This window comes from Gossypium raimondii, chromosome 12 (genome assembly GCF_025698545.1).
Source record: "Gossypium raimondii isolate GPD5lz chromosome 12, ASM2569854v1, whole genome shotgun sequence".
Taxonomy (NCBI): domain Eukaryota; kingdom Viridiplantae; phylum Streptophyta; class Magnoliopsida; order Malvales; family Malvaceae; genus Gossypium; species Gossypium raimondii.
The window spans coordinates 3169052-3239336 of record NC_068576.1 but is presented as its reverse complement, the minus strand read 5'-3'; the positions used below and the strand labels follow the sequence as shown (position 1 = coordinate 3239336).

At 33.2% G+C, this 70285-nt stretch overlaps 5 protein-coding genes and 1 long non-coding RNA gene across 9 annotated transcripts; 4 read left to right on the top strand and 2 right to left on the bottom strand.

The window, feature by feature from the left end:
* Window positions 1-1082: 1082 nt before the first annotated feature.
* On the bottom strand, window positions 1083-5566 carry LOC105762841 (COBRA-like protein 6). Its single transcript, XM_012580771.2, has 6 exons — window positions 5525-5566; window positions 3773-3898; window positions 2472-2925; window positions 2205-2358; window positions 1460-1737; window positions 1083-1372 (listed from the first exon to the last, which is right to left on the bottom strand). The coding sequence occupies exons 1-6, from the start codon at window positions 5564-5566 to the stop codon at window positions 1083-1085; spliced, it is 1344 nt and encodes a 447-aa protein (XP_012436225.2).
* Window positions 5567-35248: 29682 nt separating this feature from the next.
* LOC105762839 (hypothetical protein) lies at window positions 35249-42824 on the bottom strand. 4 transcript variants are annotated; one of them, XM_012580766.2, is made up of 16 exons: window positions 42418-42824; window positions 41685-42087; window positions 41416-41593; window positions 41195-41334; window positions 40000-40843; window positions 39712-39812; window positions 39396-39540; window positions 39247-39315; window positions 39107-39152; window positions 37710-38029; window positions 37557-37628; window positions 37097-37176; window positions 36627-36762; window positions 36156-36354; window positions 35816-35898; window positions 35249-35686 (listed from the first exon to the last, which is right to left on the bottom strand). In XM_012580766.2, the coding sequence occupies exons 1-16, from the start codon at window positions 42515-42517 to the stop codon at window positions 35558-35560; spliced, it is 3045 nt and encodes a 1014-aa protein (XP_012436220.1). In that variant the 5' UTR covers window positions 42518-42824; the 3' UTR covers window positions 35249-35557. The 4 variants fall into 4 exon arrangements, with proteins under 4 accessions (XP_012436220.1, XP_012436219.1, XP_012436221.1 ...); XM_012580765.2 differs by having other exon boundaries at window positions 37557-38029; window positions 42418-42823; XM_012580767.2 differs by having other exon boundaries at window positions 37557-38029; window positions 42473-42823.
* Window positions 42825-43825: 1001 nt separating this feature from the next.
* LOC128035631 (uncharacterized) lies at window positions 43826-46186 on the top strand. Its single transcript, XR_008192182.1, has 2 exons — window positions 43826-44105; window positions 45146-46186. It is a non-coding gene; the product is annotated as an uncharacterized LOC128035631 (long non-coding RNA).
* Window positions 46187-56612: 10426 nt separating this feature from the next.
* Window positions 56613-58138, top strand: LOC105762838 (hypothetical protein). Its single transcript, XM_012580764.2, has 3 exons — window positions 56613-56911; window positions 56993-57066; window positions 57604-58138. The coding sequence occupies exons 1-3, from the start codon at window positions 56680-56682 to the stop codon at window positions 57922-57924; spliced, it is 627 nt and encodes a 208-aa protein (XP_012436218.1). The 5' UTR covers window positions 56613-56679; the 3' UTR covers window positions 57925-58138.
* Window positions 58139-58635: 497 nt separating this feature from the next.
* LOC105762836 (pollen-specific leucine-rich repeat extensin-like protein 3) lies at window positions 58636-60637 on the top strand. Its single transcript, XM_012580759.2, has one exon. The coding sequence runs from the start codon at window positions 58636-58638 to the stop codon at window positions 60457-60459; it is 1824 nt and encodes a 607-aa protein (XP_012436213.1). The 3' UTR covers window positions 60460-60637.
* Window positions 60638-62188: 1551 nt separating this feature from the next.
* LOC105762837 (hypothetical protein) lies at window positions 62189-67236 on the top strand. The gene is made up of 9 exons (XM_012580763.2): window positions 62189-62631; window positions 63930-64121; window positions 64307-64404; window positions 65037-65121; window positions 65199-65402; window positions 65470-65726; window positions 66259-66349; window positions 66458-66674; window positions 66771-67236. Exons 1-9 carry the CDS (start codon window positions 62413-62415, stop codon window positions 66980-66982), a joined length of 1575 nt encoding a protein of 524 aa, XP_012436217.1. The 5' UTR covers window positions 62189-62412; the 3' UTR covers window positions 66983-67236.
* The last annotated feature ends 3049 nt before the right edge of the window (window positions 67237-70285 follow it).

The window sequence follows — 70285 nt, the reverse complement described above, 5'->3', positions numbered from 1 at the left end:
ATTGAAATTTTGAGGGTAAAGTTGAGTTTGACATTTTATTTTTAATGCGGTACATGTGTTATTTTTCAGTTCAATGTGATACTTGTTTTTTACAAAGGTTATACATTTGGAATTTAATGATAACAATATTAATTTTTTAGTGTTTAATTCAAGTTTTAAAGTTAATTAACTAATAATATTAACAATTAACTTTTATCAAGTCAACCTTAAAATTGGAATTAAATCACATCCATTAGATTGTATTTGACAAATTAAATGTAAAATAAAACAAATTCACAATTGGCACTAAATTTATCCTATTAACAAAATTATAAAAAAATCAAACCTCATAATATTAATAATTAACTTTCATCAAATCAAACCCATAATGATTGGACAAAAATAACATGGATATCAAATTAGAAAAAGTGTCAAATTCGAACAACAAATGATATATTAAACCATTTCAATTTATATATACTAGATGACATACTAGGTGAAAGAAATAACCTATATATGTAAAAATATATTTATAAAAATATTATCTTAAAAATGATGGTTTGGTCGAAATAGTTAAGTTAAAATTTAAATTTTATTAATACCAACTTCAAATCTCATCATAGTATTAATTTATTAAAAATATGAAAATATTAATATTTGTTACTTTGTAAAAGTAAGGGCTTTTGATAATTTTTAAATTGAGTTAAGATAATATTAATATTCGTTATTTTGTAAAAGCGAGACTTTGATAACTTGAAACTGAATTAGGATCGAATAAGGATGGTATCAACTCAATCAAAAGCTTAATAAAGAATATATTCAGATATTTAAAAGATTGCTACCAAAGGAGTAGCTTATAAGATTATAATTTAATACATACTTTGGAAGTGCTATACATAGAATCAATGACCATCTTTTTTTTAATTTTTTTTGGGTGATGGGAAGAATTCGAACATGAAAAAAAATTACTTTCAACATCTTTAGACATTCTTCAAATATTCGAACCTGAAAAAGAAGGTTATGGAAAATAAGTGAAAAAGCAAAGAATTAGATATCCAAGTAACACTTTGTGTAATATATATATATATATATATATTCACATTTCAACACGCAAATATAATTAGCAGCATAAATAAAGGAGAAAAGATTATAGATAGGGTGAAACTGGCAGCACGAGCAGTATTTTTAGGCAGCCTTGGGTAATCATCAGGAGGTGGCATCACACATTCATCACCATTAAACAAAATCCTCCTAGGGAAAACCCATCCTTCCCTGAAACTGAATATCCCTTCATCTTTGTGCAGCAACATCTCACTTTGCACATTTCCAACCTCACCTTCTTGTAACAGCATGTCATTGTAGTACTCAACCCCCCAAAACATCCCACTGTCATCTGCACACATCCATAATTTAACTTATATGTCAGTGTTGCATATAAGAGTATGACTGATGATGAATGGGCTTATTGTTATTATCTTACTGATATGTCCATATTGGTTAAGTGGGTGATAGTTGAAGCTGAAAACTTGTGTCAAGCTTTTGAGGTTAGGGTGCAATGCGACCAAGTTCCAGCCACTATAGTTCTTTAGGATATTTAGATTATTCACAGTGATCTTCACTCGCCAATATTCCTTGTAACTTTGTTTCACATGCCAATGGACTCTTATTGGGCACATATGCTGTGTACATCTCACTATCGATGGCGGCTCTTGATTTGGGTCTTTTACTTGTTGCAATAGCGATGGTGTTTCGCCAAATCTGTTCAATAAACAAGCATCAATGATGGTGTTTCTTTAATAATCTTAATGCTGTGTAATAGATTACGAAAACAAGAGAAATTAGGTAAAAGAATCATGGTGTCTCATGTATTAAGTGTGAGATTGCTTTTTGTTCCTCTACTCAAAAATGGGTAAACTAGTCCGGTACATTAGATCAAAAAGTAAATCGGTCTTTTCTGTTAAAATTTTTACCCATTTCTACTATTAAAAACTGGCATAGCTAACAGAATAACCAAACAATGACCCATGATGTGCTACATGTACCTCAAACCGACGTGCAAGGGATTAGTTTTTAACAGTAGAATTGGATGAAATTTTTAATAAAATAACCAATATTTGCTCTTTCATTTAATTTATAAGGATTAATTTGCCCATTATTTTAGTAGAAAGGGTAAAATGTAACCTCGTAACTAGTACATTTGCCTCCATTATACTTTTAGAAATTACTTTACACATTTTGACCCGGGTAGTCCTTGGCAACTGCAGCTGCACTTGGGACAATGAACAATCGAGTCATTGTAGAATGCAGATAAGGAGACACAGCATTTTGGAGAAGTTGATGCCTGATATTGGGAGTAAATACACGTCACATTCCATGTCCCTGTAATAAATCCATGCATATAATTACTATACTATGAATCATGAAGTATTACGATGAACAATGGTGGAAAGGCTTAGTGCAAAAAAATGTATAATTTTGGTACAAGTACTTACCAAGAGCTTGTGTCCAGCGGCGGCCACCATCTGAGCTATACTTACTTGGTGCAACCTGAACCGGTTTCGCACACGTGTAGCCTGGAACTCCGAGACTGAAATTTTGTGGCATATCGAAATCCGAATCAGCGGCACCTCCAGCTCTAATGTTCATTTGAAAAACTGCAGCATACTTAGTAGGATCTTGAATCATGGATGATAACACACCTCCTTTGCAACAATTAGAAGTTTGAATGTTATAGGGAGCTCCAGGTAGAAGATCAACAATCAATGGCTTATTCTCGCAACAATGAGGAAGCTGTCCTCCTTTGAACCTGGAGCAGTTTCCTTGCTCGGTCGCCTCGGCTCCCTGTATGCTCCATATCACCTCCTTGCCAAGCCATTCCCACCCCAGTTTCCAGCCGGGCTGCTCTATGTGGCGGTATAGTTGAAAGTTCAACAATGATACCTTCACCTGCAATTATGGCAGGCTTAAGAACCCTGAAATACTAAAACTAATTCCTTCACGTTTACATTTGCAATTCAGCATGTTTGCAGCAATTGCCGGTAATGCAAATTGCAGACATAACTAGAATAAGTGGTTTGAATGGGTAGTGGGATGCGGTGCCATTAGCTTTTTTTTTTTGTCTTCCAGCATCATTACAATATATAATTTCACCGCCGCTGCTATTTTTACACTAATGCAATTAAACATCCAAATGCACCCTAAGCTTAAGCTTACTCCAAATCCATTGCATATAATAATCAGAATACTTAAATCCATAAAAACAATTTGAATATATTCAAATCAGTGCAATTAATATTTTTCATTGTCTTTTTCAAAATTTATAATTCTCGTGTGCACTCAGAAAAAAAAAAGCTATACTAAAATGTTTAATGCTATACGAATACGGACGAGAGCTAAACTTATATTAAAAAAGCCGACAGCAGAATTCCCCTATTATAAAATATTGGGTTTTACCCTAAGTTGTAAGCAACAAGATGAGATGGTTCTAATTGTCTTTACAAGGACCATACAGTCTCTTGCTGGGATGACTTGTTAGGATAGACAGACAAGACAACAGTTGTGCACCCAGATGCCCCTCCAAACATTCTTTTCAACTCAAACAAACACTTCAAAGAAAAAACAAGGTTGAGTGAGCAGTGAACATGAACTGGTTCCCGAACCAAAAAGCTGTATTCTTTTTTTAATTTCTTATAAATTTTTTGTTCATCACTTATGGCATCCAATAAAAACCCCTACTTATTGAGTGACGATAAAAGTGAATAAGGCAAAGGGATGGCTATCAAGAATTAGAAACATCATTTGTATCAGAATTGGATTGCAAAAGATCCCATTTAATGGTTATGTTGCCTTTAGGATCCAAAGGATCATATCCATCTGCATGCATTTTAATCAAAATGAGTCTTCCCCAATCAAAATAGAACTTCAACAAAACTCAGAAAAAAAAACCCAGGTTTATTTACATGAAGGTGAAACTGGGCAGAAGAAGAAGATGAGAATCAAGACCATATTTGCTGATCTTCCAAAAACAAAGTAAAAAGGGTTCATTTTCAAAATAAATTCAAACTGTGACTTGAGCAAAGGGTGCTTCTTTTGTGTGGTTGAATATAAAATGTAAGAGCGGTAAAAACAAATAGAAAAGGAAAAACAAAAATTAGGGAAGTTTTATTTGATTGGTTACCCTTAATCCTTAAGACAAATTAAGGAATAAAAATTGTGTAATTAATGAAATGAGAAGGGTTTTATTGGATTTACCGGATAAGGAATTAATAAAAATTTTAATTTTCGGACTTAGATGAAATGGCAGGGGTCTCTTCTACCTTAATTAATGGTTGAGTGTTTGATAATCGTATATGGCGCAGTTTTAAAATTCGTAGCCAACATTTAAGGAGGCTTGTAGAATTCGAAAGGGATACATTGAGAAATAAAAAAATTAAAATTTTAAATCTCATATTATCTAATATTTAAAACCAAAATATTTTAAAAAATGAAAATAATCTTATGTGTAGGGGCTAATTTTTTGACAAACAACAAAATAAAATTTAACCCGTATGAATCCATTATATGACAATTTTTATATAAATATATGTAACGAAAATTATATCAATTATGATATTAAATAATGGATCAAATTAGTAGGATGAATCAAAATTATATCAATGCATAGCATTTATATTTATATGAAAAAAATATTAATGATGTTATACAATACCCATAAACCCATAAGCTTAATAACGAAAGAACAAAATAGCTTAAGAAGACCATAAAAAAAATAGCCTCATGGAACAACTATCAAGGCTAATAGCAAGCACACAAGGAATTGAGCTACCAAGGCTAATGGTAATTAAGCATACAAAGGATTGACACTGGACAAAGGTGCTACACAAAAGATTGACATGGTCAGTCCACTATACAGAGCAAACATACAAGGCGGAAGAAAAGAGTCAATCTCAAGGCACCTTTCATATGCTCATTCCATCAATTCGTCTTTGAAAATTCTTTCAGTCCATAAACTGACTTAAGCATCAAAGAGAGATAGGAGTACCAACTCCAACACCTTTTAGTTCACCCTTTGGTTTTGCAGATTATATCAAGTCCCTTTTGCTAGCCCAAATCCATACAAGCTCAAAGAAAACCTTAACATTTGGCGTCGTCTATGGGAATCTTTTGAAGAAAAGCCACAAATATTAACACTAAAACCACCCCTACACCAATTTCTGCACCCCCATCCTTCCCATACATTGAAGCACCATCTCATACCGATACAACCAATACCACTGGTCTCACCACTACTCACCTAGATATTCTTCCTCACGTTAACCCAAGTATCATAACTACAGAAGTCATGGGTTCTACCTCTATCATAGCTTTCACAACACCAACTCTTCAAGTCCCACTTCGAGGTATTATCCTTACACTACTCATATTCCTATTTCTTTCACTATTCTAGGGTTTTCTCAACCTCAACGATAGTCGTCACCCCAGCCTGTGGTAACCCTTTTCCCTTCAATATCTAGTATCACAAGAAACCCAAATATTGTCAACCAACCTTATTTCGTCCCAAACCTCTCGGCCTCCACAATCGACCCATTAGTTCCCGATCCAACTCCTACATTCGTTAGCTCCACCGCTAGCCTCTCTTACACACCACCAAACTATATCTTTGTCAATTTTGGTGGCTCGGACACCTCTGTTAATGAATAAATGGTGGAATAATAAGGAAAAGTCTTGAAAATGGAAGACATTTCATTCTCTCCTTTATATATATAGCTGGGGTGCATGAAAAAAAAAAAGAGAGAAAAGTTTTTATAATATTACTAGCATAAAATTTTTGAAATTTTATGATAACAAAATATGATTTCATATCCAAAAACAATTTAAAACTGAGTTTAAACACACATATAAGTCAAATTTTACTTAAAATTTTAGAGTTAAATTTGTCGATTATTTAATAAGGGATTGTATAAAACTGTGATTCTATGTCATCTCTGTCTCTTTCTAATAGAAAAATAACAAATTTGATTATTCTATTGAAAAGGGAAGAAGATACGTGAAATCACAATTTTATACAATCTTTTCTGAAAAAAAGTTATAATTTTTGGAAATTTCTTGAATACAAAGAAAACTCTTTTGATTCTTCTCTACAATTTGAGCTTTGATCCAAGGGTCGTCAGACTTGATCCTGGATGGACGTGGGTTGCTTCAATTGTCGTGTTGACTTGTTCTTGAAACAAGTTTGTACATCCTTTCTTCAATTGAATTGGATCAAAGGGTGGCTTTATTCATAAACGACTTTTATCTCCCTCTCCATGGTTGAACTGGATTGAAAGACAATTTTTCTTTAGAATGACTCTGGATTATTCAAAGAATCTTTTCATAGTGCCAATTGTTTGAATAAAAGAGTTCTAATAGAATTCAACCGGTTCATTTGATTGTTCTACAAGAATTTGTAGTCCATTATTTATTAAACCAATTTAATTAATTAGAGATAAAATGATAATCTAATATTATCACTTAATTATCTTATTTTTAATTATTCGTCTCTTAATTAATTTAAATTAATATAAGAAAAATAATAATGGCGTAGATTCGATGTCATCATTTCAACCATGATAATTTGATCAGTTTGACCCTAATAACTTTGACTTGTCATGGCGCTTTGTAATTGGTCAGAAATTTTTTTCCTCCTCAGTGGTCTATAATTGGAAATCAACTATGAAAGCTTGAAGATGGATGTTGGATGTGAAAGAGAGTACGAGTATGTGGAGAAATTAATGAATAAATTAAGATAAGTTGCTTAAATTATTATAATGTAACAATGCAAGTGTATAATTTGATGTATATTTGTAAAGATTAAATATGTGTGGATTTAGTTTTTATGTTATTATTGATGGAAATATTGTGTTAAAAGTATGAAAATAATATGGATGGATGATATATGATTGAATTTATGTGGGTAATTCAAAATAAGTATGGATGCTAAATTTATTAAGTTAAAAGTGTATGAGAAATTAAAGTTGTGAATTTATATTTGATTTATTATTAATTCATGTGCTAGAATGATGGAGAAATTGATGTTGTATGAAAAAGAATATACTATGATTATTTGGAATAAAGAAAATTGGAATTAGTGATGAATTTAAATTGAAAATTGAGAATTATGTAATACCCCCTACCCGTATTCGTCGCCGAAATAGAGTATGAGGCATTACCAGATTTTACCGAATTTTTTTTTTCAAGATAGATTTATCATATTCATAAGATCATTTCATCACATACCAAAACCAAAATTTGTTAGCCATACCAATGGCTAACCATACATTCATTTCACATTAACATCTAATTTACTAGCTTATACATGCCATTGATTTCCAAAATAAAGTTCCTTTATGTACCGAGCTCTCGAGATTGATAGTGTGATGTGTCTCCGACCAAATCCGACCTCCGAGCTCTTAACTCTACAAACAGGGGAAAAAGAAACAGGGTAAGCACTTTGTGCTTAGTAAGTTCATGCAACGGGAATTATACTTACCATACTTATACATCCATCATTTAATAACACAAGCACAAATCCAATTCACATAAACATATACCTATCACATACAAACTCAACCTCATACAAATTCATTACAAAGATAAATGATTGATGAGCTCATCAATTCCATGATTTCCATTTCCTTGTTATTTTTCCATATTTATCCCGTTGAACTACTTGGAATTTCGATGGATATTCAGGGGTACACCTAAGTGTACAAATCCGGGTCCGTCAATTCATATTCATGTGCGCACATTTCCATTTCAGAGAGCACACTCCCGCGAACCTCATCCTTACAGCGGGATTACCAGTCCAGGCTAAATCCCCTGTAATATAAACTCACAGAGTATTGTCGGGATTACCAGTCCAGGCTAAATCCCCTGCAACGACAATTACTCTAATGAGCTTGGATCTGAATTACCAATCCAGGCTAAATTCAGACCCTAATTCGGATTACCCGTCCGGGCTAAATCCATTTTCCACATATTCTTCGGGAGGGCTATATCAGGATAGGATCACCCGTCCGGGCTAGATCCTTTTTACCGTCAATTCCTTTTCAGAGATCCATCGAATTTTTCTTTCATTCAACCGGGATTTATTTCCTCTTTTCATCAAGAATATCAATACTTCATCAATTATCATACAATAAACATCCAACTCATATTCACAACAATAATAAACATTTCAAGCATTTAAGGATATAATTCAAGTTACACGAACTTACCTCGACAATTGTTCGTAAACAAAAATCTACTAATCCCGAACTTTTTCTTTTTCTCGATCTTGCTTCGTATTTGAATTTTCCGGATCTAAATAAATAAATTTAATCATTAATTTAATACATTTCATGTTCATATGTAACTTTCTCTACAATTCCATTATTATTTATAGTGCATTCAAAGCTGCCTCACTTAGTCACAGTCACTAAATTATTTATATCTTGAGCTACGGAACTCCAAATTAAGATCCGTTAATTTTTCCTGAAACTAGACTCACATATCTTCTTACCATAAAAATTTCAGAATTTTTGGTTTAGCCAATAAGTACAGTTTATTCTTTAAAGTTTCCCCTGTTTCACTGTATGATAGTTCTGACCCCTCTTCACTAAAAATTAATTATCTCACAGTACAGAATTAGGATGATGCTTCCTTTTATTTATTCAGAAAATAGACTCATTAAGGATTCTAAGCATATAAATTATAACTCATAATAATTTTTGTACAATTTTTAATGATTTTCCAAAGTCAGAACAGGGGAACCCGAATTCATTCTGACCTTGTCTCACAAAATCTATTATATCTCATGATTTACAATTCCATTGCTTACACCGTTTCTTTTATAAGAAACTAGACTCAATAAGATTTAATTTCATATTTTATTCATCCTCTAATTCGATCTCTAAAATTTTTGGTGATTTTTCAAAGTTAGAGTACTGCTGCTGTCTAAAACTGTTTTAGTGCATGGTGTTAATTACCATTTTTCCCTTAAACTTTCAACAATGATAATTTCGTCCCTGCTCAATTAACCTCTCAATTGAGCTGATTTTTCTCAATCAACACTTTATTATATCACTTTAAACTACCTTATAACCTTTTGAAATCATAATTTCAGCACTAAACTTTAATTCCAAACTTTTTCACAATTAGGTCCTACAAATCAATTTCTATTGGAATTACCTAATAAAATCATCTCATAAACAAATTAAAGCATCAATTTCATCCTATTTCCTCATAAACTTCCAGCTCATATTCATATCAACTTTCAATATCATTCATAAAATCAAAAACTAATGAATTTAGTAATAGGACGTAGTTGTAAAAGTCTTAGAAACACAAAATTACAAGAAAAGGCAAGAATTAACTCACTTGGTGCAAAAATTATGAAAACCAGCTTGAAGAAACCCTTAGGACGTTTTTGGCTGATGAGAGTGCAGAAAATAAAGAGAAATCTAGATAATTCCACTTTAGTCCTAACTTTTAAAGCAAATTTTGTAATATTCCAATTTTACCCTTATTTCTTCAATTCTCCTGATTTTTCTCAGCGTATGCCGCCCAAAATATCTCCTTTTGGGGTTATTTTCAATTTATGTCCTCCTCATTTCACAATTGAGCTATTTAATCCTCTAGTAACTTTTACACTTTTTCAATTTAGTCCTTTTACTTAATTGACTACCCAAACATTAAAATTTTCTAACGAAATTTTAATACCATATTACTAACACTTCATAAATATTTATAAAAATATTTTTGACTCGGTTTTACGAGATCAAGTCTCGATATCTTATTTTACCTAATTTCTTCAATAATTTCTTTTCTAACTAACCGCTTAATCAAGAAAATTTTTCTATCGATATTTTCATACGATTTTTCCTATCATATCAATATTCATGCAAAAATATTGAAATAAATTTCTCTTTAAATTGGATTTGTGGTTCTGAAACCACTATTCCGATAATTTTGAATTTGGGCCATTACAAATTAAGTAAAGAATAATTATATTAAGTGGATTAGAAATGATTGATATATGTATAGAATTGAAAATTTAGTGTATAAAGTGTTCAATTTTGACAAAAAAAAAAGAATAGAAATAAGGACTACATTGTAAAATCTGGAATTTTGGGAAAAGGGATTGTTTTGCATAATTGTGCAAAATGGGAATTATAGGACTGATCGGGAAAACGTTGAAATATGATTTTAGGGATTGAATTGTAAAAAGTTGAAAATCTAAAATTTTAGGGACTAAATCGTAAAAGAATTAAAATCTGAATTTCTGGGATTGTTTTGTAAAAGCTGAGGAATAGGGACTGTTTTTTAAATTTTGAAACATTTAGGTATAAATATGGGCATAATAATTATATACTTAATTCTATGAAACATTTGATAAATTTGTGATTTGTTATGATTTGTATGTGAGTTGGAATATTTGTTAAAATTGTGTATATGAGTTTGTGATGAATTGGTGAGAATAACTAAAATAAAATTTTGAAGCTCGGATGATAGACATATGTATTGATTTTGATATACTCAATAATAGCAAATTAAGTGTGTGAATTTTATGAAATTTTTTAATGTGCAAAATTTATTCGGATTTATTATCGAATCAGGTAAGGAATGTTACATTTGTATAGCACGTGGCATTGGGCCACCATCTCCAACATAGGCAATATGCAGCATTCATCAAGAATGGTGAAATTTTGATCAAATTCAAAAGGGTAAGTTAATTTACAAGGAAAGGGGCCATTTTTCATTGACCTGTAAATGATTTTCTATTGATCAAACTATTTTTCATAAAACAAACACGGAAAATATATAAAAATATTTTCTCTTAAACAAACATTCAAACACACCATGCCTATAAAAGAAAACTAAATTTAAAATATTCGTGCCCAATACAATCCCCGAAAAACAATGGAGATACTTGCTTAGCATACATAAATTTAAATATTAACTCTAAGCCTCGATTGAAATGATAAATTTTAGGTTTTGGGGCCTTAATTTGATTAAACCATATATGAGCTCTTTATTTTGTTTCTAGATTCATATATATTGAATTTTTAAGAAAATGGTAATCTTGTAAAGGGCATAAAAAGTATAGACCAGGTTCTTTATTTTCTGCTCAAATTTCATAAGAAGTCCTTATATTATGCATTTTTAACACATTTAATCTTTCTACTGTAATTTGAACATTTTAATTTTTATATTTTTCGAATATGTATTTTCATTCTTGAAGGCAACTTTTTCTTCTATTAGTTTCTGCATACAGTCCTCTAGGAGTACATATTACAAAAAGTAAAAAGGACTAGAAAAGATCAAATAATAATTAAGGAGTTGAATTCACCAAAAACACATAATACATGCACTTCGATAGAATTAACCGACCAATCAATTTAATTTGGTTAATCGATCGGTTAATTGATCTAATTCAATCGGAGGTCGATTAATGATTTTTTGGAAGTTCGATTATCGGTTAATATGATTCGAAATCGGGTAATTAACCGAATTGACCGAACTTAATAATTAATAATATAAATTATATGTAATTTTAATTCAGTTAATTTGGTTAATTTAATCAAATGGATATTATCAATTTATTTATTTTTTATATGTTTTATACTTGTTTTAACAATATATATATAAATTTTGGTTAATTCAGTTAACCGACCAAATTAGTCGTAATATTTTGGTTCGGTTAATTTTTTAAAAAATTGATTCAATTCAATTAATACTAATTGATTCAGTTAATCGAAAGTTAACCGTTTAAACACCCATAAAAGCAACAACTTTAAGTTGGTAAAAGCACTCATCAATGGAGAATATTTTTTATTTTTAACCCCTTATACGTAGATGACTTTTTTTCTTTCAATTAGAAATTAAATGTGTAAGAAAAGTTATTCAATATTATTATTATTTCATTTTACAAAATTTTAATTATTAATTAATAAAATAATTATTTTATAAGCTTACTTTTTTACTTTTAATATAATCATACGTTTTAGTATTATTTCATATTTATATTTATATAAAATTAATATCACAAAATAATTAAATATTAACTCAATTAAAAAAATTATTAAAATATCTTACGTTGTTTGTGCGAGATAGAAAAAGGTCCCGAGTGGCGCGCGATACAGAATTGAATCAGTCGACTGTCGTGATGTTGAGACGAGCGAGAACATAAGACCCGCGACAAAAAAGAACTTTGCTTTCCTAACTAAACCAAATCCCTTATGAAAGCGAGATGCAATCATTGGACATGCTTTATGAAATCCAAAGTCTCACCTCAAATCCCTCTCCCCCACTAATATATAAAGCTTCTCAAATTCTCATATTTTCTTGCCCTTCTCTAAAACAAATCCAGCAGCAGCTGAAATCAAATAAAACGTAGCGATGCAGCTATTCGTGAAAGCCCTGACAACCATCGAGGTGGAGAGAAGACTGATTTTGCCACGTGAGAGCTTACCTGCTTTACCACGGTTCGAAGGGAGCCATGAACATGGAATCACGTTGCAGGTTAAGGATGATGCCGGCAACTTACGCAACTTCCGTTGCAAGAAAGGATATGGAGGTGGAGATAAGCTAGTTATAGAAACAGACTGGATTCTATTTGTGAAGAGCAAAAAACTCCGTTCAGGTGATGTTGTCGCTTTTTACAAGGACGACGACAGAGTTTCAGGGACGCTGTATAGAATTGAAGTGAAGAGGAGAAATGATAAGTTGGGCTTGTAAGTTGTAACACACAAAGTTTCCATCTTTCTTTTAACGCATGAAAAACCCAGTTTATTGAATGATTTCAGGATTTTTGTGCAATCCTCAATTTTGGTTACAAAAGCCAAGCAAGATCTCCCTCATCATTGTTGATGTTCTCTAACACTATATATCTTTGGATAAATACAAGGTTTAATACCTATTTATAACATTTTTACTCACATTCACTCAATCTCATTTAATCAATCCAAATCACCTCCGTTAATTAAATGCTGCCACGTCTAAAAAATTAAAAAATCCAAAAATATATAAAAAATATAAAAATTTTCCTAAAATTTCTATAAACCACCAGAAATTTCTAAAATTTTATAAAAGAACAAAAAATAATCTAAAACAAAACTAAAACTTTGCGATTTGTTTTAGAACATATATAAAATTATTAAAATTTTATTTTAGAAAGAACTTGGACACACATTTCTCCAGATTCATTATGGGAGTATATTTTAATAATTTTATACATTTTTGTAATTCTAAAAATCATAATTTCAAAATAAATTCTCAATTTTAATTTTTTGGAATTTTGGAAAAATTTTAATTTCACATAATTACCATTTAAAATATTTTTTATGATTTTGAAAATAAGTTATGAACTTTTCATGTTTTTAGAATTTATAAGTTTTTATATATTTTTTAACTTTTAATGATTTTTAGAATTTTAGAAGTTCCACATACTTATCATTAAAAAAACATATTTTACAATTTTCAAAAATAAATTATGAATTATTCATTTTAAAAATTTCTTTCTTTGGATTTTTTATGTTTTTTATTTTTATAAAATTTTAAGCAATTCTTTTATTTTTCTTGAAACGTGATAACATTTCATAGATTGGCTTATCTTTTCTTAATGAAATTTTAAACTGGGGTCATGAGATAGATGGAAGGAAAGTACAAGGGTAAAGTGACCCAAAGAAAATCTTGAGGTACTAAACTAGAATCTGTGTATAATATAAGGGCCAAAATAAGTATTAAACCTAAATATAATTAAAAAGGGAAAAAAGAAAATAAGAGAAAATTAAAGAAAAGAAATATATTTATTTCTGGTTAAAATTTATAAATAAAACTAATGAAAATAAATTCTAACCTTTCTTATTCGGTTAAACCGTACAAAGGAAAGCAAATGAATTTTTCAAGTTCACTATTAGATAAAAAATATAAATAAAAAATTATAGAAAAAAATATAAATATTCTTCATAAAATTATAATTTAAGTGTTAACCAATAATATATTAACATATTGTTGTTTAAAACAACCTTATTTCACCCAATAATCTGCCATATTTGAGCATTGTGTTAATATATTTTTTTAATTTTAAAATTTAACTTTCTTATATTGCAATTAATTAAATTTAGACCTAAAAATAGCTTTAGTTAAATAGATTTTATCTTAGCCCAACCTCTTAGGGTTACTCATATAAGTTCAAACATTTTAAAATGCTCCTATAAGGGTATAATTTTATAAAAGATGTTTAAATAAAAACTTTTCACGTATTTTAATCTAATTTGAGTGAAAATTAAATAAATTCTAACATATTTAAAATAAAATACATGACAATTGAATCAAATATTACTTGAAAATAAAAAAATAAAAGTATAATTTGAGACCCAATATACGATATTTGAGAAGCTTTTATTTGAGCACTTTAAAAAATGTTTAGCTCTTATTTGAGCAATTGCAAAAAGTTTTGGCGGTTATTTTAGCACTTTGAAAGGCTTGCCTTTCATTTGAGCACTTTTGTAAATGTTAGGCCCTTATATGAGCATTTTGAAAAAGGTTAGGCGCCCAATTTGAGCATTTAGCCTATATTCTAAAATGACTTTTTTTTCCTACTATGATACATGTGTTATTTTTTTAGTCCAATATTGTACCTATTGTTAACAAAAGTTATATATTTTAGTATCCAAAGGTAACGGTGTTAACTTTTTAATGCTTAAATTGGGTTTTATGGTTGATTTGTTGAAAGTTTATTACTAATATTATTTGGTTTGAATTTTTCATTATTTTATTAATAGACTATATGTAACGTCCTGCACCCAACCCAGTCGTCGGATCCGGATATATAATGTCACATTACGTTGCCTAAACAACTCAAACTAGTTCAATACAATTTCACAACTTATAAATACTATTCATAACAACATATCAATCATCATTTATGACCATATACGTGCATTAAAATAATGTTTAAAATCAATAATATTATGATATTTTAGTAAAATATAAAAATAATTTATTATAACTATTTTTAATATTTTGATATATGAAATATAAATTATAAGTATTTTTAAGCCATTAATATTTTGATACACTAGTTTTTCAAATGACTATTTGAATATATATATATATATATATATATATATATATATATATATATATATTCTAAACATTTATATCACCATTCTTTTGGAAATCATGAGTGGGGGAAAATTTTGGGGAAATATATTTTGATCTCTCCATAGCAAACTTTAATAATGAATCTTCTATAAAAATACAAATAGATATTTTAGATCATTTTATAATCCTCCAACTACTATTCACCTAGTCAAATTTACCACATATGTTCAAATTATTTCAATTCGTATAAATGAACAATTTCGAGAATTTCAATATGCTTCTAGCATTCTAAATCTTTCAAGGATTTTAATATAAACTTTACTATATAGTGATTCATAAAATGTTGTAACAACAACCATTAGACGCAAGTTAATCTTGTATGAATGTCAATTTAATAATAGATCTAAAGGTTATTGCATTCACCATAAAATAATATTATATCTTTTCATAATCAATGCTAGAACTTAGCGAAAAACTTCATATTTTTATTTTACTTTTGCAAAACTACTTCATTTGTACCCTCACTGGCTTTATAACTTTTGATATTTGGACTACTGGTCCAAAAACTCCACGAATTAATTGTACTTGAGTTGCGTTTTCTATTTTGAACAATCTATTCCATATATATATATATATATATATATATATATATATATATATATATATATATATATATATATATTTCTCAATAGATTTATTCAAGATCCTCCTTTTATTTCATTATTTCAACAATAATATTGTATGCAAAACCATTGTCGACCACTTTTATTATCGGTTTCACATTTTCTCAAATTGACATAACTTATCGAGATATCTTATTTTCTCTATTTTAAAATATAGTTTTAGGTACCTGAATCTCTTTTGGAGTTTTACTTATTAGTTATGTCTTGGGTCTCTTCTGGAGCACCCGTCTCTACTATATGACAATCTAGAAGAATTTTCATCTTTGGAACCGATCAATCTATTATTTATTCTAACTGATTGTCCTACTGGGACTTTGATTCAAATTAAAATATTAACTTGGTTATTCTCATTAAGTTTGTAAATACATCTGGCAATTAACGTGTAATGAGTTATCATTGTTGAACTTCAGGTTCAAATTACTTTCCCCCTAATTCATTACAAGTTATTATTTCTCTCCCCCTAATATCGGGAAAACTATCGAATCAAAATTGTAATCACAAATCATGTCATAATTGAATCTCCAATACATTCAAAACATCTAATAATACAAACAAACTTGTAATTAATATATATTTCCAACTTTCTTTAAGGATTCACTCATCTTTGTGCGTTGTGATGGAGCAATTGGAACATATACGCACATACAAAATTTCAAAGATGAGAAATATTTAACTTTTGATCAAAAACCAATTGTAATGGAGAGTATTTATAACTTATTGGCTTGATGCGTACAACATGTAAATCAACATAATTCCATGTTGAAATAGAAAGTTTAGTTCTCATAAATAATGGTTTAGACATTAATTAGAGGCGTTCAATCAATAATTTCTCTAAACCATTATGCGCATAAATAACAAACTTTTACAAAAGTTTTTCAAACTCAATCAATAAAATATTGAGATATAAACTCATCGGTATTAGCAAGATGAATTGTCTTAATTGCATGTTCGAAATTGATTATTTAAACAAGAAATCTTGCAAACAATAGGTTGCAATTTGATAACACATATGCGATTATTTTGTAGATTCATCTACCAAAATCATATAATATCAAAACCATCCACATAGTGGATGAATGCACCCATATTTATTTTAGAAATGCAAGAATTAAATCTCAACTTTAGCTAGTGAGTTTCTAACAATCAATTTTATTGAGAACAATCAACAAATGAGAATTCTTTAAATTAAAGAATCTTCTAGTTTTTAATGAATATTCATATGAATTCTCAATTAATTTTCGCATCATATATAATCCAAGATGGTCTAACTTGTCACACCAAGTAGTAAATAGATTTGTATCAGTAAACTTCTAATTTACTTTAACAAGTGTTTCAATTGTACTAAATTGTAACAAATTGATAATTTTATTAGCATTCCTTTTACTTTGTATCCACGTACAATTGATAAGTGAGGTACTAATGCCGAACGCCAATCAGAATAAAGTCCACATTATGTACTTGCCTTTACTGGAAGATCTTAACAATGCCGGGGCCTATAGTTGGGGCTCAGCAATTTTGGCGACGCTGTATTGTGACCTTTGTCGAGCGGCAAAGCCAAATGCGAAGGACATATGCGGTTGTTGCCTTTTGCTGCAGTCTTGGACATTATATCGGATGTCATTTTTGGCATCAGTGAGCCACCAACCACCTGTGTGGCCACTTGTTAATAGATGAAAAAAATTTTATTTTTAAGTTTTTTCTTAATAGTATTGTACTTTTAACATTGTCCATATTATTAAAAAATTTGAAAATGCTTTTCACATTGGCAACAATACCGACAATCGGGAGATTGGAGACGGTGCCAATATATCGCCAAATGATCAATGCGCATTCCGAGGACAACGTAAATATGATTCCGAATTTGTTTTTAAAATTACAATATTTTTTTACATAAATATTCTCTTATTGTAATGTTTGGAATAAATTTAATTAACTATATAAATTGTCGATACTATTTAAATTTAATTAACTACATAAATATTGTACTGTTCACTGCAGGTTTTCTTTTTCTTTTTCTTTTTTCTCCTTTTCTTCTTCTTCTTTTTCCTTCCCTACTATTTATAGCTCCCAATGGTCACCCCATCCATCCACCACCATAAAGCACCACCTCTGACCACTAGTCGATCGACCACTAGGGGTGTGCATAATTCGGGTAAAACCGAAAAAATTCGGTTAACCGACCGAATTCGGTTAATCGGTCGGTTAACCAAATTTTTTCGGTCGGGGGTCGGTTAATTTTTTTATGATTTTTCGGTTAACGGTTAATTCGGTTCGAAACCGGTCGGTTAACCGAAAATTTTCGGTTAACCGAAAAAATTAATAAATAAAATTATCCAACCTAGCCCAAACTCAATTACCAACCCAATAAAACTAAAACTAAAGTTTACCCAATTACCCAATCTAATAAAACTAAAACTAAAAGACAACCCAATTTAATAAAGTCTAAAACCCAATTTACTTTAATAATTTATAAATTTTAAAAATTTTAAAAATAAAAAATAATCGGGTAATTCGGGTATTTTTTGGTAATTCGGTTAATTCGGTTAATTCGGGTAATTCGGGTAATTTTTAACCAAAAATAAAAAATACATAATTTTCGGTTAATTCGGTTAACCGACCTTATTAACCGAAAAAATTTCGGTTCGGTTAATTTTTTTTAAAAAAAAATCAGTTCGGTTAACGGTTAAAATTTTTGGAAGGTCGGTTAATTCGGTTATAGTAATTTCGGGTCGGTTAACCGAATGAACACCCCTATCGACCACCGTTCACCGAAGTTTTTTTTTTCATTTTTTAGCTTTGTATTAAGATTAAAGGTTTAAGATAATTTAGCATGTTTTAAATATAAATGTTTTTTTTTTCAGTAATTGATTGTTCTTTTCTATCATTCATGATAAATTATTCGATTTTTATGTTGGTATCAGAATTGGTTCTCTTATCGAAATTAAAAACCACATAGCAAAATTTGTTAATAATACAATAAATGTGATCCGAGTCCGTTTTAAATAAAAACCATATAATTTATTTAAAAAAATCGTCTGTGTGGTCAATCTATTTGACTACTTAAAATAATATTCATTATGTATTAAAATTTAATTTCGAGAAATAAACTATATAGGGTTTATTATGTGTGCAGGATGAGTACTGAAGGTTGAGGCCTTGACTCCATGATCTGGGATATTTTTCGAATCATAGAATTGTACCATACTTGAATGCCGTCGGGTTTGGCACAGCGACATTCATTGAGATTTCTGACCTAAGGTCGGATTTGATATCTATGTTTGTTGAACGATGGCACCCAGAGACCCATACATTCCACCTCCCGTGTGGGGAGTGCACTATAACGCTGGAGGACATATTGGTCTAGCTGTGGCTCTCTACTGAAGGACTTGGATCACCGGGTTTAGTAAAGTGGTCGATCCTTGGATCACCGGGTTTAGTAAAGTGGTCGATCCTTGGGCCACTTGCCACTGACTACTTGGGAGAGTCCCCCTTAATGATGACAATGGAAGATTAGCCGGTCTAAGATTTGCATGGTTAAGAAATAATTTCCAAACACTACCGAGTAGTCCCACGGAGTCGGGCATTATTTACGCTGCTTGAGCGTAAATTCTACAATTGATAAGTGAGGTACTATTGCCGAATGCCAATCAGAATAAAGTCCACATTATGTACTTGCCCTTACTAGAAGATCTTAACAATGCCGGGGCCTATAGTTGGGGCTCAACAATTTTGGCAACGCTGTATTGTGAGCTTTGTCGAGCAGCAAAGCCAAATGCGAAGGACATATGCGGTTGTTGCCTTTTGCTGCAGTCTTGGGCATTACATCGGATGTCATTTCTGGCATCAGTGAGCCACCAACCACCCGTGTGGCCACTTGTTAATAGATGAACAAATTTTTATTTTTAAGTTTTTCTCAATAGTATTGTACTTTTAACATTGTCCATATTATTAAAAAATTTGAAAATGCTTTTCACATGGGCGACGATACCGACAATCGGGAGATTGGAGACGGTGCCAATATATCGCCAAATGATCGATGCGCATTCCGAGGACAACGTAAATATAATTCCGAATTTGTTTTTAAAATTACAATATTTTTTTACATAAATATTCTCTTATTGTAATGTTTGGAATAAATTTAATTAACTATATAAATTGTCGATACTGCGCAGTTTCTATGGATGTCGTATTCGGGGCAAGATGTTATGAGGGTCATACTGTTATGGGTCTTCTAGCAACGACTAGTGTTTGTAACCAACGCCCCGTTGATTGATTTTAATATGGTCGAGAGGCATAATGTTGATCGGGTTTTGAGACAGTTCAGGTGCATTCAACATATTCCGAATCCTCCACGAGACTTCCATGACGTGCACAACATAGATAAAAGGGTAAAAACACCAAAATTTGGGTTGTCGAACACGCCCCATATATTGTTTTGTGGAACGTCCGGCATGAGAGGCAACCCCCTTGCATGTTTGTGTTAGAGGCAGCCCCCATATCATCTGTTGAAATTGGAAATTTGTAAAACAATCTTAAATTTTGCTTCCCACAATGGGTAGTTATCTTTGTCTTGATCTTCCGTTTCAATTCCGCCAACAACACACGCTTGTTGAATCTCATTTTGATTTTTTAACTACTTTGAAATACACAATCTTCTTCAGTTGTATTTATCAAAAAAAATATTTTAAAAAAAATAGAAATGGGTTGTCGGCCACTTGGTACACGACACCTTAAAAGAATTTTTTTTTGAATTCTGACAAAGAGGTGTCGACTACCTGCTACACGACACCCCAAAAAAATATTTTTTATACAGATAAAGGAGTGTTGGCAACCTGTACACTGCACCCTTGGAAAAAAATTTGAATACTAAAAATGGGTGCTGGATACCTGTTCTACGATCCCCAAAAAAATTTTTTTTTTACGCAGGAGGAGTGCTGGCCATGGGGTAGCCAAACCCCCCTCCCTAAAAAAAATTTATTTTTTTAACTGTAAAAGGGGTGTCAATCACCTGTTTCACGGCACCTCCAAAATTTTTTTTAATACTGGTATAATATGTATATTAGTATGATACAATTTGAAAAAAATATGTCGACTATGGGGTGTCACAACCCAATTCTATTATTCATTTCAGGTCATTTTGATGATTATTTTTAAATTTAGGTCATTGTTGTAAATATTTTATTTTTGGTTCAATTGATAAAATAGCAAAAAGAAAAAAAAAATCTGTTTGATGTTACATATGATTTAGAAAAGTAGTTTTGAGTTTGAAAAAGCAACAAGAAGCAGAGCATAAGTAGCGCGATCTAGCAAGTGAATCTGTCGACTTTCATGAGCATGAGACGTGCGAGAATATATCATATGCGTTGCATCGCGACCGAAAAGGTGCTTCAACTGTAGCTTTCTAACAAAACCAAAACAGCGAGCGAGTAATAATTTAACAAATAAAACTTTATAGTGTGTGCATAAAGACTGCACATGCTTTAACGTGCTTTACAAAATCCAAAGTCTCACCTCAAATCCTTTCTCCCCCACTAATATATAATGCTTCTCAAAGTCTCATATTTTCTTGCCAGTCTCTAAATACAAATCCAGCAGCAGCAGCTGAAATCAATAAAATATAGCCATGCAGCTATTCGCAAGAGCTCTGACACGCATCGAGGTGGAGAGAAGACTGATTTTGCCAATTGATTGCTTACCTGCTTTACCACGGTTCGAAGGGAGCTATGAAAATGGAATCACGTTCCAGGTTATGGATGATGTCGAGATCTTATGGAACTTCCGTTGCAAGAAACGAAATGGGGCTGCGGATAGACTAGCTATTGAAACAGATTGGATTCAATTTGTGAATAGTAAAAAACTCCGTTCAGGTGATATTGTCGCATTTTACAAGGGCGACGACAGAGTTTCAGGGACATTGTGTAAAATTGAAGTGAAGAGGAGAACTTGTATGTATAACAAAGAATTGTAGCTTGGTTTTTTTGCGAGTGTGTGAAAAGAAAAGAAAATTTCCATCTTTTCATCAAAGTTTTTTCTGCTATTCAAGAAAAACCCGGTTTCTGTTATGAAGGGACATAATTGAATGATTTGAGAGTCCTTCACTTTCTGGGTGCTTAGTAAATTATCATTAATCGTTGTAGTGTGGTGGATTAACTGAAAGTAGTAGAAAAACCAAGCTGAATTTGTGAGTCAAGTCAAAGATTCTTGCTGATTCAACAACTTCTAATTAAAACAATATCAGTAGCATCATCGTTCGACAACATTGGAATTCAAAGATTGGTCGTACGTAAACTGCGGATATGTTTGGGTTGACTTTCGGTTGGCCTGTAATTCCATAAAAAAAGGTTAAATTTGTCACAAGTCCCTGTACTCTTCCCAAATTTGAGATTTAGTCTCTATACTTTTATTTCTAAGAAATCAATTTCTCTACTTTTTTAAATTTCAAAATTTAGGTAACATTGTTAAAATCATTTTGCTAAATTCAGGTTTATTACAATGTTGATTTTTTTAGTTATATGGCTACTAAGTGATTTTTTTATTTCAAAATGTCACACCAATAAATACAGCGAAAAATTTAATAATGTTAACAATTGGACCTAAATTTTAAAATTTTGAAAATAAAGGGACTATATCCTGAAAATGAAAATATAGAAAGTAAATTTCGAATTTTGAAAGACTACAAAGACTGATTGCATATTTTAACCTGAAAATAAAAATATCTTTCTCAGTTTGATGGGCTTTCGCGCGTATTTTTACTTTTGTTGGCACTATCGGCCATGTTCCTAATTAAGCAATTAATTGCTTTAAATAATCCAGGGTTTTTTTTTAATTTAAAATTTATTTTTTTAGACATTAATTACTTTAAATAAGCCCCTAAATTCGACACTACCCTCCACCATCCACATCCACATCCACATCCACTAACATAGTAGGTTGGTACGACAATAGTCTCTTTTAGATATGAGGTTAGTTATAAAGTGACCAAGTGAAGAACAAGATAAACAAAAATATATTGCTAGTTGAGTTGACATAGAAAGCATCATGAATTTTGTTGCAACTCCTGAGGAATTTGTGCTTAATCAATTCTACCCGAGTAAAATTTTGTAAACAATTTTGTGCAGAACATCGAAAATTTAGTTGCATCACTTCATGTCCTTTGAAGGACATTGATTTATTTGATGTAATTATGTCCTTTGAATGATTTTTTCTCAAACAGACTCTATGATTGATTTTATGAAAATCAATTTTTTGTTGCGTTGTTGTATCTCGTGAAGGATTTTTGTTGAAGCCAAGTTATTTAGCATTATTGTATCCCCTAAGGGCTTTTGTGCTTAACCAAGCTCTAATTCGTTTTGGCAGAATAGGATCCCTTGATGGAATTTTGTGAAAACCAATTTGTGTGGCATAATTATATCCCTTGAGGGATTTCTTTGTATCCATTGATGGACTTATGCAAGAACTAAGTTAGTGTGATTGCATCCATGGAGGGATTGAGCTCTACCAATTATGAGGGAGTAAATATGTGAAGTCAATCCCTCGGGGGATTGGGATCTACCACTTAAATGGGAGCCAACTTAAGGAACTAATTGAGCGAAGCAAGGTTTTACTATTGAAGAGCATAAGTTTGAGTTGTGTGAGGCAGAATTTTTCTGTTGAAGATCAAAAGTAGGGATTACATAGAGCAGGATTTTGCTGTGTTTGATTCTAAATAAAAGCATACTACCAATGAAGAGATGTTTGTAGGGGTGTTCATTCGGTTAACCGACCCGAAATAACATTAACCGAATTAACCGACCTTTCAAAATTTTTAACCGTTAACCGAACCGAAATTTTTTCAAAAAAAATTAACCTACCGAAATTTTTTCGGTTAATTCGGTCGGTTAACCGAATTAACCGAAAATTATATATTTTTTATTTTTGGTTAAAAATTAACCGAATTAACCGAATTACCCGAATTAACCGAATTACCCGAATTAACCAAATTGAACCACTACATAATTAAATTATTTTTAGACTTTTAGATTTTAGTTTTAGTTTTAGTTTTAGAATTTTATTTTTATTTATTAAATTATTTGTAATTTTTATGATTGGGTTGGGTTGCGTAATTGGGTTGGGTTGAATACTTGGGTTTTAATTGAGTTTAGGTGAATAGTGGGCCTATTTTTATATTATAATTTTATTTATTAATTTTTTCAGTTAAACCGAAAAAATTCGGTTAACCGACCGGTTTCGAACCGAATTAACGGTTAACCGAAAAATTAAAAAATACTTAACCGACCCCCGACCGAAAAAATTCGTTTAACCGACCGATTAACCGAATTCGGTCGATTAACCGAATTTTTTCGGTTTTACCCGAATTTTGCACACCCCTAGATGTTTGTAGGTGAGGAGAAAGAGTTTACAGTTGATATGAGAAGTTTGTTGATGGTGAATGAACAGAAGTTAGCTGATAAGGAGGAGGATTTAATATTATATTTTATATATAAGGGAACGTAAAATTACATTAGATTTACACATTTTGTAATTATTCATATGGTTAATTTCGACCCAAAATTTTTTTCTAACTTCACTCCTGACGTAAATTAAAATTCTTTTAATCAGTTAAATTTGCATTATATGAAAAACAACATGCATAATATATTATTTGGTAGTAGATGCCGATTTCTTGTAATTCTATAAATTGTTTTGGCTTAATACATACTTTGGCACTTGAGTTTGACATTTTTTAATGTAGTACTTGTATTGTTTTTTGTTCAATCTAATACTAGTATTTGACAAAAGTTATCAATTTTGGTACCTAGAAGTAACAATGTTAACTTTTTATTGTTTGATTCGGGTTTTAGGGTTGATTTGATGAAAGTTAACTACAAATATTATTAAGTTTAAAATTTTCATGATATTATTAATAAAATAAATTTAGTGTTAATTGTGAATTTGTTTAATTTTTATATTTAATTTGTCAAATACAGTTCGATGAATGTAATTTGATTTGAATTTAGGGTTGATTTGATGAAAGTTAATTGCTAATATTATTAGCTAACTATAAAATTTTATTAAATCAACTCTAAAACCTAATTAAACACTAAAATGTTTGCATTGTTACCTTCACTAAAATATATAATTTTTATCGATTCAAATATTAAACTGAGGTGTTACATTAAAAAATTATCAAAACTTAAATACCAAATTATATAAAATATATTATATAACAAAATATAAAATATAAATATTTATAGTAGTAATATTTTATATAATTCTTGCTATACAAATACATGTGGCTGAACTAAAAGCAAGCACCACCAGTTGATTTCTTCCTTGGGGCTTAGCTTTGGGATCGTATCTTTGTGGGGGCCTTAAACAAGATTAGTCTCCCCTCCCATCCCCTCCCATTCCATGCATACTGTATAAAACAAACTAGACAAGCCTGCCTATTGAAACTTCCACCTTCTCAATACGTACTCAAAGCTCAACTGCATGCTTTTCTTTTTGGAGAAAGAAGAGTTAATCGCATGCTAAATCTCACGTTTGATTAAAGAATAATCGTTTTATGTATATATGAAAATCATAAGTACTATAAGTTGTTAGTTAAACCTATGAAATTTGATAGAAAAGTTAAGATTGAGAGGGGATAAAGAGGACTAAAAGATAAATAGATGATATTCAATAAATTTAATATCTAAATTTAATAGAATAACCTTTTTTATCCGTAAATTATATTTTTATAAGGGAGAGGTAAAATTTGTTCGAAAATTTAAATACTTGAACACAAATTCTTTACCACTTCATTCCAGATTTAATTGACTAATTGCAATCTCATTTGTATCATAGACTAAAAGAAAAAAAAAAGTGAGTGTTTACTTGATCTTAAAGAAATATAAAGTAGATTAAAGGGTAAAAGTACCATGGAGATGCTTATATTAGAGTCAGATTACATTTTATCCCCTTTACTAAAAAAAGTAGCAATTTAGTCCCTAGACATTAAATCAAAGAGCAAATCGGTTCTTTCTATTGAAAAATTCATCCATTTGTATTGTCAAAAACTAACGTGGTTGATGGAATAAACAAACAGTGGCACATGAGATGCAATATGTACCTCATGCTAATGTATATTGACCAATTTTTAATAGTAGAAATAGATGCAATTTTTAATAGAATGACTAATATGCTTTTTGATCTAATGTGTAGGAACTAATTTATCTATTTTTTTAATAGAAAGAGTAAAATGCCTAATATAATAAGCTTCATAGTACTATGTGTACTTCATAGTATTTACTAATTTTATATGTATTTACTAAGCATTCATTATGTATGTTTACCTGTTGTGTTTTTCCCTCTCCCTGTAGATTGTTAATTTGTGGAACCATTCGATCGGATCAACTCGAAGACCATATTAACCTACTATAGAATTGATAGTCTTTTAATTGTTTATGGATTCGGTTATGTGGCATGTACATAAGTGTTAATATATGTTGTTACTTTGGATGAATGGCTATAAGACATAGATTAGTATATCAAATTGGTAAAGGTTAAATTGATATGTTTGGTGCCAAATTGTGGCACATTGGATTGGTTGATTTTAGATATGGATAAATGAACGTTTTGGTATGTGTTTTGATTGGTTTTATGTAGGTTTTAGTGTGCATTTAAGCATCATTTAAGTTGGTTGTTAAGTTGGCATGAAATAGGTATCAAAATGCAAGTTTTTGCCATTTTGGCTCAGAGGTATCGATACATTAGAAAAGGGTATCAATATATTGGTAAATTTTCTTAAATTTTGAAACATCGAACTTAAATATGGTATCGATACAGAGATAAGGTATCAATACCTTGACAAGGGTACCAACACTTTGTGTCTGGTATCGATACATTCGTTTTTATTTCAATGTTTCTAAAACATTAAATATCAAAATGGTTTTGGTACCTTTATGGGGTATCAATACCGATTCTGTAAAACTTTGAAAACATTGCAATATGGTAATTTTTCATGCTCAAGTCTATAAAAGAGCTTTCGTAAGCTCGATTTAGGCTCGGATTTAATTGTATATCATAATGTGAATGTGTTTAAGACATGATGAAATGTTTGAATGATTTATTTACTGTGTATTTGATGGTAATTGCTTCAACAACAATTGTATCATCTTGTAACTCAGACCCGACAATCGGGTCAGGTGAGGGATGTTACATTAATACTGTTATCAAGAGGTTGGATAGGTAAATTCGGTCTTTAATGGAAGAAAGGGCTCGCCAAAAGGAGGAGATGGAGATATAGGTGGAGACTAAAAGATCACGGATACAATGGAAGGGCTTGTCCTTGCTATTGTTGTGTATGGGCTACTTGCTACCATGCAAGCAACATTTGGGTCATTGAACCTCATTGGGTTGAACTTCCAACCCTTCATTGGCATGCTTCAGGAGGGTTATCACCTAGGTTTCGATTTATTCTACCCCTATAGCTATGAATTGGAGAAGTTCTAGAATTTTTTCAAGAGGTTAGTATATTATAGGGGGATGTTCTCATTGGAATTCTTTTCTTCATCTTGAAGACATTGCAGCTCAATTCAGACCACTCGGAAGAACAACTACGGATAGTGTTGCTAGCGAAGATGCCTCTAGTTCTTCTGGTGATGATGATCCCGATCTCAATGCCCTCGCAACAAAGGGAAAGGTCCTGTAGATCCAGATACCTCCCATAATAAGGGAAAAGGTCCTGTTATAGAATAAGCTTGTATAAAATTTTATTTGTATAGTTGTTTATAATTTCTCCATTATACATTATTCTAATTTTAATGAAATATACACGATTTTCTTTTCTTTTGTGTCTATGTTTTGTCTTTTATTTCGTAATGATATGGTATTGATGGAATGTTATGTCCAGAAGGTGTCTTCATTCTCCAGATAGTTTTTCGTGCTATGAAATGTTAAATCCATAATTGTTGCATTGAGTGATTTTAATTATTGCTATAGTGAATGGTCCATACCCAAGCGTTTGGTTGTTTTTATCTGTTTTTGGAAAGATTAGCTTTTGGCATGTGGATCATCAGAAAATTTGAAGCTTGTTGCATGAGCTTCTTAGGAAAGAAAGTACATTCAGGAGCACTTAATTTAAGACTTGACTGTGATGCTTGAGAAATAATACCAATGATGATGCTTCACATAGAATGTCTCGTTTAACTACGTGTTTTTTTAGAATTGGGTAGTATCGAGACATCATTTATTTTGTTGAAACACATTGTTTGGGTGAGGAGGCTTATAAAAACTTTTCTTTTTCTTCTTCAATAATATGTTTCTTGCACTACTATTTTGTTCTTTTGTTTTCATTTTTTAATTTTTTTTTGTTTCGAGTTCTCTCGATCTCATCTTGATTCTTTTCTTATATTCTTTCGAGTTTATTTTCAGGGTAAAAATCCTTTTTTGCTTAGCTTTTATTTTACTACTCGCCTTTGCTGTGATGTCTTCTTTTGAGGTTCAATCGAGTCCATCTAAGGTTTCTGGATCTCTAGTGACTAGAAACCATAAAGGTGAAATAGGCTCTTCTAAAGGTGCTGATGGTGGTGAAGAAGAGAAACCTCCTTGAACAATGCGGGAGGCTATTTTTATTGGGTGTTTTCAATGCATTACCGTATCAGAAGAATCTATCGTGTTGTTGCAAGCTTGAGGGCTCTACCACAAGATGGCTTTGTACGAGATATCTCAGGTGGAGGGAAAAATAGCTTGCATGAGACTTACAAGAACCCTCTATGCTTTTTTCTCCCTTTGTATCCTTTAGAAGGGGGTTTTACCTTTCCGCTGCATCTTTTTGCACGAGAGGTTTGAATTTTTATAAAATAGCTACGAGCAACTATGCTTAACCTCTTGATGGTTGCTGACTGGCTTTATCATCCTTTGTCAAGAGAGAAAGAAGGACCCGAAGCTCAAGGTCTTCTAGAATTTATACCAGCTATTCAAGGGGAATCAAACGAAACAGTCGGGGTTGTTGTGGTTCTACCGTAGGTAAGGGAACTCTCGTTTGGGGACCTCCCGTGCAGCTATAAATTACTTATTCTGGATGTTCCTTTGGTCAAAGACGCGTTGTTGTTCTTTTTGTTCTTTAAAGCAGTACTCCTGTTGGGAAAACTACTCTTTTAAGCGTCACAACTTTTCTTCAGTTTTTGGTTCATGAGATTGAGAACTTGGCGTTTGTTGGTGAGAACCCTAGTCCAAGGGAGTGTGGATCACAGTTGGCGGAGCAAGCATGGTTGTGAGACAAGTTATGCCTCTTACAAATGATGAGTGTCTAGGAGGGGTGTTGAAAATGGCCAACCATGCTGCTGTTATGTTACTATGATGATTTTGTTGAGTGCATACAGCTTGTATGCATCTTTAAAGATTTGTGCATGTTCTGACAACATATTTTCTGTTTTAGTTGCAATGTAATTTAGTTTGGTTGAGAATGAACTTTGATGTTGATGTTTTGATGGGTTGATTGAGCTGATAAGTCAGCTTATCCATGTGTACAAACAATGTTTATCAAGTTACTAGGCTACTTAGTGGTAGTAGGTAGTATTTGGTGATGTATTTTGACTATAAATGTATTGTTTTCATATTGAATGAGTAAGCATATCAGTTGTGTAAGGCAGATTGCTTCCTTACTGTACGTTTGTGAGCAAGTAAATTGTTCCTTGTTTCTTCCTCCTTTGTTCTCTGTCTTGTTCTCTCTTTTTTTTGCTGCTGCCAAAGTTCCAACAAATGGTATCAGAGTTGAAGTCTTTGAAGGTTTATTTTTGCTTCTGCTGCTTGTTAAGAAAGATAAGAAGCTGTTAAAGCCTATCATCTTTGAAGGTTGCTTGAAAAAAAGGCAGCAGCAGCTCACCCCTGTGTGACTCCCAAACAAGCTTGAGTTAAGCTGAAGGAGGAGTTGATGGAGTATGTGCAAGAAGAAACAGGACTGTAGTGAACAAAGGAACATGGCAAGATGTAGTTGAAGGCAAGTTACCAACCAAGGCTGTGAAGGAGGAGAAAACTCCATTTGATGAACAAATCTTTGGCACAAAAGACTGTGATAGTTAAGTGTGTAAGTCAGATTTGTTTGAGAATGAGGCCAAGGTTGAAAATGAATTGCATGAGCAGAGCCAGCTTGAAACAAAGCATCTAAGGACTGCCAAGTTCAAAAAAAACTTGATGAATGTTTGGTATTTGCAGCATGGAGTCCAAGGAGGAGTGTTCAAAATGGTCAACCATGCTGCTGTTATGTTACTATGATGATTTTGTTGAGTGCATACAGCTTGTATGCATGCTGCAGCATTTGTGCATGTTGCAGCAACATATTTTATGTTTTAGTTGCAATGTAATTTAGTTTGGTTGAGAATGAACTTTGATGTTGATGTTTTGATGGGTTGATTGAGCTGATAAGTCAGGTTATCCATATGTACAAGCAATGTTTATCAAGTTACTAGGCTACTTAGTGGTAGTAGGTAGTATTTGGTGATGTATTTTGACTATAAATGTATTGTTTTCATATTGAATGAGTAAGCATATCAGTTGTGTAAGGCAGATTGTTTCCTTGCTGCACGTTTGTGAGCAAGTAAATTGTTCTTTGTTTCTTCCTCCTTTGTTCTCTGTCTTGTTCTCTTTTTTTTGCTGCTGCCAAAGTTCCAGCAAGGGGACACATCACGTTGCGGTTGAGGCACTACGATAATTGGTGGAGTCGGAGCAGTTGGGGAATGGTTACTATTAGTGAAGTAGAAATGACAGGGCTGGAAACCAAAGGATCCCTCAGTGCTTCATCAATTGTTCCAGGGTAGGGGAAAAGGATAATCGCGTATCGTAGAGGGGTTCCTACAAGGGTAAAAGGAGAAGGATTCTAGGTGAAGATCATACCAATGGGAGTTCTTGAGGCAAGTGGGATAGAGGTGCTGGATGGAGTGGAGGAGTGGATTTGGTTGGCTGAATTAATAGCCTGGTTAGTCTGGTCAATGAGGATGCCACTCAGTGATTATGAACCCATGTTTTTCACGCTCACCACACCAATTGGTGATACAATGATACAACAAAGAGAAGATATAGAGGAGAGAATGGTGGTTGCTGTGGAAGGCAGTTCACATAGCCAGGATGGAAAGCTAGAAGTTTTGAAAGGTGAATATGAGGAGAGTATGAAGACTGGGGGCTAAAAGTGAGTTAACGAAGTGTGGGCTTAGTATCTTTAAGAATCAATCTTTTCTTTCTCGTTCTTGAAGATATTTATAGGCAAGGGTTTCATGTAAGGTGATGTTAACGTGTTAAACTTGTTACTAAGCCATCATTATGGAACATTTAGTGTGGATGTCTTCGATGGGACAATGATATCTGTAATAGGACAGATCTAGTCATTTATTCTGACTTGATGGTATGGAGTAATTGAACTCATGTGGATATTTGGTGACCAACAACTCTATGTTCCCGATGAAGTTTGAGGACCTAAATAGCGGGTGGCACGCACTTGTCCAGATGGTCATCGTGGAAAAGAGGCTTGTGGACTACCTCCTGACTTATTGACAACTGTTTTACTATTTGTATCCTCTTCATTTGCTACGTGTCTTGATACGAATGAGGGTACAATAAAAATATAAATTAGAGGTCAAATTATCTGAATTTACTCAATTTTACATTCTCTTTTGTAGAACAAATAACTCCCTCTTAAAAATTAAAGCGTTTGGAATTTGATCACTCACTACAATTCAACAACTCCAAGAAACTTGATAAACGTTACAAGTTATTAAAGAAAGTTCGATTTTTTTTTCTTTTTCTTTTGAAAGGAATTGCAACCTAGCAGCACTCCATTGACTGCGCTCCTGCCAAGTATGTTTTGTTTATGCTTAATGCATTATTTATTCCCTAAACTATACCTTATTTTTACTTTGTTCCTTGAAGTTTTTACTCACAAATCAGGACCTAACTAGAAACATGTGTATAGGAGTAAATGGGCTTATATTTGTACATAAACCTATTCAATTAAATCAGTGATTAATTGATAATTTGATAATCCAATAGACTGTGTTTGTAATTAGAGACATGTGTGTATGATTTTATGTGTTTAGACCAATTTAATTAAATAAAAGATTAATCTATTAATTTTGTAATTTAATCACTTCAATTATCGATTCAAGTTGTAATTAGCGGAATATATAAGATTACATTCATAATTAGAAATTTGTACAACTGATAAGTACCAAGATTTTCAAACTGAACCAATGGTCAAACAAATTATTAAAAACTCAAAAAATAAAAATATATTTAAAAATAGTGAAAATCAATTCAGCCATTGGTTTAATTGATTTTTTTTAGCTCAATTCATACTGATTGACAAGTCAACTGATCTAATCCCTCTCTCCGAACTAAAACCCCGATTGTGTCTTAATCCGATTCCAACAACCTTAATAAATACTATTAAAATTACTTGTACACCTCCACAATATCATTAAATTCATATATCTACCGATTCAATAATGATTTTACAATTAATTATATAATTCACTTGATTACATTTTTCTTAAATTTACTTGTATACCATCAATTGTACATAAATTGATTCACTTGAAACAATTTTGATTATCAAAATGGTTTTATTCGAAATTCAGTTCTAATAGTTTGTTTTAATTTGTTATAATATTTAAAAATTATAAAATAATAATAAATATTAGATGTGAAATGAAAAGCATATGATATTAGAGTTTAAAGTATAATTGATGTCTTGAATGCAAAAAATATAGATTTGGTACAAGTAAAGAAACAAAGGAACTAACAATTTGATTTAAAAAATTAAATTCAATCATTTTTCAATGTAAAATATAAATTTAAGATATTGATCACTGGATAAGCAAGTAGTAGATATCAAATAAAGTTGAATTATTATATTTTATGATTTAAATTTATTTTCAAATCGCATGGTGATGGTACTACTAGGAATAGCAATTAATTTACACCCTAAACTCGTATCAGTTGATAGATGATGCTAGACTGACCCAGGGATTGGATAGCAAGGATGTTCATGGCGCTTTAAGCATATTTTCGGAGGTCTTCAATCATTTGATATGAAGTGGTTGTAGGGTTTTATTAGATGAGATACTTTAAGCCTTTATATATTTTTTGGTTAAATTTTATGCATTTATATTTTGTTCTTTAAAGCGGTGCTCCTGTTGGGAAAACTACTCTTTTAAGCGTCACAACTTTTCTTGAGTTTCTGGTTCATGAGGCTGAGAACTTGGCGTTTGTTGGTGAGAACCCTAGTCCAAGGGAGTGTGGATCACAGTTGGTGGAGCAAGCATGGTTGCGAGACAAGTTATGCCTCTTACAAATGATGAGTGTCTAGGAAGGGTGTTGGGTTGCTTGAAAAAAAGGCAGCAGCAGCTCACCCCTGTGAGACTCCCAAACAAGCTTGGGATAAGCTGAAGGAGGAGTTGATGGAGTATGTGCAAGAAGAAACAGGACTGTAGTGAACAAAGGAACATGGCAAGATGTAGTTGAAGGCAAGTTACCAACTAAGGCTGTGAAGGAGGAGAAGACTCCATTTGATGAACAAATCTTTGACACAAAAGACTGTGATAGTCAAGTGTGTAAGTCAGATTTGTTTGAGAATGAGGCCAAGGTTGAAAATGAATTGCTTGAGCAGAGTCAACTTGAAACAAAGCATCTAAGGACTGCCAAGTTCAAAAAAACTTGATGAATGTTTGGTATTTGCAGCATGGAGTCCAAGGAGGAGTGTTGAAAATGGCCAACCATGTTGCTGTTATGTTACTATGATGATTTTGTTGAGTGCATACAGCTTGTATGCATGTTGCAACATTTGTGCATGTTGCAGCAACGTATTTTATGTTTTAGTTGCAATGTAATTTAGTTTGGTTGAGAATGAACTTTGATGTTGATGTTTTGATGGGTTGATTGAGCTGATAAGTCAGCTTATCCATGTGTACAAGCAATGTTTATCAAGTTACTAGGCTACTTAGTGGTAGTATGTAGTATTTGGTGATGTATTTTGACTATAAATGTATTGTTTTCATATTGAATGAGTAAGCATATCAGTTGTGTAAGGCAGATTGCTTCCTTGCTACACGTTTGTGAGCAAGTAAATTGTTCTTTGTTTCTTCCTCCTTTGTTCTCTGTCTTGTTCTCTTTTTTTTGCTGCTGCCAAAGTTCCAGCAAGGGGACACATCATGTTGCGATTGAGGCACTACGATAATTGGTGGAGTCGGAGCAGCTGGGGAATGGTTACTATTAGTGAAGTAGAAATGATAGGGCTGGAAACCAAAGGATCCCTCAGTGCTTCATCAATTGTTCCAGGGTAGGGGAAAAGGATAATCGCGTATCGTAGAGGGGTTCCTACAAGGGTAAAAGGAGAAGGATTCTAGGTGAAGATCATACCAATGGGAGTTCTTGAGGCAAGTGGGATGGAGGTGCTGGGTGGAGTGGAGGAATGGATTTGGTTGGCTGAATTGATGGTCTGGTTAGTCTGGTCAATGAGGATGCTACTCAGTGATTATGAACCCATGTTTTTCACGCTCACCACACCAATTGGTGATACAATGATACAACAAAGAGAAGATATAGATGAGAGAATGGTGGTTGCTGTGGAAGGCAGTTCACCTAGCCAGGATGGAAAGCTAGAAGTTTTGAAAGGTGAATATGAAAAGAGTATGAAGACTGAGGGCTAAAAGTGAGTTAACAGAGTGTGGGCTTAGTATCTTTAAGAATCAATCTTTTCTTTCTCGTTCTTGAAGGTATTAATAGGCAAGGGTTTCATGTAAGGTGATGTTAACGTGTTGAACTTGTTACTAAGCCATCATTATGGAACATTTAGGGTGGATGTCTTCAATGGAACAATGATATCTGTGATAGGACAAATCTTGTCATTTATTCTGACTTGATGGTATGGAGTAATTGAACTCATGTGGATATTTGGTGACCAACAACTTCATGTTCCCGATGAAGTTTGAGGACCCAAATGGCGGGTGGCACGCACTTGTCCAGATGGTCATCTTGGAAAAGAGGTTTGTGGACTACCTCCTGACTTATTGACAACTATTTTACTATTTATATCCTCTTCACTTGCTACGTGTCTTGATACGAATGAGGGTATAACAAGAATATACATTAGAGGTCAAATTATCTTAATTTACTCAATTTTACATTCTCTTTTGTAGAACAAATAACTCCCTCTTAAAAATTAAAGCATTTGGAATTTGATCACTCGCTAAAATGCAACAACTCCAAGAAACTTGATAAATGTTACAAGTTATTAAAGAAAGTTTGATAAACGTTACAAGTTATAAAATAATAAAATGATTTTAATTACATTTTATAAAAAATTAATTTACAATATTATGAATTGATAAAATTACACACACAGCCTATCATTAAAACTAAGATATTTTATAGGTATGTAGAGAATTATATGTTAAAATTATGTATATGAATAAATTCTAAAATTAAATTAAAAATGATTAGTAAAAATGTAAAGAAGCATGAAACCTACATTCATGCAACTAATATTGATAAAAGAAGATTGAAATATGGAGGAATCATTTTTATCCAGACATCTAACTAATTTCACTTCACTGTGTTTCTTTAATGTCCTACCGAGTGGCTGCTGTTAGAGTTTAAAAAAATGATAAAAGTATAAGATCCGATTCTATACAGACGATCTATTTCTTTAACATAGTGAATAATAATATCACTGAAACAAATGATGGTATGACTCTTCAAGTTCCTTGAAACACTTACCTGTCATGGTATTCTTTAGCAGAACCAGAAATAAGAAGTTTCTACTTTCTATGCAATGTTGATATGTTCTTCGCATGAAGGTCCATCACAAGATCCCGTAGCTCAGGGAACACTGATATAAGTAGTCGTTCTAAGATTGCATAAGCAAGTTGCTTGATACATATAGCAGACTGCAACGCAAAAATGACACGTACGTGTAATTACAAGTATGAAAAGCGGAAATAGAATGGAACTAAGAGAATAATATCTACATCATACACTTATTCTAGTACGTGGGGAAAAAAAGGATAAAATTCCACCTGAGTGAAATAGTAAATGTCTCTTGCACACCGTCGGTATTGCTTATATCCAATCAGGCCAACTAATGTTGCTGGGGGTCCATCTGACAGAATCCAGGGGAAATACATGACATATAAATAAATTGATCATCAAGTATTTTTATGATCAAAAAAGTTCAATGCCTACGATATCATAAACTAGATATAAGAACAGAAAAAATTAAAAAAATTATAATTATAATCAATGAACTATGGACCAAGAAATTAAACCAAAAGCAATGAATTGCAGGCATGTAAAATATCGATCCAAAAAGTCATGCCTGATCAGACAAGATTTTAATAACACATAACACATACTCACCAAAAAGCATTTTTTTGATGTCGCTTGCTCTACGAGTAGCCTCAAGTTGTTGCTCAAAGGACCCAGGTTTAGAGGCATTACTCCCACCAAATTGGCTGAAGCTGAGCAGAGGTATAGGTGTCTGGTTGAGATTGCTATTATCAAATTTGCTGTGAATGTCCCCAATTGCTCTAAAGAATTTACCACCTGGCCACAAGAGCTGGGAGAAGAAGAGAAAATTAGAAGAAACAGAACACATTGACTAGGTTGGTTGATCTCGAGATTGGGCTACAGCTGTGAACTGAGCCTCAACCTGACACAGTTATCATTCAGAGACTGATTTCAGGTTAAAGACATCAATTTTAGCCAGATCTAGTAAGTGCACACACTGCTTTATGACAAAAACTCGTGCTTTTACAGCACCAGATGCTGAGCCAGTTATCGCTTAAACTCAAACTTAAATTACAATTTTCTAGTGTGTTCAGCCCTTACATCTTGAATCCATCGAATCCCTAGGGTAATGGTTTCCTCCTTCCGAAGCCAATATATCTGGCGCAAGAGCCAGTCATCGATGGCATCCTCCATCACCAGCTGTAATATTTGCTTAGATATCCAAAAGACCTGTCTTCTGCATCAATGAAAACATTTTCATTGTTTATGCCAATTTATTCTGGAAATAAGTCATTTTAAAACCCCATAATATGCTAATAAAGTTAATAGGATGACATAGTCTGAAAGACGAGAGAGTTACCACCTTCTAAAAGGACACAACAAAAAACCTTGGAAGCAGTAATTGATCATTCAAACAACCAAGTAATTGAAATGACAGGCAAAAAATATTAGTAACACCAAAGTACAAGGTACCATATCATTCTCATCTTTCCAGATTATATTACTGACGAGAAATACAACATTTTAGCAATTGATTAATTTCACAATATGGAATTATAAAATTCACTCACCTTAGCCAGCCTCTTCTCTTAAGCTGAAACACCTTATCAACTAGATTCAGCAAAGGTACGCTCACATTAGGCGGTGTCCACTGCACAAAAATCAATTAAATAATCATTCAAAATTCCAAAACAGAAAAAAATGTTCTACATTAAATTGAGTGTGCTAACTAAACTAACTATTCAAACAAAAGATAACTGATAATAGGGGTGGGTTACAGACTTACAGCCAAGCAGACACCAAAGAAAAAGGTTGCAGCAGCTAGAGAGTTTGTGCAACAAACCAAGAGTGATTTTCTAATAATGATGCTCGCTTTTGGTTAAGATTCTTATGAAAGCAATCCCAAAATTTATTAACAAATTTGAAAAGTTTTCAATTTGGAGGAGGTGCTTCCAAGGGAACATAAACTGAGTATTGGTGACAAAGGAACACTAAAATCTTTACAAATAAAACAGAGATAAAGCATAATACCTCGGGGGGCATTCCAACTGGATCCTCCAAATGGCTGGAGGTTGCTGATATTTTTACCTTAGGAGATCCACCCTGGCCAAACGGTTCAGTTTTCACACCTAAATTATGTTTCTCATAAATTAAATTAACAGACTCCCGACCACGCTCTATTACCAGTGGCGGCAAATTCTTTGAGTTCAACTCATTGTCCAAATGCATATCAAGACCTTGTGAATATGATCCATCATCCTCATAACCATGGTCCCCATCTTTGTTACCATCTTCATTGTCAGAAGCACTATGTACCGTGTCTAAGTTATAATGCTTTGAAATGTCTTTAGCAATCTCATCTGCATTCCATGACAGCGTCCTGCCGGTGGCCGAAGAAGAGGCTTCACTAGGGGGAGAGGATGAACCAACTACTTTGCGCATTAAGCCATCTGATACTCCCCTAAATTGGCGTACAATATCATCTACAGCATCATCCACACTGACTGTCAATAGAAAAGAGAATTCAAAATATCAGCAATTAATAGAATAAAAAATGCCGTTTATGCACACACAAAAAAAAAAAAAAGAAAACAGACGAGTCAAACCGATAAGTAAACAAACCATGCATGATTTTAAGAAAACTGGATATAGGATAGATACTCATCATTTACCATTCTAAGATGAGGGCGAAAAGTATGTGATGCTTACACATATGAAGGATTATCAATAAGAATACATGTTCCAATATTGATGACATATTTAGGAGTTCGTAATGATGCTTGGGTCTAGAAGATATATGCAGGAATAAATAGCACTGTTTGTTAAATATAATTGAGAAAATAGAAAAAAAGAAAGAAAAAAAAGAACGGCAACAAAAAGAACTAATACCAAGCTTAAGCACAAGTACACAGAAAAGGTGTAAGGAGAAAAACAAACACAAATTGATTATTTTTGTTTAGAATTCACTTAAAAGTAAAAGTAAATCATCTTAACAAGTAAAATGGAGAACCAGACAACTAGCTCAAAAGTAGGTGCAAAATACCTGCTCAAAGAGTCAGGTTCCTTTCTTCATTCCCAATTAAAAGAAAATGGTAAAATTAACAAAATAAACCAAAAAGGATGGAAATAAAGATACTGCACGGTATTACAGAAAAGCAAAATCATAGCAGAAGGAAAAGGCCAGAGTAATCAAATGAACTGAACACAATGTAACTGAGAAAGGATGATAAAGTATTCATAAGAAATCTGGAGATCAACTAATATTAAGCAAGCAATAAAATGTGTAAATCTCTGAAATCTGGTATGGGTAAAATCCATCAGCGTAAAAGGTGGCACCAATAGTATAGCTAAACATCATCTACCAGACAACTGAATGACAGACTGAAAGATGAAGCATATGATTGAGTTCCTAAACTTATTGATGCCCACTTGGAGTATCATTAGCTTATTGATTTTTTTTAAGAAGATTTCTAGAAGATCTTGTGTTTTGAAGTAGTAAAACCACAAAGTGCAACTGGCAGCCAGAAACCAGAGCATAAATAGTAAGGATGGCATAATAACCAAGAACAGAAACAACATACCTGCAAGGGTTTTCATCACTGATGAGGATTTTCCGAAAGAGTAATTCTTCAAAAGAAAATTACAAGCACAATTAGTGTTGGATGTCATTCATTCTATCCGTAGAAAATAAGGGAGCACCCAATTCCAAGAAGACACGCACCTTTGAGGAAACACTTAAAAAATCCCACACTTCATGCTGTTCAGCCACATTGGGTATAGACAACAGATCCTGTAAAGAGGTGGCTTAGTTGAAGAAACAGGTTCAAAAGTAACCATCCTAAAAAAATGAAAGACTAGGACATAAATTACTTGCAGATATTTGTCAAGATGAATGCACCGCTGATGAACAAAAGCATCCTCTGTGCTTGATGAAAATATCCTTTTGGGGGGCAAATGTAATGAATAATTGGGAATTTCTTTCAGATGTCGATGCAACCGTTCAAAATTTCTGTATCTGCAGATTAAAAAGAGAGAGACAAGATTAACCATTAAAGAAGAAATAAATCAAATTCTCAGAGCTTCATTTGTTCTCTTGAGATCAATACATTGTGGTTTAAACTTTAAAGACTTTAAAATATCAAGAGGGACATTGTGGTTTTTTTTTCTTTTTTAAGTTGGGCGAGACCTTCTATTGACAAACCAAGTTCTGTTTTCCGCATCAGTCACAGAAATTGAATAAACTGCAAATGATTTTGATGCAAGTTTCTCAAAGTATGCTCCAATAACCTGCAGAGATAGACAGAAAATAGCAAATCTAGTTATAGATAAGAGAAATGAGAGTGACCGTGAAAACAATCAACACGACCAAGCTCAAGAACTATTTTAATTTATATCCCATGTCACACCTTGATTCAGCTAGCAGTGCAATTTTCAAATTTGCATAACTAGCAGCACTATTGACAGGAATGCTTACCCGACACCTAAGCTTGGGAATATGTGGCCCCTCATTGCGAAGTACTATATTTGAGGCAATCTTACCCCCATATTCTTCACTATGCCTGTCAAAATCAGGGCCATAGCATTCTGAAATAATAGGCCCTTCAACATCTACACTAAGTGCCTTCTTTGTATCAGTTCCAACTTTCAAATCAGAGGTACTACTGGATCTCTTAAGCCTAATTTTATTTCCATCAGCAGCTTTCTCACTAACATTTTTAAATGTATTAACATGACGATCTCCTTCAAATGATGATGACTTAGCTAACTTTGTGTCTATCATGCTATCATCACATGACTGGGTGTCAAGGCTCAAGCCATGCTCTAGTTGCGTCATAGTTTTCTCTTCACTTCCCATAGAAGTTCTGGTCTTGTTTCTAGAGAAATCATTTACTGAATTCCCCATCAGTACACCACTCTTTGTCTCAGAACCTTTAGGAATAGATTCTTGATATCCTGTTTTTACATATTTGCTCTCCTTCTTTTTGTAGTTTCTTCCTTTTGTCCACATGTTTTCAAGATTTTCAGGAGCAAGAACTTCAGTTCTTCTCTGGGTTGCTGCCTCTAATTTTCGAGCCCAATCAGCTGGTCTATGGTGCACTGGTTCTTCCTCATATCTGTTACAAACTGGATATGTTTCTTTCTGATTGTCAATTCTAGCCAAATTTAAATCAGTTTCTTGACTATTCAAGGACGGTGTTTTGCATGTCATAGAACCATCATCACGTACTCCCACTGAAGACTGATCAAAACCTGCCACGATCTTATTCAAATCTTCTTTAATGGCAAGTAGAACATATTCAATCACTTCATTGATATACCTAACAAAACATATAGGGAAAAGGGATAGAATAAGGATTCTTTATTAACAGAGGAAAGTATATACTAAGTTAAAACAAAGTGCTTGAAGTTCATCATGGGTAACCTTCTAAACATTCTCCACCCATTGGTTTACATACAGTGGTCAAGGGTAAGAATTTAATCGAGTTGTATAAACGCAAACCATTCCACTCTATTTAAGAACCAAATAAACACTTAAAAAATGCATTTCCAATTAACACCAAAATTCTTAACCTAAAAGTTTAGGCTAACTCAGTTAAACGGAATGGCAATTTTAAGTTTAGTACGAATTACGTTTTTTGCTATCTTGAAGTTAAAGCTTGAAAACTTACCGAGGGCTTGCCAAATTCAAAAGAGGTAGCACTACCAAGCAAGTTACAATCTCACGAGCAATAGTTCGAACCAAAGGACATTGAGCTTCTCGAGGTCTCAATACTACTGCTAAAACTCCGCCAAAAAGCTGCTGAATAACCTGAAAAAAATAAAAATAAACAAAAGCAACCCCTGAAATGCAAAGGCAAAATGTGTTTTCATCAGAACACTCCACTCACACCTTGTACTCACTCTCTGGTGAAAGCAATGCAGGATGAAGCTCTCCAGAAACCATAAGGTGGTGTTTCAATCTTTTATCCCTCTCCTCGGATGATAATGTTGCCATAACATCAACACCTATTGCAGCTTGGTTTCTTCTAAAAAGATCCAAGTGATCTCCTATCAAATCAACTATATCCCTGAGACATTAGACAACCATTTGAAAGCCTTGAGCTTTAAAAGCGTGAAATATGTTTAGAGCTGATAAACCTTCTTAAACTAAAAACCCACCTTGTAAGCAAATCAACAAGGTTTATCTCTTTCACCCTTTCAGTTATTTCAGCAATAGCATCCAAAATCAATGCACGTATCAACTCAGGGGCCTCTCTATCTTGAGTTATCTCTGAATACCACAAATTAATGACAAAATCCCTAAGTATTTTATCAATAAATTCATTGAGAGCAGCCTCAACTATAGGAGAATCAATCTTCTGCTTCCACTTGGGTGGAGGCGGTGAGCTAGAAAGGCGGGAATCATTCACAGACAACTGTTTCCTCTCCAAATGAGATAAATAGGTTCGGGGATGAACTGATTTAACTTTCCATTTGAACTCAACCTCATTAGCTATAACTCTGAATGTGGAAACAATAATAACTGCTATAGGTAAATTCATCCACATTGACGTACTTGTATCTGCACAAATTAACAAAAGAAGAAGATTAAAAACAACAGAGTACTCCTGAAACTTCAAAAAATTACTTATAATCAATTCATAAATGCAGAAATGAAACTACATAAACACAAAATAGTAATGGAAAACCAAAACATGATCAATCAACAGAAATGCAAAATACAATGTTTAATTGATTCCTAATACTTTGGAATCGTCCGAAAAACTTCCTAGAAGTATCCAAATGATGTAAAATCAAAGAATCATATATTAAAAAATACAATTTAAATATCTGAAAGAGAAACAACATAAAACAAATAATTATTTTTTTGGAATATTATCAATTAACTTACGAGACAAGAAATAAGTGACGATAAAGATAACCATGGCCAACCAAAGTGTACGTACTTTGGCTTCGTCGATCAGATCCTGTATTGTCTCCATTGGCTTCATTATCCAGCTTTTGTTTCTTTCTTCCCTAAGGATTCCGGAATTCAAATTATTAAATCTTTTTAAACATTGAAGAGGGAAACAGAGAAATCAAAAAATCCAATCTTCTTCTCATGCATATATGGATATATTCTTGGATCATCTAAGCTTCAGCGGTTGTTGAAATTGAAATTTCAAATAAATATGAGAAGGGTAAAACAGAGTATGTGGAATTTGGTTGTGCTTAATTTATATAGAAATATGCTTTGGTAGTTTAGTTAGACAGCAATAAGATGCGTGGGAAAAGGGCACAAATGTTTAGGAGATTATGATCGTCTCAAATGTTGGCACGTAAGAAACTTGACTGCTTTTATTTTTATCCGAAATGTTATCGTATGTCTCTGGCTAAGGATGACTTTTCACATGACATGGGTAATATTTTATATGTCTACGTCGTCATATAAAATACTCCCACCATTCAGTCTTATCCGCGGTCGTGGATTAATATTTTTATATTTTTATCATTTGAAAATATTTGTGTAAAATGAATTATAAAATAATATATATAAAAATTAATTGCTGTTATAATAATTATGTTATTAGAAAGGAGGCAGTTTATATCATAGGTGATGCGAAGAGTAGTTAGAAATGGCGACTCGAGGGAGTTAAGGTTGCACTCGAGCAAAACATGGATATCATGTTTTCTGACTTGATCATTCTCTTCTTGGGAAAAGGGGTATTTATAGATAGGAGAGCGCTTGGAGTGGTCCTCGTATTCCATTATTACCTCATTGGTAGAGTCTAACTAAGCTTAGATTAGAGTCTTGTATGAACGTGACCCCCTTTGATGGGCCAAAGAAGTTGGAAATATTAATGAGATTAGATTTGATGTGTTCTTAGTGGCATCGCAACAATACTCTTTTCATAAGTGCATCTATAATGGTGTTAGGTGCTCATGTACGAGAGGCATGGGAGGTACTTAGGCGTAGGAGTATAAAAGGTTTACAAAATGAACTTCTCAAAGACTATGACACTGGGGTGATGGGATGTCATTTTTTTGGTGAAAATGGATATCGTTGTCGTTTAAAATATCGATGGTGAAGTCTAATGACTACTTCGACAATAATTTCAAATTTTTGAAACGACATCTTTTAATAGGTGTGATTGTTATCTTTTGATATAGCACCATGTTATTGGCCAACAATTGAATTGCTTCGAGGGCTCTTTATCACTTATTTCTTATCTGTTGTTTCACCAACTTGGTTCTTTTTCCATAAATAAAGGTTTTAAGGCTCTTTGAGGGGAACTTTTCTTCCAATTTTCTTAAGTGTCTACATTTCCAAGTGTTCTTATTTTCCAACTTGTTCCTTTTGTCTTTCAAGTTCATCAAAGTCCTTTTTTTTTTATAAGTTTTTATTTCATTATCTATCATTGCTTGAATTTTCTCTACTTTTGCCCGTGTCGTGTTTTCTTTGCATCAACGGTAGGTCTATTGACAAAGTCTAACAAAGGAAAGGAGAAGAATTAAAAGGATGATATCTCCACCATCAATGTAACAACTCGATTTTTAGTGGTGTCGGAAACAATGGTTCGAGACCACCAAATCCAACAAGTAAGCTTGTAAATTTTATTTTTTAGTATTTACGAGTCAAACATGGTTTTAGAAATATTTTTGAATTAGTAATTTAAGTTTGTAATGAATTATTAGGCTCAAGCAACAAAATCTTAGGTCAAGTGGTTTTAGAAAATGAGGTATCGAGACCTCGTTTCTATAAACTAAGTCGTAAATATTTTTATAAATATTTACGGAGTGTCATTAAGGTAGTATTAAAGCTTTGTGAGAAAATTTTAACGTTTTGATAGTTAATTAATTACAAAGGACTAAATTAAAAAAGGTGTAAAACTTGTTAATTAAAAGAAATAGTGATTAAATGGCTTAAATGGTAAATAGGGAGGACTTAAAGAGTAAATAAGCCAAAATGAAATGGCTGAGGCGGCATAAGTAGTGAAAATAAAAAAAAAGCCAATTTAATGACAAAATAGTAAATAAAGTAAAATTAAAACTACAAATTGAAATATTAAAGGTGTCTAGACAAATTCTTCTTCAATTCTCAGCAAAAAACAGCCTTAGGAGAGCTCCTTAAGCTGTTTTTTTTAATATTTTTACTTCAAGTGAGTTTATTCTTGCCTTTTTTCTTGAAATTTTTATGCTTTTGAGACTTTTACAATTAGGTCCAACTAACTATTGCCTTAGTTTTTGATTTTATTGAGAATTTTGAAAGTTTCCACTGATGAATACTGGATTTTTTTAATGAAATAACATGGATTTAGAGCTTTAATTTAGTTGCATGATGTTTTTATAAAGTGATTTTGTTAGATGTTGATTTTAGGACCAAATTGTGAAAAGGTTAAATATTAGGGTTTGGTATTAAATTTATGTTTATCAAGGGTTGTATGATAGCCTATAATATTGAGATAAATTATCAATTAAGAAATATTAGTTCATTTGATAGACTAATTAGTTAAGGGACTAAATTGCAAAAGTTGTAAAAGTTGGGGTAATTGTGTAAATTAGAAAAATTGAGGGGTATTAATTGTGAAGTGGATTGGAACTGAAATATATGCTAATGAATGAGTAATTTTATATTTTAGATCAAAATCCCGTAGATATTCGTGAAAAAAGAAAATTAGCGGAATAATCTCTGAACTCCTGCAAATATTACAATTTAACCCAGGTAAGTTTGTATGGTTAAACTTTAATATTTATATTAAATTGATGATTGGTAATATATATGTTATGTTGTTGGAATTGAATTGTCGTTGGAAAAATATTATCGAAATTAATACTCAGTTTGGATTGAACGCGAGATTTGAGTACATTTGTGATTTGGCGAATTGACAAAATTGGAGGAAAATGACAACAAATTACCCAAGTAAATCAAGGTTCAGTATTTTTTTTCGAACTCTCATGTTTTACTTTCCGTTTAGCTCTTACGAGCTTCTGTTTAACTCATATGAGTTTCCGTTTAGCTCTTTTGAGCTTCTGTTCAGCTCTTATGAGCTTCCGTTTAACTCATATGAGTTTCCATTCAGCTCTTACAAGCTTCTGTTCAACTCTTATGGGTTTCTATTTAGCTCTTACGAAATTCTGTTCAGCCTTTGGGCTTCTGAAAATGATATACTCTTATCCGTAAGCCGTTCTCCGATTTGGGAAGATTTGGTAAGTGACTATGTAATTGAAATTAAAAGACATATTGGTTGTTATTGGTATTGACTTAAAATAAGTGCATTCATCGATTGAAGTTGTGATTGGCAGGGAGTTTACATTAAATGAATTTATTTAATTAATGTGTTATAGTAGGTTCAGTAAGATTTATGTTTAACCCATCGAACTTACTAAGCTTCATTAAGCTTACTTGTGTGATTTAATGTCTTTGTAGATTTTCGTGAGGTTAGAAGATCGGATCAGCACATCAAGTTACACTATCTAGTCTATTCCGGTAGTTTTTGTACGTTCAATACAGTTTATATGGCATGTATAGGGTTTGTGTGGATTTAATCAAAGTTTGTCTTGTGTAAATATTAATAATTATAATTTTGCTTATATATGCACGTAGGGTTGGAAATGAGACATATTTGTGATGTTGATGTGAATACTATAGGTTTATTATATTCAATTTGTGGTTAACTTTAGTAGACTTGTTAGATGGATTAAATAGGTAAGTTTAGGTATTTGGGTATATATATATGATGTTATGCTATGTTTAAAAAACATGATTTTGGCTGTTTTGATTGCTGGTTTGGGATTTATTGATGTGTTAAAATGTTGTGTTTAGGTTGAAAACAAGATGGGTGAGAAATGTGACCTTGAAATGGTCTATTTTAGCCCACACGAGCAGAGACACAGGCGTGTGTCTCAACCGTGTGTGACACACGGCCTACCACATGAATGTGTGGTTTGGCCATATGTCCCCTGCATCTTTAAAATTGAGAAATAGAATGCCCAAAATATCCACATGGCCTAGCCATACGGGCATATGTCCCTTGCTCTTTTGAAAATTTTTTATATTTTTTGAAAAAATTCTCTAAATTCCTAGTTTAGTCCCGATTTATTTTAAATATATAATTTGGACCTCGAGGGCTCATACAATGGACAATATGAATGATTATGATTAGTTTTTTATATGTATGTTAAATGATATGAAATGTTCGTATTTGATCTGAAAAGTTTGGTAATGCTCTGTAACCTTGTTCCGGCAACGGATGAGGGTCAGGGGTGTTACAATCAATGATTGGGTTTTTTGTACTGTCATGGAGGACATGTGGGGAGTCTGCAAATTGAAAGAGATTGGGAACCTCATTAATGATACAACTTTTTTCATTAAAAATGGTAAAAATCCATTAAGTGATGTGGTGGAATGGAAATGGCATATACTTTTCCATTTAAAATTTTCAAATTGGGTTTTTATTTGTCCCTACATCTACGGTTCATGAGGATCTTGACTTGACTTCATTTGGCGTAGCATCGAGGCAACTAGTAAAGGGTTATTTCTTTCAATTAGTGACTTTCTTTTTAGGTTGTTGCATAAGGGGAGAGGAGCCATGACTTAGTAGTGTTCAAAACCTCTATTTTGTCTCGTTCTCCCTCAAGCAGGGTCAACAGAAACTTTTCTATTTTCAACAACATAAAGGCGTTGGCACACCATCGATAAATTGAACAACTGGTACCAATACAAGAGTCAATACACCTATGTGGAAGTCCAACTAGGTATGTTTCCCTTCTCAACAACGTGGAAGGAATCTAACACCCTGAAGAACCAATCTAGAGGATGAAGTTGTTATGTGCCAGTTCAACCATTACGAATAGTACGTCTGATTCTCCATCACCAAGTTGATAAGGTTGAATCTCATTTGAATTCATTGTTTGGAAGAGGAAGAGTCTCGATGTTATGGTTTCTGTTGATGTTGGTAATTTTAGAGACCAAATAAATCTTGTGCCGTAACTGTAATAGCCTGTTTTCAGTAGTGTTGAAAATAGTGGTTTTGGGACCACAATTTCGATGAGTGAGTTATCATTTTATTATTATTTTAATGTTTATGGGATTATAGTTAGGTCGTATTAAAATTTTGTTAAGAAAATTTGAAGTTTACATAGTAAATTAAGTAAAAGGGCTAATCGTAACAGGTGAAAAAGTTGAGTTCCATTTGTTAAAAGGGTTAAATGGCTATGGAAAGGAATGTTAATAGACTAAGATGGTAAACATACCGATTAAAGGGTTAGTGGATATGCATGGACATGGTTTAAATGAAAATTTGATAGTTTTTAAAGGTTAAAGTAGTAATTTGGTAAATAAAAGAAAAACTAAATAATAAAACATAAAACAAAGATGGTATCATATTCATTTTTTGTTTTTAAACCTTAAAATATTCATTGAAGAGGATGAGATAATCAGTCAAGCTTCCTTGATGCATGTAAGTGAATTTAAGCCCCATTTTTAATGATTTTTATGTTTTTGAGTCCGTTTTAGCTTAATCTAGCTAACCCAGGGGTTAATTTGCAAAACTAATAAAGGTTAAAGGACTTTCCATGAATTTTTTGAATAGGTTTTGATGTTAGTTGATGGATTATTTATCTTTGTTGAAAAATAAACAAGTTTTGTTAAGGGTTTCATGTATTTAGGGATTTATTTGAGAAATTTGGAAAATTTCATGTTAAAATTATGAAATGTGTAATGGCCCAAATTCAAAATTATCGGAATAGTGGTTTCGTAACCACAAATCCGATTTAAAGAGAAATTTATTTTAATATTTTTGCATGAATATTGATATGATAGGAAAAATCGTATGAAAATATCGATAGAAAAATTTTACCGATTAAGCGGTTAGTTAGAAAAAGAAATTATTGAAGAAATTAGGTAAAATGAGATATCGAGACTTGATCTCAGAAACCGAGTCAAAAATATTTTTATAAATATTTATGAAGTGTTAGTAATATGGTATTAAAATTTCGTTAGAAAATTTTAATGTTTGGGTAGTCAATTAAGTAAAAGGACTAAATTGAAAAAGGTGTAAAAGTTACTAGAGGATTAAATAGCTCAATTATGAAATGAGGAGGGACATAAATTGCAAATAACCCCAAAAGGAGATATTTTGGGCGGCATACGCTGAGAAAAATCAGGAGAATTGAAGAAATAAGGGTAAAATTGAATATTACAAAATTTACTTTAAAAGTTAGGACTAAAGTGGAATTATCTAGATTTCTCTTTATTTTCTGCACTCTCATCAGCCAAAAACGTCCTAAGGGTTTCTTCAAGCTGGTTTTTCATAATTTTTGCACCAAGTGAGTTAATTCTTGCCTTTTTCTTGTAATTTTGTGTTTTAAGACTTTTACAACTAGGTCCTATTACTTAATTCATTAGTTTTTGATCTTATGAATGATATTGAAAGTTGATATGAATATGTGCTGGAAGTTTTTGAGGAAATAGGATGAAATTGATGCTTTAATTTGTTTATGAGATGATTTTATTAGGTAATTCCAATAGAAATTGATTTGTAGGACCTAATTGTGAAAAAGTTTGGAATTAAAGTTTAGTGCTGAAATTATGATTTCCAAAGGTTATAAGGTAGTTTAAAGTGATATAATAAAGTGTTTATTGAGAAAAATCAGCTCAATTGAGAGGTTAATTGAGCAGGGACGAAATTATCATTGTTGAAAGTTTAAGGGAAAAATGGTAATTAACACCATACACTAAAACAGTTTTGGACAGCAGCAGTACTCTAACTTTTAAAATTCACCAAAAATTTTAGAGATCAACTTATAGGATGAATAAAATATGAAATTAAAGCTTATTGAGTCTAGTTTTTTATAAAAGAAACGGTGTAAGCAATGGAATTGTAAATCATGAGATATAATAGATTTTGTGAGACAATGTCAGAATGAATTCGGGTTCCCCTGTTCTGACTTTGGAAAATCATTAAAAATTGTACAAAAATGATTATGAGTTATAATTTATATGCTTAGAATCCTTAATGAGTCTATTTTCTGGAGAAATAAAGGGAAGCATAATCCTAATTCTGTACAGTGAGATAATTAATTTTTAGTGAAGAGGGGTCAGAACTGTCATACAGTGAAATAGGGGAAAATTTAAAGAATAAACTGTACTTATTGGCTAAACCAAAAATTCTGAAATTTTTATGGTAAGAAGATATGTGAGTCTAGTTTCAGGAAAAATTAACGGATCTTAATTTGGAGTTCTGTAGCTCAAGATATAAATAATTTAGTGACTGTGACTCAGTGAGGCAGCTTTGAACGCACTATAAATAATAATGGAATTGTAGAGAAAGTTACATATGAACATGAAATGTATTAGATTAATTATTAAATTTATTTATTTAGATCCGAAAAATTCAAATACGAAGCAAGATCGAGGAAAAGAAAAAGTTCGGGATTAGTAGATTTTTGGTTACGAACAAGTGTCGAGGTAAGTTCGTGTAACTTGAATTATATTCATAAATGCTTGAAATGTTTGTTATTGATGTGAATATGAGTTGGATGTTTATTGTATGATAATTGATGAAGTATTGATATTCTTGATGAAAAGAGAAAATAAATCCCGGTTGAATGAAAGGAAAATTCGATGGATCTCTGAAAAGGAATTGACGGTAAAAAGGATCTAGCCCGAACGGGTGATCCTATCCTGATATAGCCCTCCCGAAGAATATATGGAAAATGGATTTAGCCCGGACGGGTAATCCAATTAGGATCTGAATTTAGCTCGGACTGTAATTCGATCCAAGCTCATTAGAGTAATTGTCGTTGCGATTTAGCTCGGACCGTAATCCCATTGTAAGGATGAGGTTCATGGGAGTGTGCTCTCGAAATGGAAATGTGCACATGAATATGAATTGACGGACCGGATTTGTACACTTAGGTGTACCCTGAATATCCATCGAAATTCCAAGTAGTTCAACGGGATAAATATGGAAAAATAACAAGGAAATGGAAATCATGGAATTGATGAGCTCATCAATCATTTATCTTTGTAATGAATTTGTATGAGGTTGAGTTTGTATGTGATAGGTATATGTTTATGTGAATTGGATGTGTGCTTGTGTTATTAAATGATGGATGTATAAGTATGGTAAGTATAATTCTGTTGCATGAACTTACTAAGCACAAAGTGCTTACCTGCTTTTTTTCCCTGCTTGTAGAGTTAAGAGCTCGGAAGTCGGATTTGGTGGGAGACACATCACACTATCAATCTCGAGATCTCGGTACATAAAGGAACTTTATTTTGGAAATCAATGGCATGTATAAGCTAGTAAATTAGATGTTAATGTGAAATGAATGTATGGTTAGCCATTGGTATGGCTAACAAATTTTGGTTTTGGTATGTGATGAAATTATCTTATGAATATGATAAATCTATCTTAAAAAAAAATTCGGTAAAATCTGGTAATGCCTCATACTCTATTTCGGCGACGAATACGGGTAGGGGGTATTACAAAATGTTGGCTTAAATGAGTTGGTATAAGTCCCTATGAAATTCGGTTAGCCTATATGGAGGATTAAAATGGTTAAAATCCAAATTATAAGCTTAAGGACTAACTTACGAAAAGTTAAAATGTTAGGGGAAATTTATAATTTTGCATAAATATGAATTATGGATTGAATTGAATTCTAGAAGCACTAAATTGAATGAAATTATTTATTTAGATCAAGATAAACCACAATCAAATCTAAATCGAGGAAAAGCTAAACCATTGGATTAACTCGACTTTATTTTTATGCCCTGATTATCAAGGTAAGTTCGTATGAACTGTAATTGCTTTAATGTTGTTTAAATTGAATGATTATTATGTTGTTTTGATGTAAATGGATTAATATACAATGTATCAATGTTATGATGAATTGACGAATATTGAGTCCCAGTTAAACCTTAGGAATTCTTAGGATACAAATGACATGTCATTAGGGATTTCATATTTCGAGTGCTAGTCTTGAATGTCTTACCGATGGCTGAGGTCCTATATTTGTTATGGATTCTCCACAACTCGTGTGAGTAGCATCGTGTAGCTTACATTCTGACCCACAGCTTGTGTGAGCAGGCTCACTTCATAGTTCGTGTAAGCAATGATATAAAGGAAAGGCTACGACATATAAAGGCACACTTCGTGTGAGCTTTCTCGAGTATCTGATGTAATTCTAGATGGTTCAATGGGTAAGAAAAGGGAATGAAATGGTAAGTATGCAAATAGATTGAGTCATGATTTAATGAAAGGATTGAGGAACTAAATGATGTTGTATGTATATGGAAAATTACATATTTTATGAATGATTTCATTTATGTTATGGATGGACATACTAACTTGTGAGTTAGTGATGTTGCGTAGGCTTATACTAAGCTTATGGCATTGGTATTGGTTTGTATTTATTCTATGAATTGTATTATAGAAATTGTAAGTTATGTTTTAAGTTTATACGAGCTTACCAAGCACTCGTTGCTTATGTGGTTTACTTTCAGTGTTTTATAGAAGCTCAATTTGGCTAGAAGCTCGTCGAAGACTTATCACACTATCCATCAATCATTTTGGTAGTTTTTGTGCATTTTGGCCAAGGTTATTAATGGCATGTATAGGATCTTTATAATGTATGTTTTGGTATGTTAAGTTATTGAAGTTGTGTTAGTTTGTTGCACTTTGGTACCATGCCAAATTATGTCATTTTGGTCACTTATTAATGCTTGTAAATACAGGTTCTTTGTGGTATGTTTTGAATGGTTTGAAAATGGTTAAATGTGGTATGTTTTGGTACCTAGTTGAAATAGTTTATCATGTTTGAAATGGGTATTAACATGTTTTGACAGTTGTAGTTTTGGTATATTGTGGTGCCTTTGAATGGCAAATTGGTTAGTTGAATTAGGGTATTGAAATGGCATCTTTATGTGTGTTTGGATGATATTTAGGTCACTTGAAAGTGTACACAATTGGATTGAATGTTTATGCATGGTTAGGTTATAAAATGACTTCATTTTGGTGAATTTTGGGTTCTCACAGCCTGAGACACAAACTGTCACATACCCGTATGAGGCACACGGCTTGGCGACACGACCATGTGTCATCTGAGGATTTTTCTTAAGGTTCAAGTTAGTGAGTTACACGGCCTGGCACACGAGCGTGTGACACGACCGTGCGGTCCTACTCAGAGAGTTGCACAGGTGAGGACACAGGCTAGGACACGGTCGTGTGTCCCTTGTTCGAAAGTTACACGGCCTGGGGTGATTCCACACGGCCGTGTGACCACTGTTTCCAATTTTTGTTGCTTTTTCCTAAACTTTCTAATTTGTTTCAAATTAGTCTTGAATTGATTCCAAGCTATTTTTAGGGCCTTGAGGGATTGATTTAGAGACATAATGTATAAGAATGAATGGTTTATAATATATTTAAATTATTGAATGTTATGGTGTTTAAATATTTCTAATTGTATGGTAATGCTCTGTAACCCTAATCCGGCAATGGAGACAAGTTAAGGGTGTTACAGCAACCTACAAAAACTAAAGGTTGGTCACTAAAAGCTACTAATGAGTTAGCCCAGAATATAACAAGCACCGTTGTAACACCTATACCGGACCCGATCGTTGAGTCCGAGTCACAGTGTGTCACATTCATTGTCGGAGCAACTCTGATCAATTTAAATATGAATTTGCATAATCAACCACATAACCACAAGAAATATAAGCAAATAGTACCATGAATAAACATTCACGAGTATTGTACTAGCTTACAGAAGCTCTAAGCTAACTCGTGATCGAACAAGGATCAAATCAAAAAAATTTAAAAACTTCGAGTTGACGTCATGATTTGAGGGGGTTCCTCATCGTGATATAATATACTGACTTGGCCAAATGGCCTCCTTGTCACGGTGACGAAATTCATGTTGTTCGGAACTTGTCGTGTTGACATATGTGTGACGTCGCAATGACATGCGTGTGACGTTGTGACATTACATACTGTTTGTGCAAATTCTTACCAAAAACCTATAATTTTTTACACAACACAGGCTTGGTCATATTCCTATCCTATTTTTGACCAAATAAACAATATTTACAAGCTTCTAATACATCTTAAACACATATATATGATATTCTAATAATAAATTTCATCCAACCAGTCAAAATCAAAATCTCAATGGCATCCAACAATTTATATACATACTTCAACATCATTTCAAGCATAACTATACTTGCATACTGTTAGGAAATGTGCCCATATTGTAGTAAACATATAATTGTTTTCTATTTATTTAAATGATGAATAAATAAATAAAGTTAATTTCACATTTCACAATTATGTCCTTTGTATTTTTGTCTTTTATATTTTGCATGCATAGCGAAATTGTGACGAGCAAATATTAGCTCATTGATTGTCTAAGTTCAAACTAAAAATAAGTGGCATTATAAGAACGTTTACATTGCAAGAAAGATAACTTACTTCAGTAGATAATCTAAATAAGTCTGTAATCCCATAAAAGAATCAAAGTGAACATTTGATTCAAATACTGAGAAGGATTATTATGTCGTTTATAATTCCAATTAGGGAGATGGCTAGTCTTGGCTGTCGACGCATTTGACTCCACAAGTAGAAGCATAGATGTATTCATTGGTAGAATGATACATTGGACTAACCCAAGATGAATTAATTCTGAATCTGTTTGTGAATTAATTCACTTGTGAAGTTCACGGTGTGATTTACCTAAATCTTGAGTTAGTCACTGACCATGCATATGCAACTCATGTGCTTTGATATAAGTGGAAGTTTATGCTTTAAAGATGATCGAGTCCATAGTCGGTATGTTAGGTACATGACTTGTGTATGGCATGTGATTAAATGCTAAAGTTACATATTTTATGTAATTAAATTGGTTAATTTATGAGAATGCACCACTAATTTTGCCATATTTATTGAATTTTGTGCAGGAATGCAATTTGGGGCTAAATAGAAAAAAAAGGAAACAATTGGGCTAGATTGAAGAAAGAAGCAAAGAAGGAGGGCCAAAGCAAAATTTTTCCAAGAATAATTAGCTGAAATTGTTGACTTAGTGGGAGATTATTTAGGATATTTTTTATATCATGGAATATTTTTCCTTGATTTTCTATACTAGTTGGCTCTTAATTTAGCAAGGCCACTAGTATAAATAGAGGCTACATTGTTCATTTTAATCATCAAGTTATAAATCAAGCTCTCATCTTTGAAAGCAATCTTTTCTTTAATTCTCACGTAACATTTTGTTGTCTTTAGTTTCTTTTCCTTCAATTTATTAATTCCTAGTAGCCACCAAATTAAGCCATTTGCAATTCCTTTTTCAAATTCCCTTTTCATTTCCAGTAGCCAACCACCAATTTTACCTTATTTAATTTATCCAATAATCAACATGCCCAAAACCTTAGTTAACTAAACCCAATTTCAGCTTTAGGTCGAAATTTGCCTCATCAAAACCCGTGAGTTATGAGCCCGAGCAATTTAACTCCTAGACTCCAGTACTTATTATTTCTCCGGATTAAGAGTATGATTTTGTCAACTCACAAAGTCAGATCAACACTAAGTAAAAAAAGACGTCGTTTGATTTAGTGTGATTAGACATACAGTTGGAATTTCGAAAAGAACGTTTCTAATCGGTTTTCTGTGAACACATTGGCGTGCCAAGTGGAGATTGTTGTTTGGTTCCGTCAAGGGAAGTAGTAACCGGATTTAAATGTCCCACGCGGTTGAGGGCATTGGTTCGAGCTAGGCTCTTCTAGAACGTAAAGCTGTCGGAGTTCTAAATCATGAATGTTTCGTGGTTGTTCGATCGGTAAGGGTTAGTTATTGGACGTTCCATAACTAATTTACACAAGGAAGAGTTGGTGTCCGAAGCGTCCTTGGTAGCTATAACTAGCTTATTGGAAAAGAGTAGTTCATCTAATTTCGAGGATCGGTTCAAAGACGAGGAAAAATCCGTGCCTAAAGCTGAGCTTATTCTAATTAATTTTTCTTCATATTTATTTAACTATTTTTATTATTCTGTTTTCAACTTTTTCTTTTCACGCATTTTATTTATTTATTTCAGGTCTTCAAATTTTATCCACCCGAACTTCTTGGGCACGATAAGCGCCTCGACATAAATCGGTCAAAGAGGAACAATTTGCAAGAAACCCGTCTCGAGGATCGACCCTACTCCCTATACTGCTTAAATCGCAAATTAGGCGTAGGTTTATATTGGTGGATTCGACACCCATCAGCATGGCTTTACTAGCAAGTTGAAACGATGATCCCAAGATCGTTAAAATTATCTTCGGAGACGATGGTTTGTTCGTCAATAGAGTTGGGTAGGGCAACAGTGACGAAAGAGGAGTGTTGGTTTAGAATAGGAAAGGGGGAAGAGGAGAAACAATTGCTGTTGAATGGAAATTAGGGATTTTTTTTCTTTATTCTTCTTCTTCTACTACTGCAAGTTAACGGGGATGTTGTAGAGGCCGTCGTTTCCACGTGGGATGTCTACATGGCAAGTTAACAAGCCACCTCAGCTTCCTGTTGCATTTGTAATGGTAGTGACTGATTTGTTATTTTTTGAAAATTGAGTGACTGTTGGTGTAATTTATCCAAAATATAATATTATTTAATTATAATTTTATTGAAATATATTATCATTTTGTGTTGATTCTACTTAATTAGATAATTAAAGTATTTTTATATTAAATAAGTCGTTAAAAATTATTAAATCAAAGATTATGTTGATTTGGAGATGTAAAATTTTATTTTTGATGTAATGGTTACTTTGATTCTTAATTAAGCTTATGCAAAAGCCAAAATTAATTTAAGAAGAAAATTAAGCTTATCCATCTACGAAAACAAGGGATCGGCTAGAAAAACAACGGATGAAGGGCCAAAATCCCAACAAGTGCAAAAGCCGTGGGCGGCTCCGACGACTCACATCTTAAGATCAAACCAGATCCAACGGCTACAATTCGCCTGTCATCCAAATATTCAAAAGCTCAATACAAAATATCCTAATCCCAATCATTCAAATAAAATATCTTCATTAGATTCTTATCCAGTTTGTTCCACTCCACTATAAATTTTGAAACGCATCGCCACACATTTTCATCTTTACCAGCTAAACAATAAAATTTCTGTGATTTTGGGTCACGATGATAAAGTCCATCCTCTTACGTCCCTATTCTGCTCCTATCCTTGTGGAGGTTAAGGATATCCACCGTTCGGGATTATCACCGTTGTCGAAAACGAGATTTGCTTCCACGATTCGCTGTTCTTCGAGCAACGACGCCTACATACCGAAGCTCGAGCCTTTTAGTAGAACAAAATTCGAGCGTGTTGTTAAAGACCCTCCCTTGATTGAGAAATCTGAGAACGATCTCGCTGGTACGTCAATTACTTGTATAACTTTTAAAAAAGAAATTAATAATGATTTAGTATTTATTTTGGTAATTTCGTTATTTTCAGATTACTGTTCGACACTTGAAGGAGACGAATCTTATAGTTGCTGGAGAGCTTATTTCGAACTCAAAGATCTTGAGGTAAGCTTTTTATAGATTTAAATTTTAAATAATTGAGATATTGCACTTATTTCGATGGTAAGCAAATACTGGTGAAATATGTTAAGTCTAGAATCTATAGGTTCTATTCTATGAACTCATTTAATTCTAAAGTCAATTAAACTAATCTGGGAAGGTTTTAAAATCCATAATAATTCCAATTTATTGATTAGATTATTGTGGTAAATTTACATAAATTATTATTTTCCTAGTTTAGTTCATTTTCGTTTGATTTCGTAGAAAATAAATCAAAGTAGGAAAGAATAGTTAGTCTCTAGTGTTTTTATGCCATAATTACGAGGATCCAACTATGACTCTAGCAGTCAATTTTTGAAATTTTGGTGATACTATAGGATATGATATATGTTCAAAACAGGTATAAATATATATATATATATATATATATATATTGAAATTTTTTGGAGGATTTTTGAAGGATTATATGGATGGTAGACATAGACATAGATATTTTAAGTTTAAGAAAACAGAGTCAGTAGTTAACTTTGTAATGCATGACAGAAAGAGGTAGCGAAAGAAGAGGTAGAGCACTTAATTATACAAGCAGGGGGAGTTAAGTCACTGATTGGTTTCTTACATGGAATCGCATCCATCCACAACACTGGAAACAACAAAGGAATTTCAAGTAAGGCAAAGCCATTGCAGACTGAACATGAAGGTAAAAGATTCAGTCATATCCCAGACGGGTTGCCAAAATCTGCAGAAGAAATAGAGGAAGAAGAGAGAGCAAGAATGCTGGATTCCCCATTTACCAGAATGCTTAGAACCAAAGGCACATTTCCTGCCTGGTACTCTCCTGCACCTGACCACGAAACCCATTGATATAAATGTTATTATCATACATACACTAGCCTCCCCTTGTACATAAAATGTTTTGGGAGTTTGTAGAAATCGGTTTTCAAGTGGGATTGCTCTGGAGAAACTGTTGTTGAACGTGGGGTTTACCTGATTCCATTTTTGTAAATGACTGTGTTGCAAGTTTGTGTTTTGAATCTCTGTAGTTCCTTTACCTATTAATCACTGTTTTTGTTTCAAAGTTTTACTTGTACTACCACCATGATTTTGTTTATTGCAACCGAAATTTGAAAACATAATTAATTGTTAGTGTCTCGACTTTGGGAGGATGAATTCAAGCATCCCTAATATTACAGGGAAATTATGGAAATCAATATTGATTCATAATTTAAAATTATCATTATATTTACAAAATTGAACTTACATAAAATTGGGTGTCTACATCAACAAAAGATTTGCATTCTTGAATCCGGGCATTGTTTGATGATAAATGAATGAATTACATGAAATGGGAAGGGTTAGTTAGCTGATCCATAATGAGACGTAGGTTAATGGTTAAGACTTGGTAAAATCTTTTTTATTTTTAGCTATGCTTGGCGCAACAAATTTTCTAAAAGTAGAACAGGTGCCAACTTCTGTGTAAAATCATGCCTTCCTTTCCCCCCTCAATATAATCTACCCTCTTGCACTGCCAATTTGCCAACTATAAGCAGCCTCAGGCCTACCAAGGTGGGTAGCATGGGCAAACCTCGAAGGTTGCAGGTTTTTGACTTTTCTTTTCTCTTCTTTTGTTTTCTCTCTTCATTATCCATATCTTCTTTCGCATTGTCTGATGCTGAAGCATCATACCTCAGTCAACGTCAACTCTTAACCCTCCCTGAAAATGGTGAACTTCCTGATGGTTTTGAGTTTCAAGTTCAAATAAACTTAAAATTTGATAATTCTAGGCTGAGGAGGGCTTACATTGCCCTCCAAGCCTGGAAAAAGGCAATGTATTCTGATCCGAAGAACATAACCAACAATTGGGTTGGTCCTAATGTATGTGGCTACTCCGGTGTCTTTTGCGCTCAAGCATTGGATGACCCAAAAATAAATGTTGTTGCTGGTGTTGATCTTAATCATGCTGACATTGCCGGATACCTTCCGGCAGAGCTGGGGTTGATGACCGATCTTGCATTGTTCCACATAAATTCCAACAGATTTTGTGGGATTATACCCAAGAGCTTCTCTGAGCTTACGCTTATGCATGAGTTTGATGTTAGCAACAATCGGTTCGTCGGCCCTTTCCCGGATGTTACATTATCCTGGTCGAGTGTCAGGTACATCGACATCAGATTCAACAATTTTGAAGGCCAAATACCGCCTGAGCTTTTCGAAATGAAACTCGACGCATTGTTCTTAAATAACAACAGGTTCACTTCGACCATTTCCGAAACAATCGGCCAATCCACAGTCTCTGTGGTGACATTTGCCAACAACAAATTCAAAGGTTGTATTCCACGTAGCATTGGCAAAATGGAGAACTTGGATGAGATTATTTTCATGAACAATGACCTGGGCGGTTGCTTCCCACCGGAAGTTGGTTCGCTTAAGAACCTGACTGTGTTCGACGCCAGCCTTAACTCATTCGTCGGTGCTTTGCCACAAGAGTTTTCAAACTTGATAGGGGTTAATGTTTTGGACATTTCCCATAACAAGTTGACAGGTGTTTTGCCTGAGAATATTTGTAAGTTGCCAAGCTTGTCTAATTTCTCATTCTCTCAAAACTACTTTAATGGAGCGGCCAATGCTTGTGTACCAACTTTGAGGAAAGACATCGTATTGGATGACACTGGCAATTGTTTGGGTGATAGGCCGAAGCAGAAGTTAGGCAATGAATGCGAAGCTGTTTTGAGCCATCCAATTGATTGTAGTAAAGACAAATGTGGTGGTGGCTCTTCACCTAAGCCACCCGTCAAAGCTGCTCCAAAGCCACAGCCAAAACCTCCCGTTCACTCACCACCACAACAAGTTCTCTCCCCTCCACCACCTGTCTACTCTCCACCTCCACCAGTTCTCTCCCCTCCACCACCCGTCTACTCACCACCACCACAACCAGTTCGCTCCCCTCCACCTCCACCAGTTCAATCACCACCACCACCACCACCCCAACCAGTTCTCTCCCCTCCACCACCCGTCTACTCTCCACCTCCACCAGTTCAATCTCCACCACCACCAGTTCTCTCCCCTCCACCACCCGTCTCCTTTCCACCTCCACCAGTTCAATCTCCACCACCACCAGTTCTATCCCCTCCACCACCCGTCTCCTTCCCACCTCCACCAGTTCTGTCCCCTCCACCACCCGTCTCCTTCCCACCTCCACCAGTTCAATCTCCACCACCACCAGTTCTATCCCCTCCACCACCCGTCTCCTTCCCACCTCCACCAGTTCAATCTCCACCACCACCAACTTCACCTCCAGTTGTTGCTTTGACACCGCCACCTACAAAAAAAGTAGTCCTCCCTCCAAACTTGGGATTCCAATACTCATCGCCACCTCCACCAATGTTCCCAGGCTACTGAGTACTACATCCTTGATAATGTAAAAGAAAATGAAAGAAAAGAAAAGAAAATTGCGCATGCATTTCATTCCCAATACAATTGTAACATAATTGGTAGAGAGGTCACTTATATGTATTTAATGCCATACTTAGGGTATGCCATATTACAATAATATGAAATCAAATGTTTCACCATATAACCTTTAAATATAAAGCAATTAGTTTTCTTTTAAATATTAGGATGCATGGGTTTATGTTAAATTTTTTAAAAAATATTATAATATATAAAATTATTTACTAATATTGTAATAAAAATAAAAAATATTTTTTAGTATTTATTTATAAAATCAAACTTCAAAATATAACAATAATAAATTTATTTGTCAAAATATAAGAACAACACTTGATTTATTAATTTTTAACTGCAATCTATTTGTTGATTTTTCATTCATACTCAATTTTTGTTGCAATTTACAAACACAGATTTTTATTATACTGTACAAATCAATAAAATATATAATTTTGTTCCATTATTCTCATACAAATTTGATTTAATAATATAAAATGACAATAACAACCAATTTTGATGCAAAATATTATTTATTTAAAATCATTTCATATCCAATATCGATACAATTAAAACATTTCATATTTATTTAAAAATTTACATGGTAAGTATAAAAAAATAAATCAATCCAATCCTCGGTCAGAATGTCTGCCATATTGGGGTGGTCGATGGTTGCGAGCTGGTATAATTAATATTAATTACTTAAAATTGTTTATTTAAAAAATAAAAAATATTAATTTACATGATAAGTATAAAAAAGTACATGATACAATTAATATTAATTACTTACAAATATTTAAAATTTATATTTCATATATTAAAATATTAACAACAAGTTATAATAAATTATTTTTATATTCTTGTTAAAATATCATAATATTAATTAATTTGAACATTATTTAAATGCATATTTGTTACTTTATAATATCATCTCTAAAATGAATATTTTATTTCTTAAAAGTACTTTTTAACAGCAATACTAAACACTTAAATGATGAACTTGTTTAGAGTAAAAGGCTACTCCCACCAACTTAAAAATTATATCTATTTGATAAGTTTTTATAGTTGAATTTTAAATTTTCTAATTTTTAATATATTTTTAAAATTTATAAGATTTTGGATTTTAAATAATATTTTAGAATTTTACAATATTTTTTGTGTTTTTAAAGAATGACATTGTATATTTTTATACGAGATAATACAGAGAGAAAATTTGGAGGGTTTAAAATAATTTTCCTCATTTTATCTCACTTTAATTTTTTGAAAATTTCTTTTTTTATTTTTAATTTTAAAATTTTGATTTATTTTTAGAATTTTAAAAATATCAAAAAATATTTCAGTTGTTTTATACAAAATCAAGGTCAAATTAACAAAAATTATAAAATCTGAAGACTAAAATTATTATTATACTAACTAAAAAATGCCACCATTAACGACAGAGTAAAAATGTAATTTTGTAAATATTGTGATCAAATTGTAACTCTTTTAATTAATTGACTAAAATAAAAATTCACTCATAATTGAGGGACTAATGATAGTTTACCCTTAAAACTTTAATCCAATAGGTGGATAATGGGTTGAGAATGTGAATAGAATAGGTTTGTTCTGGCCCAATGGATCCAACCAATCATAAAACGGCAGCGTTTGGTTTGCTTATGGTTTGAAAGTCGATTGCCTTCGGTCGCACGTTGAGTCACGGTTTCGTGGTCAATTATCGACTGAAAACAGCCGCTGTCCCCCTCGACTCTCAACAACTTGAACCTCCAACTATCCTTGCACAGATCTCATTCAACATTTTCTCTAAAATACCAGAAAATCAAAGCCAAACATAACTTTTTTCTTAAATAGGTTCTTTGTTTGATATACCAACTTTTAATTTGTTCTTTTATAGGAAAGCAAAGAAAAGAAATGGAAGATGCCAAGAACCCACCACCACAACAATTAGTATCTTCAGAAAAGGAAGAGCTAGGAAAAGAAGAAGAACCCAAAGCGGAGGAGCAATTACCGGCTTCAACTACAGCGCCAAATAGTGGAGGAGGATGGGGTGGTTGGGGTTTCTCTGCTTTCTCCGTTCTCTCCGATCTTCAAAAGGCTGCCACTGTTGCCGCTGAGGAGATCTCTCGCAATGTACACTTCATTTTTTTGCCTTTTTATAATCATTTTTTGGGATTTGTTATTCCAATGACAGATTGTTTATTTTATTATGTTTAGATATGTGGGTTTGAGTGAATTCAGATATTGGACTGAAAGACTGTTTTTTGGAATACCCATTTTGAAGTGTGCATCACTTTGTTGTTTAATTTAGTAGGTTTTTGATACTGTGGAAACCTTATTCAGTATGTGTTTAGTTATTAGAGATTTTTGGTTTTGATGAATTAAACCTTACTCTGTGTTTGATACGTGAAGCATTGTAGGAAGAGAAAAATGAAGCTCGCTGTTCAAAGACCTAATCTTTTATTAAAATTCATATCCTAGGTGTTGGATTTGTATGGTCTGAATTTGGTCATTACATAATAAAAAATTAACTGCTGTAGAATTCCTTACTTGCCCCACCCTTTTCATGAACTCCCGTATCCATAAAATGGTTATAATGTATGTAATCAAGTTGATTATGGCAAAGGAAATATGTGTTATTTATCTATAATGAACTCTTTTTCTATTTTTTTTTCCCAATTCTAGGTGGAGCCTTTTGTGATTTGCTTTTAAATGCATTTTGTCAAAGATGCAGCTCACTGTTTGAGGACCTAACAAGTTGCTACTATAGTCATTTATTGTTACGTTAGACCTGCTGGTTGTAGAAATATCATTAAGTTTCACATAGATACTAGATGTTGTGATTTATTACTGAAATTACATTCCTTACAAAGAACTCTATTCACTATTTTGGGTGAAAATTTGCCCGGCTCATTATTTGAAAATGAGTCTTGTCAAACTTGCAAGTAGGCCATTTTGCTTAAGGAATCTGAGTTAAATTTATACTTTTCCTATTTGGTTTCAGGGATCACTTGCATTTTGCTTTTCCTATGCCAACTATTACCATTTTATCCTTAGTGAATTTGGAAATGTTGAATAGGAAAAATGATATAATAATATTAAGATCAACAAGTGCCACCTTAAGGTCAATAACTTTCATATTTTCACTGTCCTCTTAACACTTTCAGATATCAGTTTGTGCAGTATGAGTTTTTAGGCTTTGGGAAGTAATATGTCGCTTTTAAACATTTCAAATGGTTACTTGAAAGTTACTTGATTCCAGTTGTGAGAATCCTCTTTATGGTATCCAGTAATGAGAATTATCTTTATGATCTAGAAATATCCTGAATAACATAAACTGATAATTATAGGAGATTTATGCAACTTCTCATGTAATAATTAGTCATAGTAGGTTGTTTTCAATTTTGTTAAGCAGTGCTTTCTGGATGCAGGCTTCTGTGGTTGCAGAGAAGGCTGCAAAGAGCATTGCAGATATGCAAATTGCTGAAGAGTCAGAATCTTCTAAGGCAGATGAAGCAGAAGAATCTCCAAGTGAAAAGGAAAGTGAGGATGAGGATGACAAGCTACGAAAGTCTGCTCTGGATAAGTTAGAGAAAGCAAGTGGCGATTCTTTCCTTGGTCAGGCAAGTCATTTTTATATTATTTTTACTAGTATTTGCTGCACTAATCTGGAATGATGGTAATCTTCTTTAAGCTTTGTTTCTGCAGACACACCAAGGTGTGTAATCAGTTGTACCATATCGTTGTGATGGACCAGAATCAATATTTTGGTTTTTTATCTTTTATATTCTGCTTTCATTGTTTGCAGGGTTTGAAGGTTTTTGACAACTCTGTGGAAAATTTTGCTTCTGGTGCATGGCAGGCACTAGGGAGTGCATGGAAAGGGGGTACCAATTTTGTTCAGAAGTATGTTTCATGTCTTTCAATGTGCATTTTATTTGCATCTTGTTATTGATTGCATACAGCAGAAGATTGATTGTTCAAATTGCAAGCTATATAGAGTTTGGTTTTAAAATAATTAGTTGATTTCCAGGAGCTAACAAACAAAAAAAAAAAAAAAGAGAAAAAGGAATTGATGCTTGTTAATTGCAATGCGTCTTCAAAACAAATCTTTGGAAGTCCTTCAGTGTGAATATTTAATTTCTAACTAGTGGATTCAGAGTTCTACTATCATAGAACTCTGTAGAAGCCATGATGTGACTGTATGTTCAAGACATTAACCACTCACGTATCACTTGGGACTCTGTAGAATTTTCCTGGCATTGAGAATATTCAGATGTCATGTTTGGATAGACTTATTTCTAGAAATGGGATTTGTAATGCTAAGGTAAACAACTGAGTACCATAGGCTGCTGCTTGATTTTGTGCTTCCATTGTCTAATTTCCCTCTATTTTCTATTTTGTGCTCATTGTATAATTTTCCTCAATTTTCTCCTGATGCAGTAGCATTCCATAGTTCATAGTTGCCATAGAACTCAAGAAACGGATACTTGTGAAAGCATTTTTCCACTAATAAGTTTGTCTCTTTTATTGTCTAGGCTTGAGCATTCTGCTGTGAACATTACAGATTCCATTCAGCATGGAGGTTTACCCGCTGGTTCAGTTGCACCCTCATTAATTGAGGTTTGTCATTCTTCAGTCCCTATTATCCTGTTTGGTAATGTTATGATGAGCTCTTGTTTCTCACATTTATATTGCAGACTGGAAAAGCCTTTACGACAAAGGGAATGCAAGTGCTTGAATATGTGGGAAAGGAGACTATGGATTTACTGATCAATGAAACTGGTATAGAAGTTGAAAAGAACTCTAAGGGCACTGATCATCTATCTGATGAGGATCAGTCGGTAGAGGAAGTTAGTTTTGATCGATGCTTCTACATATATGGAGGTCCAGAGCAGTTAGAGGTTAGCTTCTTATACTTGAAGTTGATATTTGATGATTAAAATGACTAAATTTTTTTACATTACTCAGGAACTGGAAGCATTGTCCAGCCATTATGCCCTTCTGTTTAATCGGAGAAAAGCAAAATTGCCTTCTGAACAGAAATCTGTGTATGAGGGAAAGCTTAAACAAATCCAACAAATTTTCAGTTTAGATGCTGAAATTGATGGAAATGGTCCACAGTCGGCCAAAGGAAAGAAAATAGAGACTGGAACTGATGGCAGTCATGATGAGATGAAAATTTTACATGATTCAAGTGTCAGCAAGGCTGTTGATATGGCTGTCGGGTAATTTGCTGAAAACAGTTGGCTTTTCATTTACCTTAGCTCAGAAATTGTCTACTCCATGGCATTAGTGGCTAATGGCTATATACTGTGGTTCTCTGATTGTCTGCACTACTTATAGGCATCGTTTGTTTGGGCTTTCATTCAGGAGCTCATCCAGTTCAATATCAAATTGGAATTTCCTTTTAATGAGTTGGTTTTGGTTTCAATATGCTAAGTAGGCTTCGCTTGATAACTATTCCATTTTCGTCCTTTGGAATTTAAGTCTTAGACATGCTTTGGAATACACAATAATAGATTTTGACCTAACATTTTTTATATTATATGCATGGATGCAACTTGCAAGTTTGTAGGGTTTCTGGATCCAGTATGAACTCAGAATGGGTATACAGCAATAGTGATATAACTCGTGTTCTGAACTATCAACTCATATTATAGTGTTGTAAACTTTTATTTGTCGTCTTTTTTTCTTCTTCTGATAAGCATAGTGATATTCATAATTGTTGCTGGTCCGTTGTTAATTCCACATTTTCAGGTTCACAAATGCATTGGCAGGATTAGCTGTTAATGACGTAATTCAAAGAACTGCTGGAAGGCTAGATTCGCTGCACTCAGAGGGGGTTCATGTATTGAGATGTTTTCAAATTCTTTTCAACATTTTGATAATTATTTTTGGACATGATTTTCATTTCCTGTACCTTGGCGATCTTAAAAGATTATGCATGTCAATGCAGAGGCTTTCAGAAATGTGCTGTTTAGCAATGTCTCATCTTCTGATGCTGGGTAAATCTGTCATATCTGGTTCTAACAAAGTTCAAGATGAAGATGCCGATGGTGATATGATGAATATTGACTGGCCAGAAGATTCTGTTGAGAAGGCTAAACTAATAAGATTAAAGGCACAATCAATGACAGGATACGTGGAAGCTGTATCCAGCAGCTTTATCACAGGTTAGTTTCCTTGTACTCCTTTGTTATCAGTTATATTATATATGTTAACATTGGTATGCATCTCAGTAGAGGGTGGTTATCTTTAAATGTGTTCAGGCATATACGATGTAGCTGAAGCTTATCTAGCGGCCATTAAGAGTGTTAATGCAGATTCACATGAAGCACTTACAAAAGCATCTATCCAGGAGAAAGCTAATTCCTTCTCTGAACATCTCCGTAGTGATCAGAACATTGCAGTGAGCAAAATCCAGGATGGACTCCAAAATTTGTCGTATGTGGTCCTTTCGAACTCAATGCCAGCTGCTTGAAAACCTGAATTCTCTGCATGTCTTGTTAGTGTGAATGTAAATAGTTGCATCTTAGATAGGTTTTAACCCCCAGTATTGCTAAACTTTTTATGCTCTACACCATTGAAACTGAACTCATTTTTTAAGCAGGGGGTAAAGCAGTTTCTTTTGTGTAGATTTCTTTGTTAAACTTGAATGTTAATCTGGAATGTTAAACAAACCATTTCCACGTTAAGGATCAAATGAAATTCAAACATCATGTTCTTTTTTACGGATTTCAAATGTTTAAGAAAATTTTCTTGTTCTTGATTTTATGTTCACTATTTTGAAAAACTGAACTGCGACCTTTGTGCTTTACATGTAACGGTGAACTGCACCATACGGTGAGTGAAGGTGGGGGTAAGTCATATAATGCAGACATAAAATGCAACGTGCAAGTCATTTGATCTCAATTTGACACACTGATCTAAATCTTGCCAACTAGGTTCCACTGGCAGAACTCTGATACCAGGGAAGCCTAAGGGAACCCCACTCATTGACCATGTTGTATGTAATTCTAGTAATATCAAAGAACTTATTTCGGATGCTGGAAACCAATGCAAAAAGTTGGAATTGGGAATAGTGGCCAATGGTTAAGAAGGCAACAAAAACATTGTTTTATGGGGCGATGTAGGAAAATGAGAGAGTTAAAAGAATAGGATGTCATCGTCAACTACAAAAACCTTTGGACCAGAAAAGTCAGAAATAAAAAGTATACAAATAACAAATAAGAAAAAGGAAAAGGGTCTGGCTATGGAGTGACGTTTGTAAGCGCAACCTCCTTAAGGTAGATACGGTAGTACAAATTTTCCATGACTGTTAACTTGAGATTCTTAACTTTAGGTCAATGCCAATCCTAAGTTCAGCCACCTAAAACAAATAGCTGTGTTAACAATGTTAGCATGTGATTAACAGTAAGATGAAACATCCTGTATAACTGTTGCAACACTAATCAACAAAACAAACTAGATCCTAGGAAGTTACAGGAACCTCAACCTCATAATCTGACCCCTGGATCATCCCAACCAACCCACTTTATGAACAAGCAAAAAGATTATAGCTTCATTCAAGGTCTTGTTCCTCGCCTTAAATAAAGTTATCAAGTTTAGTTAAGCCTTTCCTCTGAGGAGGTCATTGCCTCCTCACTCCCTTCGATCTCTTCGGTTGGCAATTCCATTAGTTCTAGACCATCATCATGCCTCAAGACCCTAAGCTGATGCTTCATTGACTCGATTTCTTTTTTATATGCCCCACGGATCTCGTCTTACTTGTAATGCCCTTAACCCGACCCAAATCACCGAGTCCGAAACTTGAGTGTTACTACACACAATATTTAACAAAATTTTCAAAACAGCTCTCTTGAACTCGACTTTAAACGTTTTTCAAATTACTATACTTAAAATCTCATTTTTAAAGAAACAATTGAAAATATTTAGACCTAATAGAATAAATCATACTTGTCACCAGCGGTAGAGCATAGTGGAGACCCAGGGTAAAATTTTAATTTAGGCCCTTTATAATTTATAAAATTTTAAATTAATAATGGTAAAATTGTACTTTGGCCTCCAAAAATGATAAAAATTTGGTTTAACTCTTTAAAAATTATAAAGATATAGGTTATTAAAATGATGAAATTGTATTTTTACTATCGCAAAAATATACAATTTAATTCCACCCCCAGAAAAAAATTCAGGCTCCGCCACTGCTTGTCACTATATCTTTTACATTTCAAACACGTACTAAAGACTGACTCTTTAAAGCATAATTCTACAATACGCCTTATTTACAAATAGTGCACCGTATGCATAGCAACCTACTTCGCCACTACATTGGCACACTCCTAGCTTGTCCCTCCCGTCGAGCTCGTTCATACGACAATCTGAAACATAATCATAACACTTGTAAGTTCAGGAGAACTTATTGAGCTTGAATATAAATTACCTTTTTAAACTTTCTTGTTGAATTCTTCATCATGCATAATCGGATTACTCAATTCTATTATTGGCGAATATCTTCACATCGTCAGATAACCTCATCGTTCTTAACTTATCAACTTTCATCTAACTAAAAGGTTGACTCAAGATTTTACCAGTTAATACTGCCTTTCTCTTCCCTTCAACAACCATCAAATAGTTATTCCAGAACAATCAACCACAAGTACTATTCTCTTAACGGATACTATTTACGAATCTTACTTTTGGCGGAGTACCATGATAAGTTTGCTAAATCAGATCATATCCTGATACGAATTAGTACACATTCATACTGATAAGTAAACTTCAGATCATCCAAATGAATTCCGCACATCTTTGTTACAAAACACCAGACATTCAAGATAACAACTTCAATTCCTTAGGAACTCAGAATTAGACATGATACGATTTAGATGTGGCGGAGTCCAAATAACTCAAAATCAACCCTACATAGTACAGACAACTCAGACCAATGGATACTTATATATTTCATAATTGCGAATACACCCATATTTTTAACTAACAAATTACCATGGAAAATTCCTTTCTTGAACATACAGATATATACTTCCTTTCAAGAAACTTCCCTAATGACTCCTTCGATACATCACAGAACTAACCATACCAAAATAACTCCAGACATATCATTTCTTATCATAAAATTGATTATCAGGGAACACCCAGAGTGTACCCAGAATTCACCATAATTGCGATACATAATTCACCACATAGACTTAGCAGAGTACGCATCAAGGGCCAAATAGAATATGCCACAAAGGTAGCATACAGAATACGCCACAAAGGCTAATTAGAATTAGCCACAAATGTCAAACACAATTCGCCACAAAGGCTAACCAGAATTTGCCACAAAGGCCAATCAAAATGCCACCCAGGCACTCCATGAACTATTGTGTTTGCGATACGAATTTGTCTAAACTCACATCATGTGAGGTTTGCCCATCATCGCCCTGGGACACATAGAAAACCTCAGTAGATAAATGCGACTCATTCGCCTCTTTCTAAAATGTGCCATGACCATGGACTTCTTCAGAATTATCTTACCGAAATTCATGTTTATTTTCCTGACGAACTTCTTTAAATACCTTCGTGGTGTCAAAGCTCACATCACACAATCTCCCATCACTTTTTTACACCTCATTTCTCTAACATTTTTAATCACACATCATATATCTAACATAAGTATACACTCAAGTAGGCTATACTCATTTTCTTAATCAAATCAGACTTCAATACACGTTTCACACACATAAACACAAACATGTATCACAATATGCGTCCCAAGCACACACTC

What these genes read in the sequence shown, in the direction of transcription:
- LOC105762841 (XM_012580771.2), bottom strand. Translation starts at nt 5,566, where the DNA reads ATGGGTCGATTGTGGAGGCCGAGAGGTTTGGGACGAAATAAG. An exon ending in CCGCTGGACACAAGCTCTTG is followed by an intron (nt 2,359 to 2,471) that starts GTAAGTACTTGT and finishes GATTTATTACAG; the next exon opens with GGACATGGAATGTGACGTGT. An exon ending in TAACCAATATGGACATATCA is followed by an intron (nt 1,373 to 1,459) that starts GTAAGATAATAA and finishes GGATGTGTGCAG; the next exon opens with ATGACAGTGGGATGTTTTGG.
- LOC105762839 (XM_012580765.2), bottom strand. Translation starts at nt 42,517, where the DNA reads ATGAAGCCAATGGAGACAATACAGGATCTGATCGACGAAGCCAAAGTA. An exon ending in CTTGTTGATTTGCTTACAAG is followed by an intron (nt 41,594 to 41,684) that starts GTGGGTTTTTAG and finishes CTAATGTCTCAG; the next exon opens with GGATATAGTTGATTTGATAG. An exon ending in TTTTAAGTGTTTCCTCAAAG is followed by an intron (nt 39,153 to 39,246) that starts GTGCGTGTCTTC and finishes TTTCTTTTGAAG; the next exon opens with AATTACTCTTTCGGAAAATC.
- LOC105762838 (XM_012580764.2), top strand. Translation starts at nt 56,680, where the DNA reads ATGATAAAGTCCATCCTCTTACGTCCCTATTCTGCTCCTATCCTTGTG. An exon ending in ATCTGAGAACGATCTCGCTG is followed by an intron (nt 56,912 to 56,992) that starts GTACGTCAATTA and finishes CGTTATTTTCAG; the next exon opens with ATTACTGTTCGACACTTGAA. An exon ending in TCGAACTCAAAGATCTTGAG is followed by an intron (nt 57,067 to 57,603) that starts GTAAGCTTTTTA and finishes AATGCATGACAG; the next exon opens with AAAGAGGTAGCGAAAGAAGA.
- LOC105762836 (XM_012580759.2), top strand. Translation starts at nt 58,636, where the DNA reads ATGGGCAAACCTCGAAGGTTGCAGGTTTTTGACTTTTCTTTTCTCTTC.
- LOC105762837 (XM_012580763.2), top strand. Translation starts at nt 62,413, where the DNA reads ATGGAAGATGCCAAGAACCCACCACCACAACAATTAGTATCTTCAGAA. An exon ending in TGCACTCAGAGGGGGTTCAT is followed by an intron (nt 66,350 to 66,457) that starts GTATTGAGATGT and finishes ATGTCAATGCAG; the next exon opens with AGGCTTTCAGAAATGTGCTG. An exon ending in ATCCAGCAGCTTTATCACAG is followed by an intron (nt 66,675 to 66,770) that starts GTTAGTTTCCTT and finishes AAATGTGTTCAG; the next exon opens with GCATATACGATGTAGCTGAA.